Source organism: Myxine glutinosa, chromosome 5, assembly GCF_964187855.1.
Source record: "Myxine glutinosa chromosome 5, kmMyxGlut1.1, whole genome shotgun sequence".
Classification (NCBI taxonomy): Eukaryota; Metazoa; Chordata; class Myxini; order Myxiniformes; family Myxinidae; genus Myxine; species Myxine glutinosa.
The window spans coordinates 172,044,199-172,116,287 of NC_136265.1; the positions used below are offsets into that span (position 1 = coordinate 172,044,199).

Below are 72,089 nucleotides of genomic sequence, written 5' to 3' on the forward strand. Positions count from 1 at the left end.
AATCTCCACGCATTGCTTGCAGACTTCCTCTAGTCATAATCAACGTATGGCCCTGAATGGGTTTCTCTCATCTCCCCCTTCCTGTTCAGGCTGGAGTTCCCCAAGGCAGTGTTCTGGGCCCTGTGCTTTTTCTGGTCTTCATCAATGATCTCTCTGACTCTCTTGAAAATCCTCTCTATCTCTTTGCTGATGACTCCACTCTCTGCCGCTCCATTCTTCATCCCTCAGATCAGCAGTCTGCAGCCTCCTCACTCTCTGCAGACCTGGACAAAATCAGAGACTGGTCAAACAAGTGGAACATGTCTTTCAATCCTGACAAATCTCACACTCTTACTCTGTCTCTCCGAAAAGACCGACTGGACAACCCTCCCATCTACTTTCTGAACAAACCTCTCCAATAATTTCTGTCACTCAAGCTTTTGGGTCAGTGAAAGACACATGAAAGCCCACTTGGAGTTTGCAAAAAAGCACCTAAAGGACTCTCAGACTGTGAGAAACAAGATTCTGTGGTCTGATGAAACCAAGATTGAACTGTTTGGCTTCCGTCTGGCCACTCTGCCATAAAGCCCAGATCGGTGGAGTGTTGCAGTGATGGTTGTCCTTCTGGAAGTTTCTCCCATCTTCACACAGGATCTCTGGAGCTCAGCCAGGATGACCATCGGGTTCTTGGTAACCTCTCTTACCAAGGCCCTTCTCTCCCGATTGCTCAGTTTGGCCGGGCGGCCAGCTCTAGGAAGAGTCCTGGTTGTTCCAAACTTCTTCCATTTAAGAATTATGGAGGCCACTGTGCTCTTGAGAACCTTCAATGCAGAGGATTTTTTTTGTAGGCTTCCCCAGATCTGCGCCTCGACACAATCCTGTCTCTGAGCTCTGCAGGCAGTTCCTTCGACCTCATGGCTTGGTTTTTGCTCTGGTATGCATTGTCAGCTGTGAGACCTTGTATAGACAGGTGTGTGCCTTTCCTAATCATGTCCAATCAATTGAATTTACCACAGGTGGACTCCAAACAAGGTGTAGAAACATCTCAAAGATGATCAAGAGAAATGGGAGGCACCTGAGCTAAATTTCAAGTGTCATAGCCAAGGGTCTGAATACTTATGTAAATGTGATATTTCAGTTTTTTCTTTTTAATAAATTTGCAAAACTTTCTCAAATCCTGTTTTCTCTTTGTCATTATGGGGTACTGAGTGTAGATTGATGAGGGAAAAAATGAATTTAAACGATTTCAGCATAAGGCTGCAACATAACAAAATGTGAAAAAAGTGAAGGGGTCTGAATACTTTCTGAATGCACTGTATAAGAACAAAGGGAAAAATCACAAGGGCAATTTACACACTGGGAATTTTATCCATATGCCCTAACTAATTAGCATAGCTCCACCCCCCACATGGAGACACACAACGCTTACCCGGACAACCGGCCCTGACTGAGATACAAGAAGGAGGTGTGGAAGTCCTTTTTCACGGACTTCATTATTGAACTCAATAGGTCCCTGTGAGCGAGTTATTATTCACAGCTAAAATTGTAATTTGTGTTTTGGGCTTTTTACATTGCAGAAGATAACAGAAACATGAATATTGTTTTGTAGAATTATCTAGAGCCATAACAATGTTGAATAATCTGTAAAAATGATAAATTAAGCTACATTGGAACATGTTAGAAATGTTAAAAGCTAGAAATAGCTGATGATGGATGACAAAGGGAGATGCAGCTCACTCTGGGGCAAGTACTCTGGGAGAAGCTGTGAAAAATGCAGGGTCAGCGCTCTGGAATTGCTGGAATCAACAGAAACCTTTCTCCGGAAAAAACTATACGTCCTTCTTTATAAAAGTTAATTTTAATTGGAACTGTAAATAGTGTATGGCCTGGGGATGTATTCAACATTTCTACATTGTTTGAATATATAGCCATTTTATTTAAACATATATATTGTGATAAATCATTCAATTTAACCAAGTCATTGGCATCTGTGGGGCTTGGATAATGGATTCACTTATAAGTATTCTTCATATTAATACTTTTTGTTATATTATATTTTTGTCTTTCAGCCTGTGCCTTTGTATAGTAATTTGATAACTCAATATCCAACAGTCGGGATACTCCAAAGATAGAACCATCTTTTCCAACACGTCATATATATTAGATTTAAAATGACATCATAAAAATTTTCATTATTGTGAGTTGAAATAATACATATAAACATAATTGACCACAACATTTAGAATGAATGTTTTGGACTTGAAATGTCTGATAAACACCATTCTGTAAGAATTTTATTACTTCAAGAGGTGGTGGAAGACCATACCTATCAAAATAATATTCATCCTGACTATTATGAATACAAACCCAATGAGAACCATTCTGTTTGTCTAAATTCATAATAATATTCTTTGTATTCTTGGACAACTTTGTTAATTCATCTCTCATACAAATATCCACATTATCAATTTTTAGTTTTTTTACAATATTTAGCAAGTTCTATATTTGACGTTGTGTTCTTTCCAAATTGTTTAAACCATTTATCCATTTATTTATGAGAAAGATATAATCCATTACCCCTTTTAGTTAGTTTAACACCGGCCTGTGCGATATAATAAAGTATATCTCCAACTAGCAATCTCGCTTTATCAGGTAGGCTTTCAAGCTTTACAGCAAAATCTACAATTACACCACTTCCACCAATTTGTTTCTCCAACTCCTTGTTATGTCTTTCCAACTCTTTTTGAGCCTGTATTTGAGCCTTCCTTTCATTAACAGTTTTTAGTGCTGCTGAAATACTATCAGTCAATGCTCCCAACACACTTAAACCAGCAAATAAAGGAGTTAGAAACGGAAGAAATCCTCCACTCGTTTCCCTTGTTGAATATTTCTTTAACATAGGTTTTATCATTTAAATTTTTAATGAGCCAGTATCATTTTGTGTTTTCACCTGCTCTCTCGTGAGCAAAACATCAATTCTTACTGCTCCTTTTCTTTGAATTGTATTAACATTAATAATACAAGGCTTTTGATTTTGAATACAAGATAATAGTTTATTTTATTGATTTGTTTATTGATTAATTCGTTTATTGATTTGATTAATATATATTATACCTCAGTTGTTTCTGTACTACTCATTTATTTATTAGAAAAATCTATGTGATATTAATCATAACACATGACATTATTATCTGTATTAATTAACACATTATCTGTATTAATCTGCAATTCTGTTTCTTCCAAAAGCAAACAATATGTATCAACTTCTTCACTCTCCCCTCTTTTAATGTATAGGGAAGTATCCACTCTTTAGACTTTATAGTTTCCTTTTGAGAACTCAGGTCAATTGCATGGATTGTATAAAGTTTTTGAAACACAACCATATCCAAAATAGAATCATTATTACCGTTGCTTTCACACACCTTTTGGTAAGACTTGTAGGCTTCCGCATATTCATTTTTTGTCCCAATCAATTTCCAATGTATCTCGCGGGTAAAATGTACCATCAAGAGAAACCTGAAGTTGTTTCACCTTAGCATTATCACACAGTGCATTATTCTTATCAGTACCTTCATCGCCATCTGGTTTCTTAAAAATGAGCCATAGGTATCGTGGCTTTCCTTTCAGAACACCACCCAAATTCCACGTGTAGGTAGTTTGGTACAGTTTAACGTGTTGGCATCTTCTTTTAAGGTATGATACATTTGGTGGTTTCTTTGAGTTAAGTCTTCTATTCAACATCTCTTCTGTTTTAAGATTAGGAGTATATTCACTGATATACCAACACAAATCATTAATAACAAATTTATTCTGAGCCGTGACAGCATTCACACTTTTCATTGTGAATCATTGTAAATCAGTAGTAGCACATCATCTACTCAAATATTATAATAATTATTCAGACGGTGTATTTCTCCGCTGGGCCTCTCTCAATGGCAATGACTGGGGTTTTACTTTGTGCAGAATCCTTTGTTATAATTTGTTTCTCCAGTTCATTTTTACATTTAAATATTTACAGATACTCTCTGAGAGCGTTTTCTCTTGTACTCAACCAACGCCATCGTAGTTTGACAAGATAGGGATGATGTTGGTTTAGAGAGTAGCTAACAGTATTGCCATCACATAACAATCCCTACATCACTCACCATGTCCTAGCTGTCCACAACAATAGCAATTGATGTTGTATGTGTTCCTACGTGGGATTTGAGTGGTGATTCCCGGTCACCTCACTGATGGACTTTGGGGGTGCTCACCGCCCACGTATGTGATGTTTGACCACAAGGAGTAAGAGTTAGTCAGCTGTCCTCGCCAATCTGATCAGGGAATTAGCATTGTACTCCTGTACTTTCAACCTCAATGTTCCATCTGAGACTGTGCTCAGAAATTGATCAATGATCAGATTGAGGCACCTTCTTACTTCAGGCAGGTCAGCTGTAGGCTGGGTGATTTGTAACCATCTGAGAAATGGCTCTGTAGCCTATTGCCAAACTCTTCAAACGTTTCATCACCACACTTGGAATCAGTCTTAAACTTCAACTCATAGGCCTCCGGAGTGAGATGGTGTCTGTGTCTAATAGCTTCTCCAACCTGGTTATAGTTGTGCTTTTCATCATTGTTCAATGCATGAAAAGCTTGTTGTCTCTGAATACTTCACAATACTTCACATCTGAATAACGTCTGAATACGTCTGAATACTTCACAGCATTGTCAGCTGTGAGACCTTGTATAGACAGGTGTGTGCCTTTCCTAATCATGTCCAATCAATTGAATTTACCACAGGTGGACTCCAAACAAGGTGTAGAAACATCTCAAAGATGATCAAGAGAAATGGGAGGCACCTGAGCTAAATTTCAAGTGTCATAGCCAAGGGTCTGAATACTTATGTAAATGTGATATTTCAGTTTTTTCTTTTTAATAAATTTGCAAAACTTTCTCAAATCCTGTTTTCTCTTTGTCATTATGGGGTACTGAGTGTAGATTGATGAGGGAAAAAATGAATTTAAACGATTTCAGCATAAGGCTGCAACATAACAAAATGTGAAAAAAGTGAAGGGGTCTGAATACTTTCTGAATGCACTGTATAAGAACAAAGGGAAAAATCACAAGGGCAATTTACACACTGGGAATTTTATCCATATGCCCTAACTAATTAGCATAGCTCCACCCCCCACATGGAGACACACAACGCTTACCCGGACAACCGGCCCTGACTGAGATACAAGAAGGAGGTGTGGAAGTCCTTTTTCACGGACTTCATTATTGAACTCAATAGGTCCCTGTGAGCGAGTTATTATTCACAGCTAAAATTGTAATTTGTGTTTTGGGCTTTTTACATTGCAGAAGATAACAGAAACATGAATATTGTTTTGTAGAATTATCTAGAGCCATAACAATGTTGAATAATCTGTAAAAATGATAAATTAAGCTACATTGGAACATGTTAGAAATGTTAAAAGCTAGAAATAGCTGATGATGGATGACAAAGGGAGATGCAGCTCACTCTGGGGCAAGTACTCTGGGAGAAGCTGTGAAAAATGCAGGGTCAGCGCTCTGGAATTGCTGGAATCAACAGAAACCTTTCTCCGGAAAAAACTATACGTCCTTCTTTATAAAAGTTAATTTTAATTGGAACTGTAAATAGTGTATGGCCTGGGGATGTATTCAACATTTCTACATTGTTTGAATATATAGCCATTTTATTTAAACATATATATTGTGATAAATCATTCAATTTAACCAAGTCATTGGCATCTGTGGGGCTTGGATAATGGATTCACTTATAAGTATTCTTCATATTAATACTTTTTGTTATATTATATTTTTGTCTTTCAGCCTGTGCCTTTGTATAGTAATTTGATAACTCAATATCCAACAGTCGGGATACTCCAAAGATAGAACCATCTTTTCCAACACGTCATATATATTAGATTTAAAATGACATCATAAAAATTTTCATTATTGTGAGTTGAAATAATACATATAAACATAATTGACCACAACATTTAGAATGAATGTTTTGGACTTGAAATGTCTGATAAACACCATTCTGTAAGAATTTTATTACTTCAAGAGGTGGTGGAAGACCATACCTATCAAAATAATATTCATCCTGACTATTATGAATACAAACCCAATGAGAACCATTCTGTTTGTCTAAATTCATAATAATATTCTTTGTATTCTTGGACAACTTTGTTAATTCATCTCTCATACAAATATCCACATTATCAATTTTTAGTTTTTTACAATATTTAGCAAGTTCTATATTTGACGTTGTGTTCTTTCCAAATTGTTTAAACCATTTATCCATTTATTTATGAGAAAGATATAATCCATTACCCCTTTTAGTTAGTTTAACACCGGCCTGTGCGATATAATAAAGTATATCTCCAACTAGCAATCTCGCTTTATCAGGTAGGCTTTCAAGCTTTACAGCAAAATCTACAATTACACCACTTCCACCAATTTGTTTCTCCAACTCCTTGTTATGTCTTTCCAACTCTTTTTGAGCCTGTATTTGAGCCTTCCTTTCATTAACAGTTTTTAGTGCTGCTGAAATACTATCAGTCAATGCTCCCAACACACTTAAACCAGCAAATAAAGGAGTTAGAAACGGAAGAAATCCTCCACTCGTTTCCCTTGTTGAATATTTCTTTAACATAGGTTTTATCATTTAAATTTTTAATGAGCCAGTATCATTTTGTGTTTTCACCTGCTCTCTCGTGAGCAAAACATCAATTCTTACTGCTCCTTTTCTTTGAATTGTATTAACATTAATAATACAAGGCTTTTGATTTTGAATACAAGATAATAGTTTATTTTATTGATTTGTTTATTGATTAATTCGTTTATTGATTTGATTAATATATATTATACCTCAGTTGTTTCTGTACTACTCATTTATTTATTAGAAAAATCTATGTGATATTAATCATAACACATGACATTATTATCTGTATTAATTAACACATTATCTGTATTAATCTGCAATTCTGTTTCTTCCAAAAGCAAACAATATGTATCAACTTCTTCACTCTCCCCTCTTTTAATGTATAGGGAAGTATCCACTCTTTAGACTTTATAGTTTCCTTTTGAGAACTCAGGTCAATTGCATGGATTGTATAAAGTTTTTGAAACACAACCATATCCAAAATAGAATCATTATTACCGTTGCTTTCACACACCTTTTGGTAAGACTTGTAGGCTTCCGCATATTCATTTTTTGTCCCAATCAATTTCCAATGTATCTCGCGGGTAAAATGTACCATCAAGAGAAACCTGAAGTTGTTTCACCTTAGCATTATCACACAGTGCATTATTCTTATCAGTACCTTCATCGCCATCTGGTTTCTTAAAAATGAGCCATAGGTATCGTGGCTTTCCTTTCAGAACACCACCCAAATTCCACGTGTAGGTAGTTTGGTACAGTTTAACGTGTTGGCATCTTCTTTTAAGGTATGATACATTTGGTGGTTTCTTTGAGTTAAGTCTTCTATTCAACATCTCTTCTGTTTTAAGATTAGGAGTATATTCACTGATATACCAACACAAATCATTAATAACAAATTTATTCTGAGCCGTGACAGCATTCACACTTTTCATTGTGAATCATTGTAAATCAGTAGTAGCACATCATCTACTCAAATATTATAATAATTATTCAGACGGTGTATTTCTCCGCTGGGCCTCTCTCAATGGCAATGACTGGGGTTTTACTTTGTGCAGAATCCTTTGTTATAATTTGTTTCTCCAGTTCATTTTTACATTTAAATATTTACAGATACTCTCTGAGAGCGTTTTCTCTTGTACTCAACCAACGCCATCGTAGTTTGACAAGATAGGGATGATGTTGGTTTAGAGAGTAGCTAACAGTATTGCCATCACATAACAATCCCTACATCACTCACCATGTCCTAGCTGTCCACAACAATAGCAATTGATGTTGTATGTGTTCCTACGTGGGATTTGAGTGGTGATTCCCGGTCACCTCACTGATGGACTTTGGGGGTGCTCACCGCCCACGTATGTGATGTTTGACCACAAGGAGTAAGAGTTAGTCAGCTGTCCTCGCCAATCTGATCAGGGAATTAGCATTGTACTCCTGTACTTTCAACCTCAATGTTCCATCTGAGACTGTGCTCAGAAATTGATCAATGATCAGATTGAGGCACCTTCTTACTTCAGGCAGGTCAGCTGTAGGCTGGGTGATTTGTAACCATCTGAGAAATGGCTCTGTAGCCTATTGCCAAACTCTTCAAACGTTTCATCACCACACTTGGAATCAGTCTTAAACTTCAACTCATAGGCCTCCGGAGTGAGATGGTGTCTGTGTCTAATAGCTTCTCCAACCTGGTTATAGTTGTGCTTTTCATCATTGTTCAATGCATGAAAAGCTTGTTGGGCCTTTCCCGTCAGATATGGCCCCAAAGGTTGAGGCCATTCCTCTCTCAACTTCCCAGCAGCAGTTGCAATGCGTTCAAAGGTGCTGAGGTAGCATGATATGTCATCATCACTACTGAGTTTATGAAGGCCTGCCAGAGGGAGACCTGCGTGAGGATTACTGTTTCTCAGGGCCTGCAATAATGACTGACATAACTGATCTGTCTCGTACCTACGAGAGCTTTCTATTTGTTGCATAACGCGTATAAAATCGTCGGCACCAAGGCTGCACTTGGTAGGATTTTCCTCAACCAAATTAGGCAACTCACACAGGCATGTAATCCTTTTCTGCTTGGTTTTCACCTGATTAATATCAATGTGATTAATCTCACACAGTCTACCAATGTAATCTGCAGTATATCTATTCAAGTATGCAGCACGGTCTGCCATATCGGATGAATCGGCAACAGTCTCACCAGAAAAATCAAGACTAACTCACACCAGTCACCTAGTATAATAATCGACTCGATCACCCACACAACACGAGACCTTGCTTGTGTCTTCACCAACAATGAACTGTGAACAGCTGAAGTCCGTAGATCCTCTCGTTTTCATATCACAATGTCCCCTGCCGACTACGCCATTGTAAGGATTCGTATGTGAAGACCAAGAAAAGGGGTATTTAAACAGGATGCAGCTGCATTCATCAGCGTTGGGTTTAATCGCAATCCTTGTAACGATCCAGCCCAGCGCACCACATGGTGCTCGGCCTGCACAAGTCCAACACTTTGCACCCATCCCACGCATCACACCCCTCCGTCACATCCAGAAGTCCCAACATCCCCTTACAAAGTGCTTCATTGAAGTTAATTTTACAAAACTATTATCAGAGAGTGCGCTGGCACTGTCGACTCTACGTACTAACGTAGGGATGACGCGGATTAAAAAATCGCGGCCCCACCCACTGATACAAAACAAAAGTTGCAGTGTCTTTTCGTACTCTTATCATAGTTTATTGAGGACATTTGTAGTTCGAGTGCATAATAAGTTGTATCGACACTTGAAGTAAGCAAAACAGTAAAACCCATGAGTGTGTCTTTCACGTGTCTGAGAGTGTCTTTCACGTGTCCGGCCATACATAAATTCCTCGAGCGGCTCCGCCCCTCCCCTCTGTCCCCACCCTATTGGTTAGAGGGAAACCACATCAGTTATTTTGGGCATTTCTAAGTGCAAGTCATTGTGTGGCCTGAGGCTGGAAGAAGAAATTACTCTTTAAGCAACGAGCAATAAGACAGAGCTGCAAGATACAGTCAGGGTTACGTAAGACAATATAGGAACATGTGCAGTGATTGACATTGCTGACTAAGATATCTTGGCACTTTTGCTCCAAGATTGGGTATCCTCTGAGACCGTACCATTGTGTTATTCCACATTGTAAAAAAATTACAGAAACAAGTGAATAAAAAAATGTATGCTAAATTAAAAAGGCAATGTAGGGATGACAAACTACAGTCTAAAAAAGGTCCTAAACAAGATAGGGATGATGTTGGCTTAGAGGGTAGCTAACAGTATTGCCATCACATAACAATCCCTACATCACTGCCTCCAGAATATTGTCTTGGGCTCGGCCGAGCTAAAAGTATTAGAAGATCCTATATTTCATTTCTGCATAAGTATAAGAAGCTCCTGTATAATTTCAGGGACTTCTTGCAGCTTCAGTTCTTTGCTACTTTTCTTTTTAATCAACTTAGAGTAACCAATCACAAATGGAGACAATTATAGAATGCTGTTATTAGAGATGTTCATGCAGATTGTAAGAAGTTGATGATCATGTACTGATATTATAACATTGTACTCGGCTGCTAATTTGTAGAGTCTCATTATGTGACTACACTACAAGAGTAATCAAGTACTGGTGTAACCAGTGGAGTGTTTGTGACGAGAATAGAACCATGTTCCACACCTTGAGTTCAAGAGATAACAAGATTTAATGATGAACCAATATCACAGCACTGTGGAGGGTGTAAGAGTCATACCATTCACAATTGAACAGCATGGCCACATACACTCCTGAGTTCCTTACAGAAAGAACTTCCTTATATACTTGCAGAGTGTGATAAAAATCTCCGCTAATTTTGGCAAGTTTGAGCAGTATAATACACAATGGGGGAAACGTTGACCAGTACCCCCACCCTTGTCCTATCTTATTTGGCATGAGCCAAGGGAAAGATGCGGGAGAAAGAGCACAGTGACATTCTCAAAACTTATCTTCTCATGCTGGCTTTTTGTCAAGGACAGACAGACGCGTTTTCACGAGGGGGTCTAACAGAGCAAGCGGTTTCACTATCTTTCTACATTTTTTGGCACAGTTGGACAATAAAACATAGTTCAAAACAAGAGGGAACATAGTAAGCTTAATCCTTTTCACAAAGCAACCATTATTAAATGCAAACCACAATTACATGAGGCACAACCAATGGCATGATCTCGACATTCCCCCATTTGGTCTCTACGAGACTACGTATCACAGAGACCAGGCCACATCGGCTTTATTTGCAAAGCAAAAGAGAATAGTGTTATATGTGGCCACATCGGGCTTTATTGAGTGTTGTATGTGTGTCCTCCCAAGGGCATGCCACGCACATAAAGTACCTCGCATGCACGCTTGAAAGGTGTGTCATGTTGTGCGTGTTTGGAACATGAAGGTCCAGAACATGAAGATCTATTAACTTTTCAGATCCGCAACGAAGGCGCCTGGTCCGGCCAAGGATGTTGCCCGGGGGGGTCTAACAGCCCACCCTTGGAGCAGCGTAAGTGCAGCTGAAATCCCCCCCAATCGAAGGGCTCCCCGTCCTCGCACAGACCCGGTCCTTGCCGATCTTCGAAGTTAATCGACGTCCATGCTGTTGTTCTGAGGAATACATAATGTAATTAATATCTTGTGTCACGTGTTCCTGGTCAGAGTACAGAGCATTACAATTCAAAGTAAAGAGAGAGACTTCCTTTTGTGTCAAAGACGTTCATGGACGCATAATCAGCTTGTGGAACCAGAGTATCAGTGTCAGGTCCTTTGGCAGCCAGACCCAGCGTTGCAGTCAGATCCATAGTCGGATCAAGCGGAGATGTGCAGCTGTGTGCTTATAATACATAAGAAGCATTAGCCAATTCCCGCAGGGGATTTACAACAAAATCATCACAATAAATCAAATAAATCAACAGTCTTCTGATGCGCCGGTCACATCGGCATCGCCCAGGGGCTCGTTCAGGTCGACGGCCTCGGCGGTCAAGATCATGGTCTTCCGACGGCGGTTTCTTCATCGTCCATCCTGAAAAATACTTTCTTACACACACCATGATCAAATTCCTAGCCCCCCGTCCCACCAATTGGCATTTAGTTACCTTATCTCTCAGATGGTTGGCTTATTCATAGCCGCATTTCCTGTGTCGTGTCTGGAAATTCAAATGCCATATTTACTTTCACCAATTTCCGAAAATACCTTCCTTTTAATCATCTTCCCTACATCTAATAATACATGATTTACCAACCATTTCCACCCCAACCATAATCGGTCAATGGAAATAATCGGTATTCTCCCCTTCAAAATTTCACTGTTATCCTATCAATACCTGGACATTTTTTCCCTTCCTTCCTAGATACGCGAATTTCACACCAGTATAAACCCACTGGAAAAATTATCTGAAAAATAACGAAATCGTCTCCAAGTTCTCTAGCTAATCTCCATCCGCAATCACCAACTCTACCCTCCTGTGCATTTTGCCTTAGGTTTTAGAACCTAGAGTCTACCAAAACAACAACTAGCCTCCCAAAGCCATTTCCCTGCAAGAGCAGGGGTTAGCCTTGCGGTCCCCATGACAATCTTCTTCATTTTGCTCTATCACCTCCCTTTGAGCAATAATTCAATTGATGTGATTCCCACATACCTGGTGGAGTTCTGTTCACCTGGTCTGCAGAGCCGTGATCCAATCTTCACCAGCCCCCAATCACCTCCTCGATTGGGGTCATTCTGCATGTAGCAATCTAACGCAACGTTATTAAACGAAATTCACAACTTTACATTCATTGGTCCCCCCAGTGCAAGCCAACCCCTTGTATCACCTTCTTATCACAAAAACAACAGTCCATAACTAACCACTTTCCTTTATTTCCTGTCTTTTCCATTAACTTTTTACAACCTTTTCCTCTACTTCCTCAACAATTCCCAACAAAGTCACCTGTCATTGACAAATAATCCATCTGATTCGACTTTCCAATCCAATCATCTTTGCACTTTCCACGACCTTCTTCACACTTCCTCCCGAACCTTTCCTTCAGACACAACCCACATGAGTTATGAATACAATTTCCCCTTTCAGGCGCGTGTCTAGCCACTCACAAAGTGTCCACAAGACAACGTCACCATATTTCACACCTCGGACCAGCCTGGGGTCCATCGAGAGATGCATCCTCAGGTTAAAATCACCTCAGCTCTTGAGAGCTCAATTTTGTTCCATGGCCTATTCTGACCCATCTTGGCCCACCACCACCTCTACCTTCTGCCAAGCAAGAGGCAGGAGCATCATTACTCCCTCTTCCCTCTGCCCACCATAACTGGCAGACAGACAATGGCGAGCCACAAGCCCCAATGTTCTTAAACAGACAGATTCAACAACATCCAATAAGTGAATTCATTTTCCCAGAACTCATTCCCCTTTCCAACCAACATTTACACCTAAGCTTTAGGAACATGCCTTGTTCCAGGTGTGTGCGCATCCACATCCTTAAATTGGCCGACCCCCATTTGTATCCCAGCTGCCCCACCACCTGGAGCATGGTTACCCCCCAAAATGACATTGCACGAACCCTTTCAATACCTGTCTAAACCTACTACCATTTAACGACGCTTCCCCATACACTGTTATGGCCCCATCTGGATTTTTCAATCTTTATTTCAATTTAAATTTAACCCGATTTCCTCCAATTCCTTCCTACAGCATCACATGCACCTGTTACAGTGAATATATTTCCCCTGCCCCCTCCCCTTACTCAGGAGCCATCATTTTGATAAAATCATTTGAAAAATAGCCAATGGCAATCCATTCTGTTCAGATTGCGTGCTCCCAACAGAATACTGGATCCCAACCTCCAACCAAGCCACCGTTTCTCCGAAACAGCTCCAATTTTTTTCTTTTTCCCCCGCACACAAGTCAGTCCAAGCCAGCAACTGTACACAAAGATATCCCAGCACGCCGTGACCTTCACACCCCCACCAAGCTAGCATTCCCAAAAACAAACCCATGTTGTCTTTTTTTCCAGTCATACAAACCAAAGTACACTTTTGTTTGCACATGTACTTTAACCACGATTATATGAGACTCAACACCAGGACTGCTCCGTGGAGCAAGGCACCAGAGACAACTCCCCTCTCCACCTGGACTTACCCCAGGTAGAATTTGGCTACCTACAGAGAAAGTACTTGCACAACACATTTACAAACCAATTCGTCCCCTCGTTGTATTAGGGGACATCTCGAATGTTCCACCACAATTCACAGCAGGTGACCACCCACCTGCCCTTGAAGTCCTTCTCAGTCATCTTTCCCACGAAAATGTAATCGATTTGTCTGACGCACCACGTCTGTTCAGCAAATTTTTGAGACACCCAAGCATGTCATAACACATGGGCTGTCCAATTCTGAAATCTCACGAAACCTTTTCTGAGGGTCAAATGTAACAGACAGACAGACCGGCAAATAGGCAGGGGCAAACCCCGAGGCCCCAGACACCATCACCACACACATACCCCGCATCACATAGGAGTATCAACATTTGTCATAGGAGTATCAGCTTAAAATATCCACCCGCTCTGATCCTCCAGAGCTGAGGAAACCAGCCAACCTGAGCCGGACAGCAAATGCCATATGTCTTCGTCTCAAATCGAGGGCAAAATTTTCACAATGGCAAACAATTAATATATTGTCCACATTCATCTTGGTCACCCCAACCCATCCTGGCTCTCCCCAAGAGCTCCGTGTCCAGACAGACAGACAGATAAACAGACCGGGTGAAACCATAACCATCCATCCTTCCGATTGGACTCAGCACACATGCCGCCCGCTCACCAGTCATGTACACTCAGCACCCATAAATGGCACACGCCAGCATCACATGTCATTCTTACCTTTATTCAACGCATTCCGCAATCCCAAGTCAAATCCCAAAACAAATTAAAACAGACGTCATCTTAAAAAATACAACTTGCCTCTGCAAGAGGGGTCTCACTAAAATCCGAAATGGAGCGAAATGGACCTCAAAATAACCAATAACTTCCCCACAGCCTTCCTAGGGAGGCGTGCTCTATCATGCAGCACCCTTTACCTGGTGCACACCTTCCGCACACACTCGTCGTTCGCACACTCCATTCCAGGTGTGCATTCCTTCTCACCTGCCACAACCAACTCGTACTCCGTGCCACTCTCAGCACCTTCCCTGTGTCTTTGCACCAATGCATCTCCAGGATGCATTACGCAACCCATCCACACATCATTCGCACGGTGTGAGCCACATCATATACCGACAGTTGAAACCTCGACCGTTTTCATCCCTCGGATGAGCGTTCGACCCACATTATCTTCTCCAATACTTTCCCCCATCCGCCTGTGGGGCAGCTTGTCTCGCATTATCTGCCCTGAGACCCATATGCATTTTCATAACTAAATCATACCACCATCGCTTGCCTGGAAAGCCGTTGTCCGGCGCATTGATCAACACAAATGTGCCGATGCATCGTCCAGCTGCCATTCCGCATCACATCCGTACCTCGGTCTGGTAACTGCCATTCTCTATTTCATCCGCTGTAGACAACCTCATTCACCTCATTCAGAGAGACCTCATCCACACTATACATCATTCATTGTATGGACAATGGACAAGAAGTCAAGAACAAGACTTCCTGTTGGCACCGGAAATTCATTATTGTCTTGAAATCCTACATTCAACCACGTCAATCGCCTCATTTAATATACTTCGCGTTACTATCAACGTTAATTCAGCATTTCTCTTATAATTCCATTATCAAACAATGTATTCCTCATGATATTGCATGGCAGGATTCACAGGCGACCACTATACCGACATGGCGCATAGCACACCGCATGAAGCACCTTGCTGGCAAGGCATGAACGACTCACGTGTAGGAAAGTTGAAGTGGCCCACAATGCATTTGGGCACACATCCTCCAAGCAACCTCATAGCAGGGTTCTCCCCCGTACTCACGCATCTTCCTGTTCCATAATGCGCCTTTCTCTCCAGACGGCTCTCCCACACTCGTCCGTCTCAATCCCAACTGCACCTGTTCACAGGATTTTTGGGTCTCTCCCAATCTTCTGCTTATCTCGCCGGCCTCCATGCTAGCCGGGCTGCATCCCCATGCGGCAACTCCGCACGTTATTTTTTCCCTCATCTTCAGTTTTTCATAAAGGTGCAACCACCCGATGCGGCTGGTTGCATCATTTTCTTACCTGGCTCATTTTAATCCTTTATTCGCCTGACTCGGCCACCCGAATGCGTCGAATACACGCACTCCGTCTCCAGAACTCAAATCATTCTAGTTTACTTCAGATTGAGTATTACTCCGACATACCTTAATCTCCCTTAAGATATTTAATTAACGTGCACGGAACATTTTCCCGTCCATGCGCCCAGGCGGTCGCTCCCAGCGCACGGCAGCACGACCCCCATTTGCAAGAAGCAGCTCGTGATGCGTACAAGGCGCAAGGAAGCGCCCCGAGGCCATCCACCGAAAAATCCTGCCTTTTAATTTACCGCGCCGATATTTCCCTAATCCGGTCCTCCCGCGGCGCTAACTCGCGGTCAATGTTTGTATAGCGCTTCTAACTTATCTAACTTATCCTGGCCATCCTCCTTGGGTCTTCGTTAGCCCGCAGCCAATACTTTCTCTGGTTACTATCAACCCCATCAACTCCATCTCGTCTCTAGACTGCCCTGCCTGGGAAGTTCTTGGCTTTACCAAGAAGTCCCCCCTTTATGCTAACTGACCCCCATTTCTTGGTTCATCAATAGACGACTTGTTACCCGAGCCAAATAGGCCTGTACTTACACACCAGATTCCAATTTGTTCGTGATCCAAGCACGGAACGACGAAATGGAAGACAGACAGCCTGAGTGAGTAAACGGAGCTCAATTTGGAAAGACCCCTCAGTATGAAAGCTCACGTTAATCGAATCAGTGCTGGCCAGCCTCTCCGCTGTGTCCCCACAGGGTCTGCCTCCCAAATATCGCTCAGAGTCGGACCCCACTCCTGGTACCAAACTGACGAGAATAGAACCATGTTCCACACCTTGAGTTCAAGAGATAACAAGATTTAATGATGAACCAATATCACAGCGCTGTGGAGGGTGTAAGAGTCATACCATTCACAATTGAACAGCATGGCCACATACACTCCTGAGTTCCTTACAGAAAGAACTTCCTTATATACTTGCAGAGTGTGATAAAAATCTCCGCTAATTTTGGCAAGTTTGAGCAGTATAATACACAATGGGGGAAACGTTGACCAGTACCCCCACCCTTGTCCTATCTTATTTGGCATGAGCCAAGGGAAAGATGCGGGAGAAAGAGCACAGTGACATTCTCAAAACTTATCTTCTCATGCTGGCTTTTGGTCAAGGACAGACAGACGCGTTTTCACGAGGGGGTCTAACAGAGCAAGCGGTTTCACTATCTTTCTACATTTTTTGGCACAGTTGGACAATAAAACATAGTTCAAAACAAGAGGGAACATAGTAAGCTTAATCCTTTTCACAAAGCAACCATTATTAAATGCAAACCACAATTACATGAGGCACAACCAATGGCATGATCTCGACATTTGTAGCAGCTTGAAGCAATAACTGATGAAGTGTAAATGAGGCAGTGATGTAGGGATTGTTATGTGATGGCAATACTGTTAGCTACTCTCTAAAGTCTAAACCAACATCATCCCTATCTTGTTTAGGACCTTTTTTAGACTGTAGTTTGTCATGCCTACATTGCCTTTTTAATTTATCATAAATTTTTTTATTCACTTGTATATAATCAAGCACACAGCCATGCAATCTCCATAGACAAACATTGGCATTAGAATGGGCCGTACTGACGAGCTCAGCGACTTTCAACGTGGCACCATCATAGGATGCCACCTTTCCAACCTGTCAGCTCGTCAAATTTCTGCCCTGCTACTACTAGAGCTATTTCTGCCCTGCTAGAGTCAACTGCAAGTGCTGTTAATGTAAAGTGGAAACGTCTAGGAGCAACAACAGCTCAGAGACCTCACAGAACAACACAAGCTCACAGAACGAGACCGCCAAGTGCTGAAGCGCGTAGCACGTAAAAATCGTCTGTCCTCGGTTGCAACACTCACTACCGAGTTCCAAACTGCCCCTGGAAGCAACGTCAGCACAACAACTGTTCGTGGGAGCTTCATTAAATGGGTTTCCATGTCAGAGCAGCTGCACACAAGCCTAAGATCACCATGCGCAATGCCAAGCATCGGCTGGAGTGGTGTAAAGCTTGCTGCCATTGGACTCTGGAACAGTGGAAACTCGCTCCCTGGAGTGATGAATCACGCTTCACCATCTGGCAGTCCGACGGACAAATCTAGGTTTGGCGGTTGCCAGAAGAACGCTACCTGCCCGAATGCATAGTGCCAACTGTAAAGTTTGGTGGAGGAGGAATAATGGTCTGGGGCTGTTTTTCAAGGTTCGGGCTTGGCCCCCTTTTTTTTTTTTCTTTTTTTTTTTTATGCTGAATCGAGGCTCGTGAAAGAGCTAACATTTACTTCACAAACAAATCAACCAGACAAACAAAATATATAAAAAGAGGGAGCGGAAGACAAGATAGGGAGAGAAGGGGAAGCACACAAACACAACATTTGAGAGCAGGGAGATGTGTGGGAGAGGGCTTGGGGGGAGGAGGCGTGGGAAGGGGGGGGGGGGGGAGGGAGAAGTATAAAACACAAGGACACCAAGAACTTCCAGGACAGAAGTTGGCATTTCAAAAAAGAGGAATTGGGGTGAAATTAGTGGGGGTAGAAAAGATCAAGGTTTTGGATGGGGGAAGATAAGAGATGGTGGTGAACAGCTGTTTTAAAGACCTGGAGGGTGGAGTGGGATTGAAGAGAGTGAGGGAGTTTGTTCCAGAGGTGGGAGAAAAGAGGAATGAAGGAGTGAAGGTGAGCAGAGAGTCTTGATTTTGGCAGTTTAACCATAAGAGGGTTGCAGGCAGATCTTGTGCGACCTGTAGGAATATTTGCGGGACAGAGCCCAGAGAGAGCTGGGGGGGGGCAAGGCCAGAGAGGAGTCGGTAGAAGACGGAAAGACCACCAACCTGCCTGCGGTGAGTGAGTGAGTGAGAGGCCCTTGGAGTTAGCTTCATCGCGGGAGATTCCAATGATTCTGAATGCTTTGGTTTCAACAGCGTGAAGACGAGCTTGGCGTGAGGCAGGAGCACCAGCCCAGAGGGGAGAGCAGTATTCCATTGAGCTGCGGATGAAAGCCTTGTATGTGGTGAGGAGCTCAGGTGTGCCAAGGAAGGACTTCGCACGACGGAGGATGCCCAGTCGGCGACTGGCTTTGGAGGCCAGATTTGAAATGTGGTTTTCCCAGGAAAGATCATGGCAGATAGTGAGACCCAAAAGCTTGAGTGACAGAACTTCTTGGAGAGGATTATTCAGAAAGTGGATGGGAGGGTTGTCCAGTCGGTCTTTTCGGAGAGACATCGTAAGAGTGTGAGATTTGTCAGGATTGAAAGACATGTTCCACTTGTTTGCCCAGTCTGTGATTTTGTCCAGGTCTGCAGAGAGTGAGGAGGCTGCAGACTGCCGATCTGAGGGATGAAGAATGGAGCGACAGAGAGTAGAGTCATCAGCAAAGAGATAGAGAGGATTTTCAAGAGAGTCAGAGAGATCATTGATGAAGACTAGAAAAAGCACAGGGCCCAGAACACTGCCTTGGGGAACTCCAGCCTGAACAGGAAGAGGAGATGAGAGAAACCCATTCAGGGCCACACGTTGACTACGACTAGAGAGGAAGTCCGCCAGCCATGCGTGGAGATTTCCATGGATACCAAAAGAGGAGAGTTTGGTGAGCAGAGCGGGGTGCCAGACCGTATCAAAGGCACGTCATATGTCAAGGGAGACTGCTCTAATTTCCTGTTTGGCATTGAGGACCTCCATCCATTGTTGAGAAAGCAGAAGCAGCATGTCCAGAGTAGAGTGTCCAGGTCTGAAACCAAATTGATGATCAGAGATCAAGCCATTGGAGAAGAGGAAAGATTTCATATCTGAAGCAATGACGGATTCCATGACTTTGCTGATAATTGGGAGAAGGCTGATTGGTCTGTAGTTGCTGGGATCTGTTTTTGCACCTTTTTTGTGCAAAGCGGTGATGTTGGCAGATTTCCAAGCATATGGAAGATGACCTTGAGCAAAAGAGAGGGTGAAGAGAACAGAGAGAGGGAGTGAAAGAGCGGAAGAACAGGATTTTAGGACCCGTGGGCTGATGCCGTCAGGTCCAGTTGCAGAATCAGAGTCGAGGGTTAACCGAAACTTTTCCACCTTGTCAGGAGGAAAGGACACAGAGTCCAGGAGCAGCTGGGTACGACTGGGTACAGAGAGGGATGGGTTTGGGACACAAGATTTAGAGGCAAACACAGAGTTGAGGCATTCAGCTTTTTCACGTGCGGAATCAGCCGTGTGGCCATTTGAAGTGAGGGAGGGCATGGAGGGGGAACAAACACCAGAAACAGATTTGACCAGACACCACCAGGATTTGGAAGAGGGAGACAGATAAGAGAGTTCGGTCCTGAGAACGGAGAGATATTGGTTCCTGGCTCTCCTGAGGGTGGACACACACTTGTTTCGGGCTTTGTGAAAGGAAATGAGATTTCCTTCCGTTGGATTTGCTTTCCAGGAGACGAAAGCAAGTTGTTTCTGGGCAATAGCCTCACCACAAGATTCCGTGTACCATGGACGGGAGGAAGGGTATGACAACTGAAGACGAGATGGGATAAATCTGTGCATGAGAGAGAGCAATTTACTTTGGAAGAATTCCCAGGATGAGTTGATGTCAGAGGCGGTAGAGATGGGAGACCAGTCCAGATGATTGATGGCTGCTTGAAGACCGTGCCAGTTGGCCTGAGTGAAATGCCAGACTCGTCGACGCTGAGGAGGCTCTCTGAGAATGGTCAGAGATGTCCACTTTAACAAGCACATGATCAGAAGAGCCGATTGGAGCAGAAGAAGAGCAGCAGACATTTTCAGGGAAGTTAGTCATAACCAAGTCCAGAAGAGAAGATGCTCCGTTGACTGAGATCCAGGTCGGGAAATTGACAGATTGTGTCAGTCCCAGTGAGTCGCAGAAGTCCTTTGCTGAAGAGCCATGGCTGGTGAGAGAGGTACCCACACCCAGCCAACTGGCATGGTGACAGTTGAAATCACCACATATGAGGAAGAGAGAGTTGGGATGGGTAGATAGAAGTTGGTCCATATTATCAGACAGTGAGATGTAGATGGAGTCGTCACTGTTTGGTGGACGGTACAACACACATATGAACAAAAGGTGGGAGCGAAGGGGAAGCCGTAGCCAAAGGTATTCCTGGGGGTGAGGTGGAGAGAGGGCAGTGCAGGGCGAGTGAGGAAGAGAGTTTTTTATAAAGATAGCAACCCCACCTCCAGGACGAGGCTCAGGTCTATCATACCGGAGGAGGGAGTAACCTGGGAGAGATACCAAGGAATCAGAGACATCATGAAGGAGGAAAGTTTCTGTTCAGCAGATCACATCTGGTTTGTCAGAAGCAACCTGTTTGGAGAGATCAGACAAGTTTGAGCGAAGGCCCCGGATGTTTGAGGTCCATACTGTTAAGGAAGAGGAAGGGGGAGCATCGGATACAGAACAGGGGGCGGGGGGAGCGGTAGGGTAAGATGTGGAAGAGGAGGAAGAGGTAGGGAGAGCTGTTGAAGGTGTGTCAGAGATTACAGAATATCTTGGAGAAAGGGAAGAATGGGGCGGACAAAAGGTTTGATGGTGATTGGGTGAGGTGCAGTGAGGTGTTATTTGAGGAGAGGGAAGATTGAGGCAGAAGGTTGAGGGAGATGAAGGTGAAAGTTGGAAGGGGGAAGAAGCGGGGAGGACGCTTTGAGGAGGAGGGGTGAGAGGGGAGTCTAGGAGGGGAGGAGCGAGGGAGAGTCTCGGAGGGGAGGGGTGTGGGGGGAGTTTAGGAGGGAAGGGGCAAGGGGGGAGATTTGAAAGGGATGGGTGATGGGGAAGATTTGGAGGGGAGGGGCAAGGGGGAAGATTTGAAAGAGATGGGTGATGGGGATGATTTGGAGGGGAGGGGCAAGGGGGTAGATTTAGAGGGGAGGGGTGATGGGGAAGTTTTGGAGGGCAGGGGTGATGGGGAAGTTTTGGAGGGAAGGGGTGATGGGGAAGATTTGGAGGGGAGGGGCAAGGGGGAAGATTTGAAAGGGATGGGTGATGGGGAAGATTTGGAGGGGAGGGGCAAGGGGGAAAATTTGAAAGAGATGGGTGATGGGGAAGATTTGGAGGGGAGGGGCAAAGGGGTAGATTTGGAGGGGAGGGGTGATGGGGAAGTTTTGAAGGGGAGGGGTGATGGGGAAGATTTGGAGGGAAGGGGTGATGGGGAAGATTTGGAGGGAAGGGGTGATGGGGAAGATTTGGAGGGGAGGGGTGAGATTGGATTTTGAAAAGTGTACGATTAATGGGAAACGAACATTTATTGCAAAATGAGTTTCTTGAGACATTCGAGTCAAAAATACGTTTGAGGACGCTGAAGGAGGGGTGGAGTGCTGGAGAGTTTAGGGAATGAATGAAAGATGCACTATAAGAGATGGAATTTTTTTTTGGAGTGAATAGATTTGGTGAACAAGTCGAAAGCATCCTTTTATAGAAGAAGAAAAAGGTGTTATAGAATATGACAGAATACAGTTCTTCAGGGGACAGATTAAACATTTTTTAACAACGTGATCACGTGATCACAAACAACGTGGTCGAAGAACGAACGAACAAATAAGATCAACGAATAAACGAATAAGAACAGAGAAGGAAAATTTTTTTTTGGGTTTTTTTTTTGAGGAGATTTTAAAACAAGGAAGTATGGGGGTGAAAAGACTGGGAAAACCAGAGACTGAAAATAATTGCAGCGCGATCGAAGAACCACTGAGACAAAAACAAAGCCTCAAGCCCAGGTCGGACACGTTAGCCTACTACACGAGGCCTCAGAATACGCGATACGAAAGACCGACGATTCTGGACACAGGTATGAAAAACCAACACCGAGAATCCTATTAAAGACACCGCAATAGGTACATACACCGAAAGAAAGATACAGTTTCGATAAAAACACAATTGTGAAAAATTACTTAACTTCAAAAGTGTGCGCGCATGGAAGCTTTGAAGAGACGAGACCTCCAATCTTGCGCTTAGTTCCAGTGAAAGGAAATCTCAACAATACAGCATACAATGATATTCTAGACGATTGTGTGATTCCAACTTCGTGGCAACAGTTTGGGGAAGGCCTTTTCCCATTTCAGCACGACAATGCCCCTGTGCACAAAGCGAGGTCCATACAGAAATGGTTTGTCGTGATCGGTGCGGAAGAACTTGACTGGCCTGCACAGAGCATTGACCTCAACTCCATCGAACACCTTTGGGATAAATTGGAACGCCGACTGCGAGCCAGGCCTAATCGCCCAACATCAGTGCCCGACCTCACCAATGCTCTTGTGGCTGAATGGAAGCAAATCCCCGTAGCAATGTTCCAACATCTAGTGGAAAGCCTTCCCAGAAGAGTGGAGGCTGTTATAGCAGCAAATGGGAACCAACTCCATATTAATGCTCATGATTTTGGAATGAGATGTTCGATGTTCAGGTGTCCGCATACTTTTGGTCATGTAGTGTATATGGGAGTGTACACTGGATCAGCCTGTCGCTGCGTCCTTGGACGACTCCTCAGCACCATCCCGACACACAACACATTTTGTGTGTGCTGTACGGAATGAGGTGTTTTTTAATGGCGGCCGGGGTGCAAATCCTGACACCAAATGTAATTCTAAATGTAATTCTTCAATGGCCCCATATTGGGGCGAAGCAATCTGCCTGTGACTATGTGTTGAATCAGCTCGTTCTGATATAACCGTGGAGAGGGTGACATGGATAAGAGGGGTCGAGTTATTTTTTAACAGCGCATGAAATGTGTTTCCCAATCGTGCTGTTCATCTTTTAAGAGTGCTTTAAATGCGCATTTCCCAATCGGCCCTTTACCTGATATTGTCGCAGGTTGTGACCACATTCTTGTCATTTGTACTTTTGTTTATGCAATGATTCTCTGGGGCTGATTTATCGATAATTTTGTTTATACATTGATTCTTGATTTTTAAATGAAGAGCTTTAGTTCTAAGAGGTATATGAGTACTCGTGTTTATGAGTCTATAGTTTGCATGGGCCCTATTGACAGAGCAAATAGAACTCTGGGTTAAACAGAGCTGTTAGCCAGTATGATATATCATCAAACAGGGCTGTGCCTTGGACCTTTCACGTCCTCAATATTAGCCAGAGTAGACAATTAATCAATTTTAGGTATTACCCAATATGATATGGTTAGTGGAAGGGGAAAAAAAGAAGAACATTTTGAGTGGTCAGAAAGTTTTATCACTTTCCCCATTCACCTCAATGTAAAATTGGTGAGTCCCAGAACTCTCATTCGCATAGTACTCACATCATAGGCCCTGAGAGAATCATTTACTCGTGATTATTGACAACACCATGAATTGTGGCTCTGTTAAAAGCCTTACAGACTGCAGAATCAAGAAAAGAAACCAAGAGAAAAAACAAATAGGCGCATTTTATTATTGTACAGACAAGGAACAAGCCTTGTTCATGTTTGACGATACCAGGATCAGCCGATTTGCAGTTCTTTGGATCAATGAAGCTTTGGGGATAAGACATTTTAATTAAAAAGAAAAGGTGAGAAATGGTACAGAAGGTCCTTCCATTTTGGATACCCATCGGAAAAATTACCCTCCCCGCATCCAAAGATCCCATGATACCGCACAAACGAATGAAGCAAACATTTGCTGCTTCACAGCATCAAACTTCTTCCATCAAGGCCTGCTAATAGTTATCATTCCAACAAAATGTCCAATTCCTCCAGAGGAAGACGTACACGAAGCTCTTTTTCAGTGAGGAGGTCAACCATTTCCTGAAGTCGCTCCGGAAACAACCGCACAGCATCCAAGTACAGCACCTGTGGAGATGTGTCCAAGATAAAGTGAGCTGGGCAATGAAGAATCCAACCATGGAGATAGCCTGGCGTTGAGGTAAACCTCGTGTCTCTGATGAGCAAAAGCTAGCTGCTCAATACGTAGATACATACATACCCCAATGACAGTTCAGCATCATTGAGAAGCTCTTTGTTAATTTTTGAAAACTCAGAACTTTGTGACAATCTCTCAAAATTATACTTATTATACTTTTCAACCAAAACACTGGATATTCTAATGATGAATTTCTGCAAAGTGTGCATTTTCTAGACTGATTCGTACCTTGACCCAAGGGCAGGCCTGCACAGCACGGTAGAAGATCCCGATAGCCTTTTCCGACTGCCCTCGCATCGCCTGATTTCAGTTTAAGAGGAAGAAAATAAACAAATATTTTGCACCTAATTTCATGTTATGTGACGGCAAAGCACACAAACGTGCAAAAGACATGAAAAAAAATGTAAACCTTCCTTTAAAAACAATGTGAAAAACAGACAATGACATCATGGACCCCCACAGCATCAACTGTCGTGGCGATGCTCTCTCAAGTGACCGTGATTGTTGAGAAGTACCAGCACTAACTCACTGCAAAGTAAAGGTAGAATCTCCACAGGAGAGGACAGGCCGAAGCGCTAGGCTTCTCAAGAGCACGTTCAAACAGAGCTTGTATCCGGTGTTGCAGACCGGTCTCGGGATGGAGCGAGATGCTGGTGGCGGTGAAATAAAAGGGCAGGAGGAGGAGTAGTAGAATGACCGATAAGAATTAGGATATAAAAGCCTAAAAGGAAGGATGACCGTGTGGAGGAGCAATTTAAATCACTTAATTCTGAAATCTAATTGAAGAGAAGTTGAGTTCAAAACCGAGTTGCTGGGAAAAAGCCACGGACAATTATATTTTATAAAGCCACTCGCTCTGCTTGGAACAGAAAATGCCAGGCACCTGGCCTTGACCGGCGGATTGACAATGCTCGGAGCTTGCTATTAAATAAACAAGTATAAAAGCTATACTTGCATTTATCCTTTATATAAATCAATATAAATGGAGTTAATGAGGAATTAGCACTATTAGGATTACAACAACAAACAACAACATGCATTTTAAAGGCCATTTTCCCTACTAGAGCGGGGGTTAGCCTTGCGGTCCCCATGACAATATTCTCCATCTTGCCCTATTTTCTGCATCTCTCCTTGTTAACCCCCTTGCCCGCATTTCTTCTTCCACCATCTTTAGCCAAGTCTTTCTCGGTCTTCCCTGTCTTCTACTTCCTTCTACATTCATTTCCATCACTCTTCTCAACCAGTCACGTTCATCCTTCCTCAACACATGACCAAACCATCTCAACCTGTTCCTCTTCACAGCATCATTCACAGGCTCTATTCCCATCATCTTTCGCAATTCATCATTTGTCTTCCTCTCTCTCAACGATACTCCGCACATCCGTAGAACCATTCGCATTTCCACCCTTTCCAACCTTCGTTGCTGCTCTACGTTCATTACCCATGTCTCGCTCCCATAAATCATAACACTTCTCACACATGCAGCATACACCTTTCCCTTCAGCTTCAACGCCACTCCCCTCATCATCAGCACGCCACTCAATTCCCGAAACTTCTTCCATGCACATCTCACTCGAGCAACCGTTGCCGAGTCTGATCTACCTTCTCCATTCAGCATGTCTCCGAGGTAGCAAAATGTTTTCACACCTTCCAGCTTCATGCCGTCTCCAAGATCCAACTCAACATTTCCTCCATCTGCAGCTCCCTCTGTGCACACCTTACATTTGAATGTAGCTCCCACACTGGTTAATGACCCTCTCAGACCACTACATTTTTGATGAACCCACTCAGCGCACATTGTACATTGAATGGAGTTCACTCCGACACCCTTCCTACACACAGCACAGGGCCACTTCCCAGTTCTTTCCACCTCACCACATGCTTTACCACTTGCCATCACCTTCGTCTTTCCGATATTCACCTTCAGACCTTTTGTCTCCATACATTCCTTCCACTTGTTAATCTTTTCCTTCAGTCCATCCATACTTTCCGCAATCAACACCAGATCATCTGCATACAACAACTCCCACGGTAAACCCGCCTTTACGTTCTGAGCCAGCACCTCCATCACAGCTACAAATAGTCGCACTATTTGTACTATTCGGCACTATTAGGATTAAAGGACATATATTGTATATAAGCCTAGGTTACATATGTACAGTCACGTGAAAAAGTAAGTACACCCCATGTAAAGTTTTGACTTTTTCAACATATTTCAACATACAGTTATTTGATCTTCATTTCAACAATATTGATAGATAAAGGTGATATAATATAACAAATATCATGAAACATTTACATTTTGTAGTCCATTGAATAATTTAAATAAACATAAATGCAAATTTCGCATGTGGAAAAAGTAAGTACATCCCTACATTTACCACCACTTCAAAGACCTAAAATTAGAATCAGGTGCAAAAGCTCAGGTGCAAATGATTAGAACATCGTTAGAGAGGATCTTGGAGGAACCTGTCTTATTTAAACCTCAGACATTTCGTTTGGTTTGCTCTTTGTTGTTGAAGTGTGCGGCGTCACCATGCCTAGATCAAAAGAGCTCTCTGAGGCCTTCAGAAAGAAGGTTATAGATGCCTACGAGTTTGGGAAGGGATTTAAAAAGATCTCCAAACAATTTGAAATCAATCATTCGAATGTCCGGAAGATCTCCTACAAGTGGAGAAGATTCCAAACAACTGCCAACTTGATCAGGCCAGGCCGCCCCAGCAAGTTCAGCCCGAGGGCAGACCGCAAATGCTGAAAGAAGTCTCTAAGAACCCCAGAATGTCATCACGGAACCGACAGGTAGCTCTTGCCACTGTTGATGTCAAAGTGCACGAGTCTACCATTAGAAAGAGGCTGCACAAATTTGATCTACATGGGAGGTGTGCCAGGAGGAAACCTTTGCTGTCCAGAAAGAACATCAGGGCAAGAATAAAGTTTGCCAATGAACACTTCGGCAAAGACCAGCACTTCTGGAACAATGTGCTCTGGACAGATGAGTCAAAGGTAGAGCTATTTGGCCACAGTACCAGAAGACATGTTTGGTGAAAACCAAAGACAGCATTTGACCACAAGAACCTGATACCAACTGTAAAGCATGGTGGTGGAAATATTATGGTTTGGGGCAGCTTTGCTGCATCAGGGCCTGCACAGCTCACCATCATAGATTTCCACTATTAATTCTTCATTGTACCAGAGGGTGCTTGAGGCTAATGTGAGGCCATCTGCTGGAAAGTTGAAGCTCAACCGAAGGTGGACCTTGCAACATGACAATTACCCTAAACATACCAGTAAATCCACCAAGGAATGGCTGAAAAGAAAGAAATGGAGGGTTCTGGAATGGCCAAGTCAAAGCCCGGATCTAAATCCCATCGAGATGTTGTGGGGGGATTTGAAACGAGCTGTGCATGCAAGAAACCCCTCAAAAATCACACAGCTGAAATAATTCTGCATGGAGGAGTGGGCAAAAATTTCTCCCAGTCGATGTCAGAGACTGGTAGACAGTTATAAGAAATGCCTACTTGAGGTTGTTTCTGCCAAAGGGGGCAATACCACCTATTAGAGCCAAGGGTGTACTTACTTTTTCCACATGCGAAATTTGCATTTATGTTTATTTAAATTATACAATGGACTACAAAATGTAAATGTTTCATGATATTTGTTGTATTGTATCACCTTTATCTGTCAATATTGTTGAAATGAAGATCAAATAGCTGTATGTTGAAATATGTTGAAAAAGTCAAAACCTTACATGGGGTGTACTTACTTTTTCACATGACTAAGTTAAAGGGACAGTATAATAATGAAAGAAAGTTGCTTAACCTTGGACAAGGACACAGAGTACAATGCTTACAGCCATCTGTGTTGACAAAAGGTAAACAGACCTTTGGCCTAATGGAAGATTTGTATGAGGGAATTCGGGAATGAGACACAATCAATCAAGGGGTAGTTCAAGGGGTAATCAATGAGACACAAGGGGTAGTTCTGGGTTCTGACAAGACTCCTCCTCTCTCTTTGACGTCTTGTCCTCTCTTGCACTCTTACACAATTTCCTTTGATTCTCATGGGACAGAGCTGACGCAAGACATCAATCACCTCGAAATAGATGAGGTGGCTCTGCCCCACATTCACCCACCCCACATCCTGCATCCCATAGCATTGTGTGAAAATCCTATATCAGACCGAACTCAAGGAGCATTAATTCAGAGATTCGGAGATTGATCCTGTTGTGCTGTTTGTTGCATCATTGTGCTGTTTCTTTTATAATTTAATTGTGTTTATTTTGTCATTGCTTTGGTTTCTGATAATCTCTCCAAGTAATTAAACACTTCCTATTCAACCCGGAGAGGACATTGAATTTTTTCCTCGACAAAGGGATGGACAGACTAATGCTGAGATAGAAAACAAGTTAAATTAATAATAATAATAAAGAAAAAACATTTAAGAGAACATGTTATAATTTAATGCAATATTTTCAAGTGCGAACAATAGACCAATTGAAAGGGAGGGAGGAAACGACCAGTAAACTCAGAAGACTGACCCCAGACCATTTTCCACCACCCGTTTGCGCTCCATCTCGGCATACAAGGAGAACAACCATGGCATTATGCTGTCAGAACGACGTGTCATCTCAGAGAATGTGCGCCGCAGTGAGCCCATGCCAAGCCCAGGACCCTCTGTCTACGACATACAAACAAAAGAAGGAGGAGAGTGAGGGAGACATAGACATGGAGTACCTGCTGCTCTTTTGATGACGGCCTTTCACAACAGTGGTTGAAACATGATGGAAAATGACAACAACCTTTGCAGTAGTGCTAAACTCAGCAATGCAAGGAAACTCGAGACAACATACAAACTTGTGTTATTTAAATCCTCGATGCAAGCGAAACCCAGATTCGATTTCACCCAGACCCAGATTCGATCGAATCTGGGATTTTAAAACCCAGATTCGATTTCACCCAGACCCAGATTCGATCGAATCTGGGATTTTAAAACCCAGATTCGATTTCACCCAGACCCAGATTCGATCGAATCTGGGATTTTAAAACCCAGATTCGATTTCACACAGACCCAGATTCGATCGAATCTGGGATTTTAAAACCCAGATTCGATTTCACCCAGACCCAGATTCGATCGAATCTGGGATTTTAAAACCCAGATTCGATTTCACCCAGACCCAGATTCGATCGAATCTGGGATTTTAAAACCCAGATTCGATCCGAATCTGGGATTTTAAAACCCAGATTCGATTTCACGTCGATAATCTGAATTCCAACACCAAACAAGCGAACAGTAACCCCCGTGCTGACGTACCTCTGACTGTACGTACAGCCGTAGGAGATGTGCATTGGAAGGAAATGCCGTTGCTGCGCAACTCAACGCCTTACGTAGGAGCCTACGTGGGGATGTCAATTCCGTGACGCCATGATAACGGAGCAACACTGCTCTCTCTTCAGCCAGGACTTCCAAGTCACGAGCTACTCGCCCCGTGGGCTTCTCTTTCGCCATGCTGGCACCCAAAAGTTTCTGGAGTTGCTCGCATGCGCTTTCAAATAGGGTATCTGCTGCCAGGGGTCCCATTGATGCATATTGCAAGAATGCAAAGCAAGACACAAGTAGGACATAAGAACTAGGGTGATGCCAAACACTGTCACATACATCCACAGGAGCCACCTCCACACATGTTAATGCCACTTCCAATGCTCGCTCGTAGGCCTTGCGTGATTTGAGCACCGCAAGCGGAGGATTTGTCTGCCCTGACGATGGCATGTAGGCCATTCCCTTTTCCGCTACAACGGCAGTTAGGATGTGAACTGTCCGATTGAAGGCTTCAGCTGGCGGTCCTGAGGCCAGCTCCATCTTGGCGTACCACAGACACAGAGCGCACAACTCATTTGTTGCTGCACTACTGGCCTTGAGGGCAGCACCAAGTGCTGTATCAAGTATCCGACGTGCTGAGCCAAAGTCCTGCAGCACCCACTCCAACTTGGCCATTTCCAGCCATAACGGAAGGCGATTGCGGTGAGCCGGTTGTTTGAGGAGAGTCTTGGCAAGGCGGCGAGCACGTTTTCCCAGGACACGAGAACGGCGCTGTGCAGACGCTCGTTGGGACAGCTCAACCTGCAGATGATAAATAAACCTTAAATATTCGAGTCTCCCCTCTTCGATATCCCTTATCGTGAATCATTCTGGTCGATAGACTCAAATTATCATGGGCCTTCAGTGGCAAAATAATATTTGTGGACAAACGAGGGAAAAGCAATCTTCCTAACCTTTAATCTCTCGTGCTGCATCCAGGCCAAAGCAATGGCGGCCTGCTCATCACCCGTGAACAGCTGTATGGCTTGCTCCAACACACCACGTATGAAGTCCTCCGCATGTTGGCTCCTCCGGCCTTCAACACCAGCCCATGTTCCTACAAGAACGCATCGACGACGATCAACGTGCATTCCAACAACATTGTCCTTTATAATGCGCTCAAAGTCACACTGTAAATCTAGTAATCTCACAAATGGAGTGCAACTTAAAGCGACACAAAAGTCGATTTTCAAAATCGGTGAATTCATACACCTGCATCTTATCTTCAAATTCACATCGCACTGCAATAATAACAATCTTACCTGAGCATTAATCGTGATGAGAGAGGAAAAAATAAAAGACACCCAAAATAAAATATCCTGACAAATTGTGCGGGGGAAAAAAAGTGTACACCCAACCCTTTTTCTCACCTCCAACTGCATCGCTCATGTCACAAACAAAATCCAGCCGTCCTGTGCCCATCAGCATGGAGGCCTCAGTCAGCAAGCCTTTGTCATCTCGGCTAAAGATGACGATGGGGTCATCGAGAGCAGAGGCTGCAAGGTCACGAGAGGAACAAGTCGAGATGCCAAGGAAAGACAGGAAGGCACAGACGAGGCGGAAACGAAGCTCTTTGGTTTCCAAGGTGAAAAGTGACTTTCCGATGTCATCATACAAGACCTGATATTGCAAGGCAGCGAGAGATGTGAGGGCAATGGGAGTGAAAAGGGTGAATACAAACAAGCACTCACTTGAGCGTTACATTTATATTAGCTCATCCCCCCATGCAGCAGGAGACGGGGTTTTGCAACCATGTGTGTATGTGTGTGTGTGTGTGTGTGTGTGTGTGTGTGTGTGTATACGTGTATGTGTATGTGTGTGTGTGTGTGTGTGTGTGTCTGTCTGTCTGTGTATATGTGTGTCTGTGTGTATATATGTGTGTATGTGTGTGTGTGTGTGTGTTTGTGTGTGTGTGTGTGTGTGTGTGTGTGTATACGTGTATGTGTATGTGTGTGTGTGTGTGTGTGTGTGTGTGTGTGTGTGTGTTTTGCCCTCTTCAACTATAAATAGCCCTCTTCACCCTAGTTTTATTTTAATTGCTTCCGTGTTTCTTTATTTATTTACCATTCGGTGCGTCTGTCCATTTTTTTTATTGTTTAACATTTTTACCAATCGAGCTTTTGTCTTCAAATCTTCCACAAACCTTTAATATGAGAATATGGAGCACACAAATTAATAAAAGGTACAATTTTTTTAACTGTCGTTATCATAAAGTTTAGTTGGAGTACAAAGTTTACACGGGCAGGCTTTGCATTGAGATGCTTTTTCGTTTTTCATCGATTCATTATATTTGTTTGCTTTCCCTTCCATCATAATTCTTCGTTCCACCACGAGTGCTTCCATCAGTGAATTAACAACACCGATCCATACCTGGCGATCAGGGTCATCACAGTCCTCTTCCTTTTTCCCTTTGCCAACATCCGGGCGCCATGGAATGCAGTGCCGCCTCTCACGGGATTTCTCAAGCCTCAGCCACACCTGCCAGCGGGGTTCACGTTCATCTCCTCGATACCCCAATTCCTCCTCTTCATCCATTCCCTCGCTCGCTTCATCTCCCTCATCTGTATGCCAGAGTAGAAACTCACTCGATGAGGAATATCGAGACTCGGCACTACGGCCACGAAGCGTGGGTTTTGGTGATGCAGATGGACGAGGAAGATTTGTACGAGGAGAAATACCACACTTGCTCGCACACCTTTCTGGTCCAGCGACACCCACCCGCCTCCCTCCTGCTGCCGCATCCAGGCGCTCCAGCCTCGAGCTCCCTTCTCACCGAAGTGTGGTTCCCCACTGTCCCAAAATGTCTCAAAGAAATCCACCTGGGTAAGAGAACAAACTAGGATGATGAAATGAAGGAAAATAGTAAACCCGAAGGATACTAAGCACACGAAGAAAGAAAGAGTGCAAGGAAGGGAAAAGTGAGAAAAAGGGAGGAAGCGATCTCAAAGTACCCACAAGGCCATGCGTCTTGACATCATTTAGGTTGTCAGGGCGGAAGAAATTGAAGTCAATAGCAGCCTGGAAGAGGGAAACACACTTCTCAGCATGACCAGTTTGCCGTAAGAAATGGCACTGTTGCAGGAAGATACCTGCACAGGAAGGAACACGTGTCACCTGGAGGTTCAGAGGATTAATGCACGAAATGTGGAATAGATCTTTCTGAAAACGTTCGGAGGGAGATGGTGTCGATTATTCCTGAAGTCTGATGTCCAAAACATGAACTGCATAATACGAGAATGCGAGCATAACATTAAATAAACATCACTGGACCAAGAGAATGGTGAACACAGGTCATACATGTATGACAAACAGTCGCCTCTCACCAAACATGCTTTCAGTAGTGCCAGGAAGGGCAGGGTGGGAAAGCAGAGAACCATCGACCGCTGATGCCAACGTTCTCAGGCACTTGCTGTACAGCGAGTTCACGCGAGACACCGAGAAGGTGGACTGGTGGCTCTGTTGGCGAGAGATGGTTGGAATAACTGAACATTGTCACCATCAGCTCTCTTCTTCTTCTTCTTCTTCTTCTTCAGTATGCAGCACAAGGCTGTGGGGTAGCATCAATGGATGAGGTCCCAGCTGTGCCTCTGATGCAATACCCTCTCTGCTGGTTAGGGTGGGAATTTGGAATTTGTTCAAGGTGCCGGCGATTGTTCGCCTACTCTTCGTGATGAATACCGTGGGATCTTTAACATCCACAAACGGATGCTGGCAGACGGGATGCCCAATTCAACATGCATCCGAGGGACCGCACACACATTGATGATTGATGCCTGTGAAACACCAGGATGAGAGTTTACAACTGGATAGGGATGCAAACCCAGGCTAGACAGCTTAGAGGCGAGTATGTGCACCTCTCGGCAATCCTGTCAGCACCATCAAACTGAAAGTACAAATTCTAGTTCTTATGGGTTGAAAAGTGGGAAACTATCTTTCCTGTGCTGTGATTTCCAGCCTTTCGGAAAGGGATGTTTAGCTGTTAGTTCTGTACATTAATCTCTCTTTCTTGGTTTCTTAAATACGGTGCCTTCAGAAAGTATTCACACCCCTTGGCTTTTTCACATTTTGTTGTGTTACAGCCCGAATTTAAAATGGGTTAAATTGAGATGTTTTGTCACAAATCTACACTTAATACCCCATAATGTCAAAGTGAATTTTTGTTTAAAGAAATTTTTACAAAAACATTAAAAATGAAACACATTAATATCTAATTTACATAACTATTCAACCCCTTGAGTCAATACTTCGTAGAAGCGACTTTGGCAGCGATTACAGCTTTACGTCTTCATGGGTTTGTCTGTATCAGCTTTGCACATCTGGATTTGGGGAGTTTCTTCCATTCCTCCTTGCAGATTTGCTAAAGCTCTATCAAGTTGGATGCGGAGCGTCGGTGAACAGCAATCTTCAAGTCTTTCCACAGATTCTCAATGGGATTCAAGTCTGGATTTGGCTGGGTCACTCAAGGACTTTCAAGGACTTTCACGTTCTTGTACTGAAGCCATTCCAGTGTTGCTTTGGCTGTACGCTTGGGGTCATTGTCCTGGTCGAATGTAAATCTTCGTTGCAGTCTAAGGTCTTTTGCACTCTGAAGCAAGTTCTCCTCAAGTAGTTGTCTGTATTTGGCTCCATTCATTGTTCCCTCTATACTTACAAGTCTCCAACTCCCCGTCACTGAAAAGCATCCCCATAGCATGATGCTGCCACCACCATTCTTCACGGTAGTGATGCTATTAGATGGGTGATGAGCTGTACTCGGTTTCTGCCAGATGTTGTGCTTTCCATTCAGGCCAAAGAGTTAAACTTTCATCTCAACAGACTATAGAATCTTTTTCCTCATGCTCTCAGAATCTTTCACATGTGTTTTTGCAAACTCCAGGTGTGCTGTCATGTGCCTTTTTCTCAGGATGACTTCTGTCTGGCCACCCTCCAATAAAGCCTCAATTTGTGAAGTGTTGCAGAGACTGTTGTCCTTCCAGCAGGTTCTCCCATCTTAGCCAAGGAACTCTGTAGTTCTGTTAGACTATTCATTGGGTTCTTGGTCACTTCCCTGACCAAGATCCTTGCCCAGTTGCTCAGTTTGGTCGGAGGGCCGGCTCTAGGAAGAGTCTGGGTAGTTTCATATTCTTTCCATTTCCTAATGATGGAGCTCACTGTGCTCTAGGGAACTTTCAACACTCTAGAAATTGTTTTATACCCTTCCCCTGATCTCTACTTCCTCACAATTCTATCGTGGAGTTCTACAGACAGTTCCTTGGACTTAATGGTAGAGTTTCTGCACTGACATGCACTGTCAAATGTGGCACCTTATAAAGAAAGGTGTGTTTCTTTCTACATCATGTCCAATCAATTGAATTGGCCAGAGGTAGACAAAATCAAGTTGTAGAGACATCTCAAGGACGATCAAAGGAAATTGGATGCACGTGAGCTCAATTTGGAGTGTTATAGCAAAGGGGTTGAATACTTATTGATTCAAGACATTTCAGCTTTTCATTTTTAATTCTTTTATAAACAAGACCAAAAGTCTAACAGCGGCGTAGCCGGGCTTGTAAAATATTATAAGCCACAAACACATTTGATTAGCTTTCTAAACAGTCGCTAATGCTGTTTATAACATTAAACAAAGAAATTTGGAGGAATCAAGACATCCATGAGGTAAGTTTTACTTACAGAACTGAGGGAATATGAATGAATGAATGATCGTTTTAAGGCAATTTTTCCCCGCTATAGCGGGGGTTAGCCTTGCGGGCCCCATGACAATCATGGTTCCCTGTTTGAGGCAATGTTTTTATGGCCGGATGCCCTTCCTGACGCCAACCCTTGGTCGCCTCTTACGATGCGCAGGGATACGGTGCACCTATTCTAAACCGGGGTACACACCGGGATCATTCATCCCAGCAAGCTGGTACTCAATTTGCCGACCTCGGAAGGATGACAGGCTGAGTCAACCCCCCTGGCGTTAATTCAGCGATCGACCGGGATTCGAACCCAGGATCCTAGGATCCCAAGCCGGCACCCTAACCGCTAAGCCAACACCAGGCTACTGTAATCTACCAGTACCAGGGAAGATCTACTGTAATCCATATACCCCACAAGGATTGGATTAATAACATGCTATCAACAAGCGTTAGGCCTCGGTCCCCCGTCGGGGCAGTGATGTGAGTTGACAAAGTGGAAGACGCAGAAAACATGCTATGATATGATATTTCACTCACAAGGTTCAGACATACATGGTGGCGGCCATCTTGGATTTTGACGTGGCAACCCAATTTTCTATAGCGTTCTTCCTTGTGCCTAGATACACCCAAACACCAGATTAGAAGTTGGTACTTCGCTTATTTTTCAAGATATTTCGCTCACAAGGTTCAGACATATATATGGTGGCGGCCATCTTGGATTTTGACGTGTCGACCGAATTTTCAATAGCGTTCTTCCTTATGCCGAGATACACCCACACACCAAATTAGAAGTTGGTACTTCGCTTATTTTTCAAGATATTCATCTCACAAGGTTCAGACATACATGGCGGCGGCCATCTTGGATTTTGACGTGGCGACCCAATTTACAATAGCGTTCTTCCTTATGCCGAGATACACCCACACATCAAATTAGAAGTTGGTACTTTGCTTATTTTTCAAGATATTCATCTCACAAGGTTCAGACATACATGGCGGCGGCAATCTTGGATTTTGACGTAGCGACCCAATTCTAAACAGCGTTCTTGCTTATGCCTAGATACACCCACACACCAGATTAGAAGTTGGTACTTCGCTTATTTTTCAAGATATTCATCTCACAAGGTTCAGACATACATGGCGGCGGCCATCTTGGATTTTGACGTGGCGACCCAATTTTAAACAGCGTTCTTCCTTATGCCTAGATACACCCACACACCAGATTAGAAGTTGGTAGTTCGCTTATTTTTCAAGATATTCATCCCACAAGGTTCAGACATACATGGCGGCGGCCATCTTGGATTTTGACGTGGCGACCCAATTTTCAATAGCGTTCTTCCTTATGCCTAGATACACCCACACACCAGATTAGAAGTTGGTACTTCGCTTATTTTTCAAGATATTCATCTCACAAGGTTCAGACATACATGGCATCAGACATACATGGCGGCGGCCATCTTGGATTTTGACGTGGGTTGCACCCACACACCAAATTCGAATGCGGTCCTTCGCTTACGCACGCACGCACGCCCGCACGCACACACGCACGGACGGACGGAAGGACGGAAGGACGGACGGAAGGACGGACGGACAGAGGGGAAAACCATAGTCCCCCTTTCGCTCCGCTGTGCGACAGGGGACAAAAAACCGAGGTGAATTCCTTACTTCCGTGGTTGTTAGTACCATACACCACTTATTAATGATTCATGAACCATACACCGCTTCAATCAATTAACTTTGCATTCACAACATTGGGATTATAGTGTTATGGTCATATTTACTATATTGTTATTATTACTATTATGGAAACGATACCACTGAAACGATACACTACTGCATTAAGAAACCTGGACTTAATTTGTCCGAAGCGGTCCGAAGGTGAGGCATAAAGCCTTAGGCCTATACGTACCATTTTGATGGAAGAGCCGTAACGCCGATACTTTTAATATTTGATGGTCATTTTAACAATCGGTTTGTTTGTGTTTCACACTGAATGAAAACCATAAAGGTAGAGCACGGCGATTGTGATATATGTCAGGTTCGACGATATGTTCGGCCCGAACGAAATTGGAATCAAAATGCCGGAGGGTGGAGAGTCAGCCGCCGTATCGCCGTAATGACATCGGACGTAATCACATCACCCTGTCATGTGACCAGATCCTCAACTCAGATTGGTATACGTTTGAGGGGACATACATACAGACGGACAAACACTGTTCTAGACGGCTTTGCCCTAAAGACTTGGCCGAAAAAATTCTAAAGATGAAATTCCACATTCACATTATGGGGTATTATGTGTAGATCAGTGCCAAAAAAATAAATCTCAGTTGAATCCATTTTAAATTCAGGCTGTAACACAACAAAATGTGAAAAAGTCAATGAGTGTGAATACTTTCTGAATGCACTGTACATAATTTGTGAACATTAATTGGATAATGCATTACTGATTAATAGCTCATAAATATTAATGCAGGCAAGATTGCTGGCAGCCATTAGAGTCTTTCCCTTGCCCATTGTAAAATTCCACAAACCTGTGCAAACATAAGATAACGAGCCCAAAGGGAAGCGTCGTTTGGATACATGAAAACCAGGTTCTTCCACTCCCCAGCGAGGTGGCTCGAAGTCCAAAGCTCAGCCCCTGCTTCAAGACGACTCAGTTTCAGCTCCGTGCTGCTGGGATTTGCCTCCAAGGCCCGTTCCACAATGGCCAAGCGCCGTTCCAGAAGTGCTGAGCGAGTCTGAAAAGCAAAACACAAATGGAAAATCCAATAAACAAATATGCTTGGATCACCGTGGTCACAAAGCAATCTTAGCTTGGGATGATGATTCTATGATCTTAATACGAGCTACAACCATAACCGCTCTCCTGAATATGGCTTGCAGACTTGAGCAACATGTGATTCAACATGACGAGCCTTCGGGTTGCAAGAATGGTCATCGTTGTATAAACCACCAAAACTAAATGGTGTAAGGATACTTATTCTTGTATATATTCATTATGTATACTTTAGTGAGGACGAAAGTGGGACTAAAAAGAGAAAAATCTAAATTTACAGAAAGAGAATACAGTATGGTTGGAAAGAGAAAATACAATTGAAGAAAGGAAGAGAAGTGTTGCAGGAGAGCGGCGAGAAGGGTGGGAGAAGATAAGAGTTATGCAATGGGAGGGAACGGGCATGAACAGAGCATACAGTGTGCGGTAGGGGCAGGGCTGAACATTTGGGGTCAAAACTTACATCATATTTGCGTGATACATAAAAAATAGATGGCCCCTAACCAACTGCCCGATCAGGCATAGCAATCGTACTCAAGGTTAAAAACTGTTCGTATTTGCGGAATCTTCTTTTCGGAAAAACATTAAAATCAGCATGCCTTCTTTCGTCCCTCCGAGCCGTCATAAACCGAGGCTTCATCTTCCTGCAGGGCAGCTTCGTCCTGAAAGCGAATGAAAGCCAGCCACCTTGCCACATCATGCGGATCTTCTCGTAATTGGCGATTGAATTCCTCGGCACGTGCTTGGAGTTTTTCCGCAACAAGGTTCTTTGTCGTCAATTTCTTAACAGGCTTCCTTTCCTGTAAAAAGATGGCATACTGTGGATGTTACTGCATAGTTGATCACCACCAGAGCTATATTTTGTCAGCTAGGTGTCTTCAACAGTCTAATTAGGCAAACATAACAAAATTATACTTAATTCGTGGGAGTAATGCATTCGATCGTGTCCGTCCGTGTGTGTGTGTGTTCGTGAACAAGTTATCTGGAAAAGTTCTGAATGGATTTGGATGAAAGTTGGTGGGATGATTGCCCTTGGGATAAGGAAGAATTGATTAGTTTTTGGTGAAGCTCAGGATATTATTCCGGATCAAGGAATTTTTTGAAGGATTTTTTACCATTGGAAGATAGGGCTCAGCAGTGGCCACCCATGGCAGGAGTATGCACTCTACTGAGTGGCGTTCTAGTTTATTATGCAACACGTGGCTACTGGTTTGCATCATTCCTGGGAACATGGCTGTGCCGCTGTGCATTGCCCCTATAGGGTAAAAGCAGAAACTTGTCATTTGTTAAAGGTGCCGGTGATATCTTGCCTACTTTTCGTGAAGGACACACTGGGATCTTTAACGTCCACCAACTAATGCTAGCTGACGGGATTCCCGGTTTAACGTCCATCCAAGAGATGGCAAACACATTGATGAATCGCCATGCCTGCGAAACACCAATATGACAGTTTATAGCTGGGTCAGGATTCAAACCCAGGCTAGACAGCTTAGAGGCGAGTGTGCATACTTACCAATAGGCCATGCTGCCAGTCCTATTATACTCAATTCGAATTAGGTATACAATGAACAACATTGCCTGTGGAACCAACTTCCCCAGTCTGTTCAGAACCATTCTTTCCTCCAGGGCTTCAAGACAGCACTTCACCACAAACTCAGGTTGTCCCATATCCATACACATTATTTCTTCTGCCAAGGTTATTGTTATTTTTTTCCCTCTCCTCACCTCTTTTCCTTTGTTAGTTTTTTTTCTGGCTCATCCCGAACGTCCCCTTTCTCTTTTTGCTGTTTAATTCCGTTTGTTCACCCCAATATGTCCTCTCCCTCCCCTTGACCTCACTTCTACTCTGCTGTTGGTGTTTCCCTCTTTCAATTTTGTTCCCTTCCATTCTGCTCTAGCTCTTCCAAGAGCCTTGGTCAAAATGAAATACAAAATGGAGAGTAATTATGCAGATAGATACTCATAATGCAGTTGATGAGAAGTCAAAAAATATCACACTGCTGTGATTAAACAAGGCCATACCTCAGGTCCTCCTCCGCTACTGTGACCCTTTCCTTGTAAATAAAGCGCCGTAGCCGAGGTGTAAAGGTCACGTGCATCCAGCTTTGCAACTGAATTTCCAGACATGGCACAATCACTTCCCATCTCCACAGGGAGAAACTCCCGTAGAAGGGACAGGCCTAACTTGGCCCGGACCACCTCTCTAGGTACCGGAAGGACACCGGCAGAGAAATATCGCTCATTCGACCCCAATAGCAACTTTTTCCATCGTTTCTTTCTTGACTTCGATGTATTCCAGAGCAGCTGCTGTCGTTTGTGGTCCAGACCCAAGCAGGAGTCACCCAATCTCTGGTACCTACCAATAAGAGAATAAAACTAAAGTTCATAGAACACCTTAACCCACACAGTCTTGAGGAAAAGGACATGAGAAGGGTCTTTCAAACCCTTGCTTTGCATTTCTGAGCACGCTATATATTTCCGACAAGCTACGTTTTTGTCCAAATCTCAATATTCCACAAACGCTGAGGGTGTGAGTGGCAAATTTGATTGGTGGAGATGGTGTAATATTTTGTCCAAGTACCGCAAAACTGGAGATTTTTGTAAATGACAAGAAGGTGATCTGTGTTATATAGTGTTCAAATATATAATTCAATATAAATAAAATAAACATTTTAAAGGATGTAAAAAAAAAAAATCTAAAATTTAACACCATTGAAGCAGCCAGCATCTTTTACATCACCCTATGTAACACGTTAAATTAGTTCTCCATGCTTGTTGTTTGTGTCATTTATGCCATTCCTAAATACAGTAAGTTTCCTGTGTGGAATTTTGTTGACTGCCAAGCAGGTGAGATTACTTTACTCCTCTGTGCACATGCACGATCTGGATGAGATTCCGTGTAATTTACCAAAATTCAGAGCCAAAGTACTGCTAAACTGCAGGTTTGTGTTCCAATTCGTGTTCTACACTGTTTAAAATATATAATTCTATGTAAATTAAGTGGTTCCTCGATCACAGACTGATGTCTGCAGACAGACAGACAGAGACAGAGTGAACCTATTGCTTAACCCCACTTTACGCTATGCATGCAGATAATAACTGCCTTATGGAATGAGAAATACATCTGCTCCAGATGCCCAAAGTCAGATATTATATAAAATAAAATAAATCAATGATAAACAGTGGAGTGGAAGACCACACAACCTGGTATAAATGTTGGTTGCCCCATTTTGCACAGTTATAGAACAGTTTTGGTTGCCTCATTTTGCACAGGTTGTCTCAAGCACCACTTTCACGTCAGTAGACACATAGGGCTGCCAAGGTAGTTTTTCCTTGGCTAAGGAGCACAACCCTAGATGGGTCACCACTCCGCTACAGACAGTCATAGCACCAAGTTTATTTGCTACTCGATGTATCACGTACTCAAACCCACCTGGCTATGTGACCACGATAGATGGACATAAACTGCAAGTTGGCCGAGTCAGGCTTGCGATCCACATAACACAGACCCAACTCAGGATCAGTTTCTTCCAGCCACATTGAACGGACCGCACCTTCTGGTGGAACCCTTCAATACAAATGTTGGTAAAAGTCTATATCAATCATACCCAACAACCTTCGATTCATCTAAAAGTAAGATTATACAGGAAAATGCACCATCACAAAGAGGAATCTGCTAAAATATATTCTCCCGATTACAAACTCTTAGAATTATTACAAAAAAAAAAAAAAAAGTCAAAATGGTCATGGTGAACCATGATCAACATCAATTCGAAATAACCAGCAGAGTGTGACCCTACAGGCAACCTTATTCCAAGCATGCAACACGTTCTTCCGACGCACATTTATTTGGGTGGTGTATAGGCAACTGTCAGCTGACTCAATCTCTCCAGAAAATAAAATAAAAATAACCTGGGTTGGTTCAATACAGCTCTATAAAAAACATTTTTTTATGTGCATGTAGTAAAAACATGCCTACGGCTTATAATTCAAAACACCTCACTGCACTGGAAAATGTGGGGACACCGTGTCCCCGGGACAGGAATACTGTACTGTAAAGAGTGGACTTGTAACACCCTCTCCTATCCGGAGGCAGCGCTACACAATACACATTTACATAGAGAATTTCCGTTCCTCCCTCCTCTCCTCCCCCACCCCCATCTCCCATGACCACAGGCAAATATAAAAATACCCCTGTACACCAATTGGGGTCATGCCGATCCAACATAGCAAGTCTGGATGTAATCGGGCCACAACTGTAGGAGTAGCACGGCAAACAAGCAAGACAAGAAAATCGTCACTCCACCACAATATATGCAAAGTAACTAAAACAAATAAATTTGACCTTAAAAATAATTGGTCGTTTAATTCAAAGACCAAATATGCAAATCTTCTTCAAATTTCAGGTCAATCGGATGAAAATTGAGGATTTTAGAAATCTGGCCTATGTTGACCTTTTGACCTCAAAAATAATTGGTGGTTGAATTCAGTGACCACATTATGCATATCTTATCCAATTTTCAAGTCAATATAAGGAAAATTGAGGATTTTAGATATTTCACCTTTAAGTTGTTGACCTTTGGCCTATGTTGATCTTTTGGTTTGTTGACCCCAAAAAATAATTGGTGGTTGAATTCAGTGGCCTGATATGCAAATCTTCTTCAAATTTCAAGTCAATATGGTGAAAATTGACAATTTTAGAAATTTGACAAATTTGTTGACCTTTTGACTTCAAAATCAATAGACTTCTTGCTTATGACCAACTTTACCATTTCATGACGTTTTGTGAAGATCGGTCTAAAATTGTGACCTGTAGGCAATTGACATGCAGACAGACAAACAAACAGACAGACAGAATGAAAAATCGGTCAGAGACCAAGGACTTGGCGGAATGTACTTTTTTAATCGGCCATTTTGGACAAAAATGGCGGCCGAATCACGTGACCGATGACGTCATCATTATTTGTTTTCTCAACTAATTTAGTGCTTGATGATGCTCAAGAAATTTAATCTTGATCGGATGAAGTTTTGTACTTGTCGAATTATGACATCATAATGGAGGCACCAATGACATCATCATTAACATATTTTATTCCCCAAGGAGAATTCTTTACAATGAGCCATGTCTCAATTATTTCTATTCAGCACTTTCGGAGATATAGAGGTGCAAAGTTTTCCGGTTTTTCCAAGATGGCGACCGAACCACGTGACCGATGACGTCATCATTATTATTTTTTCTCCACCAGTTTATGCCCTCATGTCGCTCAAGAAATTGCATCTTGATTGGATGAAGTTTTGTACTTGTCGAATTATCAAATTATGACGTCATAATGGAGGCCTTGGGCCGAGAGAGTTAAAAATTGGGCACAATCTATTCCAGGGCAAGACAAATATGTGTGTAAAGATTGGCGAATCTACGTGCAACGGTGTAGACGTAGTGCTGCGCACAGACAGACAGACAAACCAACCGATCAACATACTTGCCGGAATCATTTCCGGCAAGTAATAATGCACACGACCAACCAATATAAGCTACTTCAAAATCGTCGGTTTTCACAAGTAGCAAATACACACTGGTCCGTGAATTGTAGTAAAGATACTGTCAAAATGTGCAAAATTTGCACAAAGTGAAGCCAACATCATTACAAATGGCAAAAACGATGGAATTCAACAACAAATCTTGTAAAAATCAAATCAAAGAACCTCATGGGGCCCGATACATTAAGATTTAATACAGAAGGTGGCTCAAAGATGCTTGCAAAAGTCAACAGCATCCAAACCTTACATTTACTCAAATGCAATTAATTTTGGCAACATATGCATATCACGTACGTACTTGAAATAGATTGCAAGCGAAGAGGTGGATCTTTTGGGGATCTTCACGTATCAAATTGTTATTTTGGGGTAAACAGCCTTGCCAAAGGCGCAACAGCGGGTTATGGAACAACTTACAAAGAAGCTTCGGTTGTGTTTCCTTGTTTCCTGTGCCCACAGTGCTCTTCCTCTTCTGAAGAACCTACGTCCTCATTCTCTTCTCGTTGCCGTTTTCTCAACTCCTTATTCGTCTTTTTCTTTTTTTTCTTCTTCTTTTTTTTCTTCTTCGTCCATTCTTGTGATACGTCCTTCCCCTTTTCATGACGGTGCTGATTCAATGCCGAATGATCACTCTCATCACTTCTTGAGCCTATGTCAAGCTCAGATGATCTATGAAACAGGAAGAATATATTTTTTGTTATAACCTTAAGAACACAGAGAAATATCTCACAAATAACTAGAACGGTACTCGGTAGAGCGCATATCTCCGCCACGCTGAACAGTTTATGTTTTGTATCCCACTGATAGGCTGGATCTGGATTCGGACCGGAACCAAAATCGGATCGGCTTGTTCTTATCACTTAACCAACTCATCCACCAAGTTTCATCATAATCCGTCCATAACTTTTTGAATTATCGTGCTATATTGAATATCGTTTTGGTCGTATCTCTCAATGGTGAACAATCACTTAAAAAGTTCTCTGATCCGGATCCGGATTAGAATCTTCATCAAAATAGAAACAATTCGTCCTTGTCACACTCCAAACATGTCCACCAAGGTTTGTCCAAATCCGTCCACAACTTTTTGAGATATCCCGTTCACAAACTGACAGACAGGGTGAAAACATAATCTCCATCCACCTTCGGTGGCGGAGGCAATAACAATCCTACTCCTGAGAAGAACTCCTGAGAAATAGTGTGAAAATCCTAAAATATTTACAGGTTGGCACACACATATAATGAGCTTAGTAAGTTTATAATCCAATATCATCACAAGATCTACAAAGTCAGCATGGCCTAATAGGATGTCCATACAAAATAAGGCAGTCAACAAGATGTTTATATCAAAATGGTGAGTTTGTCATTTTGCTGCGGGCACCCCAGGAAGGAGCAGCGCTTTGGAAGCCTTTATGGCAATTCCAGCTCCCTCTCCCCTTCATCTTCACATTAGGGAAGAATATTGTAACGAATTTGAGAAGTGTAACGGTTTTGAGAAGGGTAACGGTTTTGAGAAGTGTAACAATTTTGGAGAAAGTGTAACGAATGTGAAAAGTATGGTTTTGTTGTGTGTAACACCCTCGTAATGTAAATAATGGTCGCAGCCGTCCTCCTAGTTAATTCCATGAAACTTACACACAGGCCACGATATATCTTTTTAAATAGTTTATTTCCTTATTCTATGTAGGCTAAATATGTGTTTCCCACTAGATTGACTCTGCATTGTATCAAACGAAATAAGCGTAGGCCCCTTTCAATTTCCCCAATCATCTCCGCTCTCCAAAGTTCCTTTCAAAAGCGGTGCGAGTGGTGTTCAATCCCGCAAGCCGCCATTGCCCATGTGCTCATCTCGGAGAAGAGGGGGGTAGGAGCCGCCAACTCACAGGCGTGGCACGTCGTCATGATCAAAGGAGGAATCGGACAGCCCTAACAGCCAACCAGCACCGCGGTTAGCGACCCGGTAGGCGTGCCCTCGCAGCCGGCGGCTTGATTCCGCCCCGAGTAATAAAAGCGACTGGAAGGGACTGCTTCGGGAGATGACATGAGAGATGACATGAGAGATGAGAGAAGAGATGACATGCGAGATGAGCTGTGAGCTGAGCTGTGAGCTGTGAGATGAGAGACGCTCCAAGCCAAAAAGGAGAGGTACTTGGAGAGGAAACCAGCTTTGGAAAGACGCGCTGAGAGGAGGGAGACGGCTCCACCAGAAGGAGAGGAGCAGGTGTGACCGAGCCAGCGCGTGACGTCTACAGCATCAGCAGCGTCGACGCGACCGAGGGTTTTCCCGCCAAAAACGCGAAGAATTGGGAGCTGCTACCTCCAGCCCTGCCGGTTGCAGGGACCTGACCCTGCCTCCCTCTCCAGCAACCCACCTCCGCCATCCCTGCCTGCAATTTCCCCTGTGTAAGTGTGAACGTCGTCTGTCTTGAATGTTGTCCTGGGGTTAAGTAAATTGAATAGTATAAGTTAACGATTCACTGTGTGACTGCTTCTTCCATCCATTGCTTGTGTGTGTATAATAAAGCTGTTCTTCCTCCGTACTCTGTCTTCTTCTCTTTTCCTTCTCTTTCGGTCGCTTTAGAGGTTTCCCAATTGAATATCTGTGGTGCGATCTGGTCAACGTTGGGGGAGTCGGGCCAATCGGGGATCCTGTAACGGTCGCGGTTGGACCATCCGCTCGGCCCATCATAACATCTAAACCGCGATCCGTAACAATATCAATCCATGGATGCGTTTCTTGCTCATCATCAGCACAGAGTAGATTCCCCATACTTCCCTCCTCGAGGTGAATTCATATGCATATTATATATGCGTCGCTATCTTGTACAGTTTGAGACGTACACCCTCCCCTGTTGTGTGCGTTTAAAATCACCAACCTGTCTGACTAGAGTCCCTGTATATAGAGAGTTGTGTCAACTCAAATTTGGACGCCATTTTGTGTCTAAGTGTGTCGGATTAGATATACATGTACATTCGCGATATGGGGTGATATATTCTAAACCTGCTAAAAAAAATTTTACTACACATATTTAGTCTTATTATTACATACAGGTGATATTTGTTTTCTCAAAAACTCAGCTATTGCCGTGAAAAAGAGCTGTGTGGTGATATTAAAAGTGGTATGGCAATGCATATTACAAGCCAACACTGCATATAAGAGCTAACATTATAAGTAAGACAAACCAATGCTGTCGTTCTCTGAATTTTAATAACTTTTAGAAAGGAGTGTGGGCATATCCAATATTTTTTAAAGGGTGCCGAGAGCAATTCCGGTGTAGGACTTCCAGCCGACATATAGTCTAACGCACTTAAAACAAATTCTGTACGTGGTATTGCCATATTTCTATAGTGTACAACTTTAGTTTTATCGACATTTATATTCAATTTCCATTGTAATGATTTAACAAGCTGCAAGTCAGCTTCTGTCTCTGACATAAGGAAAACGTCATCGGCATCTAGTAAGATTGAAACGTTCATTTATTACTACACCCTTGCCCAGAACTCTGATGGATATTATCTGATCGATTAATATGTTTCATAGCTGGCGACTTAATTAACACTTAATTTTCGACTGCGCCAAGCCGTAATTGAACAGAGAAAAAACTTTTAAAAATACCTGCAGTGTGCACGGTTCGTCTAGTCGAACAGATATGGAAAAGCACAGATACGACGTCGTATTCACCATAACTTGTTTAATTTCACCAGGAACACGATGAGGCCAACACAGTAAACATTCAGTACAAAACTTGGTTCATACATTCAGTACAGAACATGATTCATACATTCAGACCGTAAGAAAACTCTGCCCGTAATACAACACTCTGACCAGACCAACACTTCATCCCACTACGTTCACTCCTCACAAGTGAAACTCATCACTACTCCGTTCACTCCTCACAAGTGAGACTCATCACTACTCCGTTCACTCCTCACAAGTGAGACTCATCACTACTCTGTTCACTCCTCACAAGTGAGACACCATCAGTTTCAGATGTGGGTTTCATCAGAGCCAGTTTTAAATGTGGGTACACAAATACACCTGTTTTACTGCATTAATCACCTAGAAATATTGTATGTTTTGGGAACGATAGCTGTCACCAGGTTAAATATATAGGGATTGTCCAATGTGCAAAATCTTCCATCACTACAATTTGGCCATAAATCCCGGGGTGGGAAATATTTGAGCAAATATGCCACAAGACGCATGAGCACTGTACAAAGCAAACAATAACTCGTCAAATTTTGGACGTATGGATGGCTGCACAACCCGCAAAAAAATTGAGCAGGTCCCCCCCTAAAATTGCTTTTATGATTGCCGATTAGGCTAAAGATTTTAAACCAAAAAAATAACTTGCCTCGGAATAAGTTTTGAATGGACGGACAGACAACTGAAAACAAAACGGACCATGGGTTTCCCACCCCTATAAAATCAAAATTAATTCCCTCTGAAAAAGTACAGTGACATTTCCCGCAGACTACCCAACCACAGACCAGGCAATGTCACTGTACCGGGACATTTCATCAATCAATGACAATATGCGGTCCGCTAGGACTACCCGAAAAAAATTGAGCAGGGTTCTACCCACGGAAATGCATTTTTGGTCAGCTCCTTGAAGATTATAAACAAACACAAATCACTTCCCTTTAAAAGGGGTTTCAACGGACAGACAATCAAAAAAAAACCGAGCAGATAGAATTGCTTTTGAACATCGATCATCAAGTGGCGTGGGCCTACCTGGCAGAGTCTCGAGGAGTCGATTGCTTTCCAGCTCTTTCGTCTGACTTTCGCTTCCCAAATTTGTCTTCTGACTTTATCACTTGGAAATCTATACATCTTATATTTCCCAGATTGGTTTGAACAACCAAAAGCAGAACAACCAGTCATTTTGTTTGGCAATAAACAACATTCCCGTACCAAGCTGACGTTCACGCACGGTGAAGTTAGACACAAAATGGCGCCACGAAATCACGTGACCAGAAATCTCGGGTCAGCGCATGGCGCAACTCTCTTTATACAGGGACTCTATGTCTGACCCCATTTATTTGACGTTTTTATACGTTATCTGTCTTAAATGTCTTTTCTTTTTCTTAGCGCTCGTATGGCCTGAGTGCGATCATAGGGAAAGGTAAATCTTGTCCAACAGCAACAACCGAGCCGCCAGAGTCAGCAGCGACTGATGGGTCAGAAGGGGGTTTGCCCCGCCCAACAAGCCACCAGCAATGAATGGTGAGTGAGAGGGGAGGAGCACGGCACGTCATGAGCGACGTACCATCTTGAATAGGTAAAGGCCAGAGCACAGGAAAGAAGAAGAGTTGATGCTGTGCCGATCCCTTTATGCTGCAATGTCCTCGATACTGTGCGTTGTGCTGGATGGCAAGGTAAATGGCCAACTTATGTCTTCCCACTCTCCTCAGCCAGTAGCACGGGACGTCCTCCAGGCCTACTGCATTGGGACCGGATACCTCCTACCAAGCTTTGCCTCGGATATGCCCAACCAACTCTGTGTCTTATGATTTCCCCAAGTCTTTCTCCTGTGTTACGTGTCTGAAGGCCTTTAATTTAGGTAATTAAGGCCCCCGTTCATCATTTGGTCCATGGGCATGTGGGATTGGTAAGGGTAAGGGTTTTAGTATTGATTTATTGTTCGACTGTTATTTGTGGTTGCTTCCTTCTAGTTTCCCTCCCTTGTGCCATTTTGTTCTTGAAATATACTTGGTTTTGGGTGCATTCTGTTTGTTCTGGTGATACCGGTAGGTCTGGTTAAAGATTGATTGGCTTCAACAATATGGCATCATGTGACTCAGGTTTGTTTGGCCTCATTAGATCAGTCACGTGATCGCCTATCGGAGCAGGGCTTGGCTGTCTAAACGGTTCCAACGGGTACGGTAGCGGAGATCGAAGGCCGCAATCCGACCCAGAGCCGTTGACTCACCTGACCTCAACGGTTGCTTAGACGAGACCCACCGGATTGGAACCGGGCAACCGGAACGGACCGACGACTGCAAACACGCTCACTACAAGGGTGCCAAGCACTAAGATTTTGTCCTTTTGCCAATGCAGCATTCAAGGTGTAAGTGCATCTGATTAAATAGTTCACCAAACTGTTATAATCAGTAATGCTTATAATATATCAATCATCGTACCTTTCATTATCTTCAGATCTTTGGCTTCTTTCCAAAATCAAAGAATCTTTGGTCGCAAAGCTTTGATTTCTCAACCAGTCGAAATCTGTGTGGTCAGAGATCAATAAAGTACAATAAATAACAATCTTAAAATGTCACATAATAACGCTTCTAGGATTGTGTTCTAAAACTTGATATCAACATCATAATCATCAACATTATCAACATCATAATCATCAACCTTATCAACATCATAATCATCAACCTTATCAACATCATAATCATCAACCTTATCAACATCATAATCATCAACATCATAATCAACATCAACATCATAATCATCAACATTATCAACATCATAATCATCAACATCACAATCATCAGCATAATCATTAACGTCATTATAATCATTATCCACAAAATCATTATCATCATTATCAACCTAATAATCATAATCATCAACATAAGCATCATCATAATCATCAACACCAACATAATCATCAACATCATCAGCATAATCATCATCAGTGTTGTAAAAGTCTGTAAGGCGTAAGCTATTGGAAATCAATTGATCAAAATCATTGTTTTGCTCAGAATTTCACATAGATCCTTGTCTTAATTACATGATTGATGATAAGTGATTACAAACGACATTGTTCTGTAAACAGCATCGGGAAGACCGATTTGTCGGTTCGAAGAGGATTATGGGCCAAACGTCCAAACATCAAGCACAGAACCTGCAGCCGGAGGCTTCGTGGAGGCCGCAGCAACAGCGAAACCGAAGGCTGGGAACAGAGACCCTGAAGCCTCCATGGTGGTGTCTCCTTCGAGACCGCGTCCTTCCTGGGACCGCCACCTCGCGTTCCCGATGGCCGAGATCACGTTTGGCTATCGTCGTCACCGCGGAGTAATCACGTCACTGCGGCCCATGAGAGTTATCAACATCGCCGAGAGAGACCAGCGAGAAAAAAGAAAGAAAAAATAACCGGACGAGACCAAACGATCAAGTTTCTCCTTCCTTATTAATCTTCTTCTTCATTTAGTGTACTGTATTTCCGAAACACTGCAGTTCGCATCAGTACGTATTCACGCTGTTAACACTCCCTTGAAAATTCTATTTTTTTTTAATCCATCCGTTTTTATATATACTTGTTTATATTTGTGTTAATACTATAACTTTATTAATGGGATATATCTAAGGTTCTGCTGTTTCATATGGAGGTTGTTTAGTGACGTCATCAATTTTTAGCGCAGAGGACCCGGCGGCCATATTGGAGTACAACGGAGGAGAAAATTAGTGTAATTGTGCTTTGTCATGGCCAAACATTCTGGGTCAAAGCTCGGGAGGGGGTAGGGGGATAAGAATGGAAGGGGGAAGAAGGGGAGGGAAGGGACGAGAGGGTGGGAGACAGAGAGGGGTGCGAAAAAGAGCGAAAGGTGAGGGGAAGGGGGGAGGGGTTAGCAAAGAGAATGATATGTTATGCTTGATTTCTTTACCTTCTCATTTATTACTCTGCGCTCGTGAAGCGAAAAGCGCGGTCAAGCATTAAGTTCGTACGTGTCTGCATTTCAGTAAAGTAAAGGTATGTGCCGTTCTTCATTTTAAAAATTCATTTTCTCGGCAACCGTTGGTCCGATTGACATTAAATTTTCACCATAGGAGGGCCTCCTCCTGGAGGAAATTTTGGTCAATATTATGACGTCATAGGTCACGTGGTACAGGCGCCATCTTGGAAAAACGTTACACCTCTATGTCTCCCAAACCGCTAAATGGAATAAATGGAAACATGGCTCATTGTCAAGTACTCACCATGGGGAATAAGATATGTTGATGAGGATGTCAACAGTGCCTTAATTATGACGTCATAATTCGACAAGTACAACACTTGATCTGATCAGTATGAAAAAAAAAATCCTCTGCAGCTGTTAGTTCGATTGGCACGAAATTTTCAGAATATGAGCGGCTCCTACTGTGGAATTTTTAAAATGATAATTATGACGTCATATGTCACGTGGTACAGGCGCCATCTTGGAAAATCGAAAAAAGGTTGCACCTCTATAGCTCCGAAACCGCTCCATGGAAAAAAAACTGAAACAAGTACACATACATTCAAAGTACACCGCCCCATGCCAAATAATTAAATATGCTGCAGCGCGGCATTGCCGGGGCGCCTCCGGCGCCCGGCAATACCACAGTGCAGCTCATTGAGGCTGCATTGGGAGGGAGAGGTGTACACTAATTGATTGATTAATTGTATAATTAAAATCAATAAAAGATTATCACAAAATATTTTCATAATCAATTGGCTAATCGCATAACTAAACCACTAGTGCTTCATCCGAAGATGTATCTTTTAGAAATTTAATTAAATAAGTCATTTATAAAAAATTAAATAATTAATTGATTACTCAATAAATAATTAATCGATTAATCAATAAATAATTAATAGATGAAATGATTAATCAATAAATCAAAAATATCCTTGATAGCCACATCACTTGGTCACTCATGTCCAAATATTAGCTTCCCAGCTCAAAAGGTGCCTGAGATATTGGCCAAATGAGAAAGAAAATAAATAAATGATTAATAATGAAAATAAATAAATAATAATCATAAAAAAATTAAATTATTAAACAATTTGGTCAGAGAACACATAAACTACCACTATTTCATCAGAATCTGTAACTTAAAAAAAAATTTTTTTTTGTCATTAATCGAATAATTCAATAATTCATCGATTAATTGATTAATTAATAAATCAAAATATCCTTTGCAGCCAAATCACCTGGTCATTGGCATGTCCAAATATCAGCTTCCTAACTCAAAAGGTGCCTGAGTTAATGGTCAGAAGAGAAAGGAAATTTGACTAATTAAATAAGTACTTAATTAATCGCTAATAGTTAAATAACTCCTCAATTTATTGATTAATCAAAAAAATAAAAATAGCGTTTTTGACAAAGGACTTGCTCACTATTGTGCCGAAATTTCAGCTTCCTAGCTCAAAGGATGGCTGAGATATCGCCCGGACAAACAAACAAGAAAACAAACAAGAAAACAAACAAGTACACATACATTCAAAGTACACCGCCCCATGCCAAATAATTAAATATGCTGCAGCGCGGCATTGCCGGGGCGCCTCCGGCGCCCGGCAATACCGCAGTGCAGCTCATTGAGGCTGCATTGGGAGGGAGAGGTGTACACTAATTGATTGATTAATTGTATAATTAAAATCAATAAAAGATTATCACAAAATATTTTCATAATCAATTGGCTAATCGCATAACTAAACCACTAGTGCTTCATCCAAAGATGTATCTTTTAGAAATTTAATTAAATAGGTCATTTATAAAAAATTAAATAATTAATTGATTACTCAATAAATAATTAATCGATTAATCAATAAATAATTAATAGATGAAATGATTAATCAATAAATCAAAAATATCCTTGATAGCCACATCACTTGGTCACTCATGTCCAAATATTAGCTTCCCAGCTCAAAAGGTGCCTGAGATATTGGCCAAATGAGAAAGAAAATAAATAAATGATTAATAATGAAAATAAATAAATAATAATCATAAAAAAATTAAATTATTAATCAATTTGGTCAGAGAACAAATAAACTACCACTATTTCATCAGAATCTGTAACTTGAAAAAAAAAAATTTTTTTGTCATTAATCGAATAATTAAATAATTAATCGATTAATTGATTAATTAATAAATCAAAAATATCCTTTGCAGCCAAATCACCTGGTCATTGGCATGTCCAAATATCAGCTTCCTAACTCAAAAGGTGCCTGAGTTAATGGTCAGAAGAGAAAGGAAATTTGATTAATTAAATAAGTACTTAATTAATCGCTAATAATTAAATAACTCCTCAATTTATTGATTAATCAAAAAAAAAAATACTGTTTTTGACAAAGGACTTGCTCACTATTGTGCCGAAATTTCAGCTTCCTAGCTCAAAGGATGGCTGAGATATCGCCCGGACAAACAAGAAAACAAGAAAGAAAACAAACAAGAAACCAAGAAACCAGAGTGAAAACTGAGGACTCTCTTTCAGCGTGCGTCACTGCCGAGCCCCCTTTGGTGCCCGGCAATGACGATTTGCAATGCCTGGAGATGGCATAGGAAAGGAGCGGTGTACAACATGGCTCATTGTCAAGTACTCCGCTTGGGGAATAAGCTATGTTAATGATGATGTCATCAGTACTTTAAATATGACGTCATACAAGTTGCTGGATTCGATCAGTATAAATTTTTTTCTCTGCAATTCTTGGTCCGATTGACACGAAATTTTCACCATAGGAGTGCCTCCTCCTGTAGAATATTTCAATGATTATTATGACGTCATAGGTCACGTGGTATAGGCGCCATCTTGGAAAAACTTCGCACCTCTTTATCTCTGAAACAGCATATGTAAAAAATTGAGACCTGGCTCATCGTCATGGGGAATAAGATATTGTTGCGGTTTTGGGAATAAAGGCAACCCCCCCCCCCCCCCCCCCCATAGTTAGTTACACCACAACATGTAGCCTCGCTTAGTTAGTTATTTCTTATTAAATGTGAAGTATAGTCTCCTTCCCAGTGTTAGTATGCGTTGAGGCAGGTAGAGTAATGGTAGGCCTCATTGCAGCCTGAAGTGCCGTGTCATGGGCCGAGGACAAGTCCAGCAGGCCCGAGGGTGGAGCTGGTGGGTGTGGCCGGAAAGCAGCGAACAGCCAATGGGAGCTAAAGGGAGTGGCCAATAAGTTACAGCCAATGAGAACTGAAGGGAGTGGCCGAGGGTGACCAATAAGGGGCTGTCACGACACGTGACCCCAGGCGGCCAATGGAGGCCCGTGGAACATTCAAGGGAGGCTCAGGGGGGGCTATAAAACCTGGCCCGGACCCCCGTTTGCTCTCTCTCTGACCCGGGACTCTGAACGCTCTCTCTCTGCCCCGTCGCTCTCTCTGACCCGGGATTCTGAACGCTCTCTCTCTGCCCCGACGCTCTCTCTGCCTGGACTCCCTGCATATGCGCTTTGCCTCGCTGACCTTGAGATACGCTCCTCGGATTCCTGCTACGTGCACATCCACGATCAACGCCCCAGCCGCGAACATCCCCGGCCGTAGTGTCCTGGGGTTGGAGCGATCCTTGGGGGTATCTGCCAAACGAGCCGACCAGGCCAACTGCACGAGTGGCCGCGCTTTGGGCGCATTCCCCTCTTCCTCCCCTTCCCCGAACGAGTCTGAGGGCCCTTGTCTGGGAACGTAAGTAAGGCCGATAAGATTCTTCGCTGTGTCCCTTTTCTATGCATACTGTACATTTGTGAATAAATCCTGTGGTTCTGTTTCCAACCTGGCCATCTTCGTCCTTTCACCATTGGCCTAGCATTGCACGAATTAAAACCCGCTCAATCGGAATCAATAGTGATTAACGGCACGAGTTACGTGACGCACAACCGCTCGGGCGTTCAATACCAGCGTGACTCGTGCGAGATTCAGTCCCCGTTCTCACGGCTGCATGTGTTGAAGGTACTCGGGTCGTGACCATTAACCCTTCCACGCGTAGCTTTGGGCTCGGCGGCTGGAATTGCTTCGCAATCCGTCCCCCACGAGTGTAGTGTGGGTGGCGGCCTCGTGGACTTGAAGTTCGAGGGGGAGCAGGGCTTAATCCCCCCTCAGTACGTTGACGAGCTCAAGATACGCAACAATATGTTAATGATAGTCATCGGTGCCTTCGTTATGACGTCATAATTCGACAAATACAACACTTATCCATCCGATCATTATTTTAAAATATTTCAGCAACAGTTGGTCTGATGGACACAAAATTTTCGCCATGGGAGCGCCTCCTCCTTTAGAATATTTTAATGATAATCATGACGTCATAGGTCATGTGTTACAGGCGCCATCTTGGAAAAAACGAAAAACGTTGCACCTCAATACCTCCAAAACCGCTCTATGGAAAAAATTGAAACGTGGCTCATTGTAAATAACTCCATATGGGGAATAGGTGTTATTAACGATGACGTCATTGGTGCCATAATTATGACGTCATAATTCGGCAGGGACAACGCTTAGTCTGATCAGTTTGAAATTTATTGAGCATGATCTATGCAACAATTATATTAGAGAATATAAATTAATGATGTCATCACTCACGTGGTCTGGCAGCCATATTGGATCAAAGGAAAAAAATGTTCAAAAACAGAAGAGTTGGCTCGCAACAAGTTGACTGCGCAGGGTAAGTATGCTGAAGGAGCTGCGCTCCAACGCGAGTCGAAAGAATTGACGCGACCAAAGACGGAATTCGTCCGAGTTGCTTTATTGAAACAAAACAGCTCAGGTATTCTCAAAAGCCCGTTTATCGGGCAGCAATATATATACACATTTATGTCGGGAAGTTTGCCCGGCAAAAGCTATACCGGGCATGCCCGGGTGTCAAGGGCGAGCCTTGGAAAGGCGAGTCTGGACCTGCCCGGGCGTGTTTGGCTGCGGCCTGGCAAGTCGAGGCTGGGCGTGCCCGGGCGCTCTGGACGAGCACTGGAAAGGCGAGAGCGGGCATGCCCGGACGCTCTGGGCGAGCCCTGGAAAGGCGATAGCGGGCATGCCCGGACGCTCTGGGCGAGCCCTGGAAAGGCGATAGCGGGCATGCCCGGACGCTCTGGGCGAGCCCTGGAAAGGCGAGAGCGGGCATGCCCGGGAAAGACGAGACCGGGCGTGCCCGGGAGGTTCGGGCGTGCCCGGGAACAGTGAGTCCGGGCATGCCCGGGAGAGGCGCGTCTGGCCGTATTCTGGCCGGTGCAAGGCGATTGTGTGCATTCAGCGGTAACCGCTACAATGCTATGAATACCATATAGTTTCCTAACAGTAACATTTATGACCCTCCCCTTTCAAAATGCAGGTTTTCCAGTTTTCTCAAAAACTCATACGGTCAACGAAGAAGATTTGTTTATTTCATGGCAACCTGTTCTTGGAAATGTGATGTTCTTCTGTCTCCCCGAATAACAAGGTGTAACTGGATCAACTTCGCTTCGACATCAATTCAATGACACCTTTTTAGGAGTTGCGGAAGACGAGAAGACGAGGCCATTTCGTAGGGTTCGAAGATCGTTTATTCGAACAGAAATCCCCAGCACTGATATCGCCAACGGAACTCGTACAGCTTTTATAAAGTCAAAACCCTCTTCGGAGGGCGTGGCTCCAACAACCACGCGAACGTCAAGTCCACACAACCAAAAGCCCCACAGGCCCGTGCACGTGGATTATGACCAAATAAGGTAACCGCTACATGCAAATAATGTAACAGCCACATGCGAATAAGGTAACCGCGACATGCGAATAAGGTAACCGCTACATGCGCCCCCCCTCCCCCCCCCCCAGAATGCACTCGCACGGGCGTGTATGTATGTTTGCGGGCGCGCTCGGCAGTGCCGAGAAGGCTCGAGCAGTGCTCGGCATCGATGCGCGCGAAAAAACGCCTCCGTGGGGTTGAGCCGACCGAGGGGCTGGTCAAGGCCTCGGGGGAGGCTGCCGAGGTTCCTCGCGGGCCTCCCGAGGTTGCAGTTCGCGGGCGCGCTCGGCAGTGCCGAGAAGGCTCGAGCAGTGCTCGGCCTCGGTGCGCGTAAAGGGGTTGAGCCAACCGAAGGGCTGGTCAAGGCCTCGGGGGAGACTGCCGAGGTTCCTCGCGGGCCTCCCGAGGTTGCAGAGTAGGAGTAGTAGTTGCGCGAGTTGCAGCTTTCTGCACGCGAGCTGTAGCTGTAGTTGTAGAGTTTTCGCGAGTTGTAGTTGTAGTATGTAGTTGCGTGAAGGTGACGAGCAGTGCTCGCTGGAGAAGGCTCACCACTCTGGTCGCAGAGGAGGTGCTTGGCCGTAGTGCTCGCGAAAGCTACGAGCAGCAGCGCACGTTGGAGAAGGCTCACCGCTCTGGTCGCAGAGGAGGTGCTTGGCCGTAGTGCGCGCCAAGGCTATGAGCAGCAGTACTCAGCCTGTGTGCGCAAAGTTACGAGCAGCAGTGCCACCCGCATCCTATCGGAGGCTCCTGGAGAAAGCGCACCCCTCTGGTCGCAGAGGAGGTGTCGCGCGCAGTGCGCGCAAAGTTAACGAGCAGCCGTGCTGCCCGGGTCAGTGCGCAGGAATGTGACGAGCAGCCGTGCCGCCCGGGTCAGTGCGCGTGCAGGAGATGAGCAGCAGTGCCACCCACGTCTCGTCGGAGGATCCTGGAGAAGGCGCACCTCTCTGTTCGCAGAGGAGGTGCCACGCGCAGTGCGCGCAAAGTTACGAGCAGCTGTGCGTGCGAAGGTGACGAAGCAACCGTGCCGCCAACGTCAGTGCGCGCGCAGGAGATGAGCAGCAGTGCCACCCACGTCTCGTAACTGCGTTCCTTCAGAGGATCCTGGAGCAGGCTCGCCCCTCTGGTCGCAGAGGAGAGCCGAGCGCGGTGCGCGCGAACCACATGGCCGCCCGCCGTTCCCAAAACTCCGGCAGGTCGATCGAAACTGCGATTGCCACGTTCGTTTGCAGCGCCCTAATCCGTTCGGGAGAAGCCGGGGTCACCAGTTTAGGTGGCTTCCCTGGCCAGTGCGCGCTTGCCGTGTTCGTTTGCAGCTGCCGAATCCGTTCGGGGGCAGCCGGGATCACCAGTTTAGGAGTTGCGGAAGACGAGAAGACGAGGCCATTTCGTAGGGTTCGAAGCTCATTTATTCGAACAGAAATCCCCAGCACTGATATCGCCAACGGAACCCGTATAGCTTTTATAAAGCCAAAACCCTCTTCGGAGGGCGTGGCTCCAACAACCGCGTGTACGTCACGTCCACACAACCAAAAGCCCCACAGGCCCGTGCACGTGGATTATGACCAAATAAGGTAACCGCTACATGCAAATAAGGTAAATTCTCCCGCCTCTGGAACAAACTCCCACACTCCCTTCAATCCCACTCCTCCCTCCAGGTCTTTAAAACAGCTGTTCACCATCATCTCTTATCTTCCCCCATCCAAAACCTTGATCTTTTCTACCCCCACTAATTCACCCCAGATCCACCTTGTTTGAAATTCCAACTTCTTTCCTGGAAGTCCTGGCAGTGTCCATATGTTTATACCTCTCCCACCCCCCCCCCCCCCTTCACATGCCCCCTCCCCAAAGCCCTCTCCCTGCCACAGATTTCTCGATGTCTCCATGTCTCTCGGTCCCTGCTGTCAAATGTTGTGTTTGTGTCCTTCCCCCTCTCTCCCCATCTTGTCTACCGCTCCCGATGTTATTTGTTTTATGTGTCTGTTTGTCTTTCTGTGTGATTAATGTTCGCTCTTTCACGAGCCTCGATCTTGTATACAAAACAAAAAAAAACAAACAAAAAAAAAACTGCCACATGCGAATAAGGTACCGCGACATGTGAATAAGGTAACCGCTACACCTTGCTATGTGGATCGTCCCTCTGCAAACACATCGCTTATGGACATTGCGGACCCCATGAGGTCCTTTCAAACAGTAAAATTGAATTCCATGAAAATTGAAACAGTAAAAACAACTCTGAACTAGAACGCCACTCAGTAGAGCGCATACTCCCGCCGTGGGTCAAGTTGGAACAGTACGATTTCATAAAAGTTTGAGGGAGTAGTTCAGTGACAACACAAGACAGACACTGTACAGATATATATCTTCTTCTATATATATTTAAGCAGTAAAGTATGTGTAACGTATTATTCTGACTTGTATTTGCATTGTTGTTGTGGTTTATCGGACGCGCTTATTCGTCAGACACGAGTGAATCATCACCGCGTCAATAAACGCGCTTTCCGCTTCCGGCACGATGGAGTCTGCTTGAGTTCGTTACATGGTGTCAGAAGTTCGTTGATATTCGCGCCATAAGCCGCCATTCGTCTCCATAAATATGGCATCTCCGAACTTTGATCATCCCTCGATCGACTGGGAGAGTCCGGATCTCTACCAGGAGTTTTGCCGGTTCAGAAATCACGTCAGTTTTGTCTTGTCAGGGCCGCTCGCAGACATAACGAAGCCTCGTCAAGCAGGATGGCTCGGAACGTGGATCGGCGAACAAGGTCGTCAAATCTACCAAACTCTATCTTGGGAGGAAGGAGAGAAAGACGACCCGCAGGAAGTGCTGAACAAATTCCAGAACTATGTGCAGCCCAGAAAGAACAAAAGAGTTGCCAGACACCGACTGAAACAAAGGCGCCAGCGGAGTGGTGAGTCTTTTGATCATTTCATAAAAGATCTGAGGATAATTCTCATGGATTGCGATTACCAAGACCCAGACGACATAATCGTCGATTGCATCATTGATGGCAGCCATGATAAGAGGGTCCAAGAGAAATTACTCGATAGGGGTGAGGAGCTCTCACTAGCTAAAGCTATAGAAATTGGCCAACAGCTAGAGCTCTCGCAGAAACATATGAGAATAGTCCGAGATGAAGATGCTCTCATCTCAGCCCTCAGATCTGAAAACGAACGAACTCAGCACCAGACTCAACGTTGTAAGAGCAAGCCTGATAGGCATACACAAGCCACCGAGCTGTTCAAAGCTGAGAATCGGTTTCGGAATGACGGTCCCTGCAGCAAATGTGGCCAGTCAGTGCACAGGCAAGCCAAGTGTCCAGCAATTAATTCTAGCTGCTCCTACTGCAAGAAGCCTGGTCACTGGTTTGCGGCGTGTCGGAAGAGACTGCGCGACCTAAAGTCCCTTGATGAGGAGACCAGTCTAGATCATGTAGATCTTCCTCAAGAACTCGTCAAGGAATCTGAAATTTTAAGGATCTCCGCTCTACAACCAAGCATCAATACGGCTACTCATGACAAGTGGGCACAGACCGTCACGTTGCTGGGTCAGCCGACTCGGTTCCAGATTGACACGGGTGCAAGGTGCAACACACTAACACTCAACGACTACCAGTTAGTCCAGCACCTCGCAGGCGATCTACAATCGTCGCATAAAGTTCTTAAAACATACTCGAACCATACTATCCATCCTGTCGGTACCGTGACACTTCCTCTCTCTCACAAAAACAAGACCGTTAGAGCCAGTTTTGAGGTCATTGACCTCGATCAGGAGAATGTAATGTCAGGCGCTACCTCGGAAGCCCTAGGCCTCATTGTCAAGCTCGATAAGTTGTCTCTTGTTCAGCCTCTAGTCAATGTGTCTCAGGAAGCAGTAATCTCTGAGTTTCCAGAAGTTGCCAAGACAACTGGAACTCTTCCCGGAACTTATCGGATCAAGCTTGTAGAAGGGTCACAGGGAGTAGTTCACGCTCCTCGCAGACAGCCTGCAGCATTGAGAGAGCAAATAGTTGACAAACTACAAGAGATGGTCACCGAAGGTCACATCGCGAAGGTAGAACGACCGACTGAGTGGGTGAGTTCCATGGTAGTAGCTCTTCGCAACGGCAAAGTCCGCATCTGTATAGACCCCAAAGACTTAAACAAGTGCACAAAACGTGAGCACTACCCAATGAGAACTGTTCAGGAAGTTTTAGCTCAAATCCCTGGAGCCAAAGTATTTTCTGTGCTTGACGCCCGCAGTGGGTTCATGCAAATTCGCCTTGACGAGCCTTCTTCATTCTTGACCACGTTCAATACACCTGTAGGGAGATACCGCTGGCTGCGTCTCCCTTATGGATTGAGGTGCTCGCCGGAGATATTCCAGCGAATCATGGACCAGATGCTAGAAGGGATAGAATGGGCAACAGCGGTAATGGATGACATTTTAGTTGCTGGTCGTGACATCACCCACCACGACTGTGTACTGAAGCGAGTTATGCAACGAGCTACAAGTTATAACCTGCAACTAAACTTCCGAAAATGCCTCATCCGGCGAACCTCAGTCCCTTATGTAGGCCACCTGCTTACTGCAGAAGGAGTGCTACCAGATCCATTCAAGACGAAGGCAGTTGAGAAAATGCCACGTCCAACAGACAAACAAGGCGTCAAGCGTTTCCTTGGATTCGTTCAGTATTTAGGGAAGTTTATCCCCAACCTAAGTGACACAAGCAAGCCTCTCCGTGATCTCTGCAAGGCGGACGTGGAGTTCTCCTGGCAGTCAGTTCAGGAGCTGTCCTTCAAGAAGCTGAAGCAAGCATGTATTTCGGCCCCGGTCCTTCAGTACTACGATGTAAGTCAGCCAGTTGAAATACAAGCCGATGCCAGCCAAAACGCTGTAGGAGCCTGTTTGCTCCAGAATGGCAACCCTATAGCGTTCACATCACGCAGTATGACCGATACTGAGTGTCGCTACGCTATGATTGAGAAGGAAATGCTCTCAATCGTCCATGCAACAGAAGCATTTCACTACTATATCTTTGGAAAATCAGTAGTGGTATATAATGACCATAAACCCCTTGAGGAAATCTTCAAGAAGCCTCTCCTATCTTCTCCCATGCGTTTACAGCGTATGTTGCTCAAGCTTCAACGGTATGACTTAGAGGTTAACTACTGCCGTGGTTCTGAGATGGTGCTCCCCGACACATTGTCCCGTGCACCTCTACCGGACACCGACTCAGAAGCTGGGAAAGACCTTGAGCCTGTGAACATGTTCCAGTTCCTTGCGATCACGAGTGGGAAATACCTCGAAATCCAGGAAGCTACTCTGAGTCAAATGAGCCTTCTCTGCGGTGTCATTGCAAGTGGATGGCCTGACTCCCGAAAGGAAGTCCCAGCACAGGTCCGTCCGTACTTTGACTCCAGAACGCAATTGGCAGTCTCAGACAGTGTTGTCTACAAAGGCATGCGCCTTGTCATCCCGCCAAGCCTCAGACCCAGAATGCTGAGCTTGATTCATGAATCGCACCTCGGAGTGAACAAGTGTAAGCAGCGTGCTCGCGAGGTCATGTATTGGCCCTCAATGAACTCTGACATCGAAGAAACTGTACGGAATTGTTGCAAGTGTGCAGAGTATCAAAGCGCTCAGCAACGGGAGCCTCTCTTGCCGACTTACACGCCTGATCTTCCATTCATCGAAGTTGGAAGCGACGTTTTTGACTTCGAATCAAAGCAGTATTTGCTCACGGTCGATTATTACTCCAAGTTTGTGGAGGTGGATTGCCTCAAGGACATTACAGCTCGCTCTGTAATCGAAGCTCTCAAGCAGCAGTTTTGTCGACATGGTATTCCAGAGAAGCTGCGAAGCGATTCCGGAAGTCAGTACACGTCAGAGGAATTTTCTCAGTTTTGCAAAGAATATGGCATAACTCACGATATTGTGTCCCCCAAGCACCAACGTGCCAATGGAGAGGCAGAAAGAGCGATCCAGACAGTGAAAAGGCTCTGGAAGAAGTCAGCAAATAAGTACTTAGCCCTGCTAGACTACCGCACCACTCCACTTGAAGGAATAAACTTGTCCCCGGCTCAGCTCCTAATGGGAAGACGCCCCAGAAACACACTGCCTTGCAACCGCACTCTTCTCATGCCTGCGCGGTATGACCATCACCTTGTGAGATCACGCCTTGACACACAGAAGGAGAAACAAAAATACTATCATGACAAGCCATCTATGTCAGATTTGCCACCGCTCCAGCCGGGAGACAGTGTTAGGATGTTGCCAAACCCGGAGGCCAGGCATTGGATTCCGGCTGTAGTTGAGGCGCGCCACAACAGCCCCCGGTCATATTTGCTGAGGACCCCAAACAATGTGTACCGGCGTAACAGGCTCCATCTCCGCAGAGTGCCTCATTCAGCCAATGTTGGCCCGGTGGGAAGTCAGCCACTCTCTCGCTTTTACTCTTCCCAGGACATGAGGGACTTCCCTGATCCCACCACTCAACAGGACACCCCAGTGGGGAACTGCTGCAAGTCCCCAAGTCCAAGTGAGCAAGCATCTGAATCCCAAAGTCTCCCAACAGTGTCATCGCCTCGAGCCACTGCATCTCCCAGAAATACCAAGTTCATCACAAGGAGCGGCAGGGCGGTTAACCCTCCCAGACGTCTGGATCTTTAAATTTAAATCAATTGATTCACGTGATCTGAATGTGATGCTGTTTGTTAATTAATTCAGTGTAAGTTTTACTTTATAGAGTTATTTGCTTTGCTGGTTTCCTTTAAAGTGGCTTCCTTGAAAGAAAGGAGGATGTAACGTATTATTCTGACTTGTATTTGCATTGTTGTTGTGGTTTATCGGACGCGCTTATTCGTCAGACACGAGTGAATCATCACCGCGTCAATAAACGCGCTTTCCGCTTCCGGCACGATGGAGTCTGCTTGAGTTCGTTACAGTATGTTTGTTTGTTTGTCCTCTTATAACTCGAGAACTACTCATCGCAGAGAAAAACCAAAGGCATATTCGGAATCAGTACGTCTCAGAGCAACTACAGCACACCTTAAATTTAAAAAAAACTTCGGGTTTTAAAATTAGCGTATTAGCGCAGAAGCGCTAGCAGAAGAGGGAGGGAATCGAAGGGAGGGAGCGCAGCGCTCCCTCTAGCGCTTCACAGCGCCAGCGCTTCTGTTAGCGTAATTAGCGTATTTCGGAACGTTAATTTTTCAACTTCATCCGATTGACATGGGACCAACGGCATGTGACAGAGAGTGAAACATACATGCCACATTTATTTGACGACAATGAGTTCCGACTTCCGGGTTCGTGCCGCCAACCCTGTTAGGTGCCTCTTGCAACACACAGGGAATTACCAGTGAACTGGGACTCAATTTGCCGACCTCGGTAGGATGACAGGCTGAGTCAACCCCCCCTGGTGTTAAGGGGGAGGAGGAGGGGAGGGGGAAGGGGAAGAGGAGGGGAGGGGAACGGGGGGGAGGGGAACGGGGGAGGGGGGGGAGAAGGGAGGGGGGGAGGGGGAAGGGGGGGAGAAGGGAGGGGGGGGAGAAGGGAGGGGGGGAGGGGGGAAGGGGGAGGGGGAGGGGGGGAGGGGCCCTTCTTCCCCCGGGCACCCCCACACCCTCCCCTCCCCCCCTTCCCCTCCCCCCTGTTCCCCTCCCCTCCTCTTCCCCCTCCCCTCATCCTCCCCCCCCCTTCCCCCTCCCCCCCGTTCCCCTACCCCCCTCCTCTTCCCCCCTCCCCTCCTCCTCCCCCGCCCGGCAACGCCGGGTACTTCTGCTAGTTTAGAATATATAGAAGATAATGTTTAAAAAACAAGGCAATTTCACTTACATTTTCGGATTCAGCGTTCAATTCCATATAGGTGAGTGTATTTTGAGGCATGTCTGACTTCAAATACAATTGTAAGCCAGGAAAACTTTCGTTCCATTCCTTAGGGATACAACATGTAAAACTGGCCCAAACGTCAAAACGAAACTCGCTCATTTTAAGTCGTACAAGCTAATGCGACCACTCATTCTTCTGGGAAGAATCCCGTGCACATGCTGGTCACACTTATAAGTCACCGAAGTCTTTATAAGTTCATCAAATACTGACACCGCGATTGATATTCGCTGAGGTAAATGTTGATATCTCTTCTGAGGTTAAAAAAAAACAACACTTTGGTGGTTTTAAAATGACAGAATATGTCTTTACTAGAAAAAAAATTGAACATTGAAGACGACGCTGCTAAACAATACACCGCTCTAACACATAACCACGAGTTTAAACTACATTTACAACAAATATGAAATCTATTTTCATTACACAATGTTAAATATAGAATATATAGAAGATAATGTAAAAAAAAAAAAATGAGCCCTATCTTCCAATGGTAAAAAAAAATCCTTCAAAAAATTCCTGGATCCGGAATAATATCCTGAGCTTCACCAAAAACTAATCAATTCTTCCTTATCCCAAGGGAAATCATCCCACCAACTTTCATCCAAATCCGTTCAGAACTTTTCCAGATATCTTGTTCACAAACACACGCATGCACGCACACACATACACACACACACACACACACACACACACACACACACACACACACACACACACACACACACACACACACACACTCTCTCTCACACACACACACGGACACACACACACACACACACACACACACACACACACACACGAACACACACACACACACACACACACTCTCTCTCTCTCTCTCTCACACACACACACACACACACACACACGGACACACACATACACACGGACGGACACGATCAAATGCATTACTCCTTGGCGGGAGTAACAAGGACACGCACCAATGGTACCCCGGGAAAGTTGTGGCTCGCTGTAATGAACCCCGTTTGTATATAGTACAGACGCCTAACGGGACGCATCTTCGAAGAACCAGGGCACACTTGCGTGAACTTCATCCACCCGATTGTGGCGCCAAGTGGAAGGACGAACCGACCCAACCAACACATCAAAGTCGACGAACTGCTCGACGCGTACATTTCAACATACTAACGGCTGCTCCACGCAATGGAAACTAACGGCTGCTCCAGCTCCAAGGATGACGAGAGTGCTGAGACAACAAGGCCGGACAACTCTCCGTACTCGACCAGATCAGGCCGTGTGATTCGAAAACCAATGAGATATTGTGATAGTGAATAACGACCATCAGAAATCAGCCCTTGTAATGTTGGTGCAGAGACAATCCGTTGATTGGAATGGCGGACATTGGAATGATTCTGTGTTTTCTGTGTTTGAATGATTCTGTGTTTTCTGTGTTTGAATGATTCTGTGTTTGAATGAATCTGGGTTTTCTGTGTTTGAATGATTCTGTGTTTGAATGAATCTGGGTTTTCTGTGTTTGAATGATTCTGTGTTTTCTGTGTTTGAATGAATCTGGGTTTTCTGTGTTTGAATGATTCTGTGTTTTCTGTGTTTGAATGATTCTGTGTTTTCTGTGTTTGAATGATTCTGTGTTTTCTGTGTTTGAATGATTCTGTGTTTTCTGTGTTTGAATGATTCTGTGTTTTCTGTGTTTGAATGATTCTGTGTTTTCTGTGTTTGAATGATTCTGTGTTTTCTGTGTTTGAATGATTCTGTGTTTTCTGTGTTTGAATGATTCTGTGTTTTCTGTGTTTGAATGATTCTGTGTTTTCTGTGTTTGAATGATTCTGTGTTTTCTGTGTTTGAATGATTCTGTGTTTTCTGTGTTTGAATGATTCTGTGTTTTCTGTGTTTGAATGATTCTGTGTTTTCTGTGTTTGAATGATTCTGTGTTTTCTGTGTTTGAATGATTCTGTGTTTTCTGTGTTTGAATGATTCTGTGTTTTCTGTGTTTGAATGATTCTGTGTTTTCTGTGTTTGAATGATTCTGTGTTTTCTGTGTTTGAATGATTCTGTATTTTCTGTGTTTGAATGATTCTGTGTTTTCTGTGTTTGAATGATTCTGTGTTTTCTGTGTTTGAATGATTCTGTGTTTTCTGTGTTTGAATGATTCTGTGTTTTCTGTGTTTGAATGATTCTGTGTTTTCTGTGTTTGAATGATTCTGTGTTTTCTGTGTTTGAATGATTCTGTGTTTTCTGTGTTTGAATGATTCTGTGTTTTCTGTGTTTGAATGATTCTTTGTTTTCTGTGTTTGAATGATTCTGTGTTTTCTGTGTTTGAATGAATCTGTATTTTCTGTGTTTGAATGATTCTGGGTTTTCTGTGTTTGAATGATTCTGTGTTTTCTGTGTTTGAATGATTCTGTGTTTTCTGTGTTTGAATGATTCTGTGTTTTCTGTGTTTGAATGAATCTGTGTTTTTTGTGTTTGAATGAATCTGTGTTTTCTGTGTTTGAATGATTCTGTGTTTTCTGTGTTTGAATGAATCTGTGTTTTCTGTGTTTGAATGATTCTGTGTTTTCTGTGTTTGAATGATTCTGGGTTTTCTGTGTTTCAATGATTCTGTGTTTTACCTAATCATATACTGGCAGTAATTACATTTTGGTTAAGAGTTATAACAGTAAACCCCAGATCCCATCTATGTGTGGTTCAAGTTGTGTCTGATTGTGTTTATTATTTTGATTCAGTTTAGTAGTGTTTTGTTGCATACAAACATAATAATTTCAATGAAAGGGAGATGTTGTGATTGGTACTGCGTACTGCGTAGTGACGTCTGGGGGCGTGGCTTCAGTGGTTGCTGGCGGCTCGTCATTATGGTATTGCTGGCGTCAGAGCTTGGTATTGTGGCGGGCACAAGGGGCAATAATTCCGCGCACCAGTGGGTGGCGCGAGCGTCCAGGCGGGCAACGAAAGCACATGCCCCGCCTTTCGACTGATCGGCCACGCCCGGGGACAAGGCGTGGCCTCGGGACATATATGCGGGCTCTAAGCTCGAGCCCGCCCAGTGCTGAAGTACGAGCTTTGAATAAAGACTTTGTTATACCAACGCGTTGTGGCCTACCTCTCTGGCAATCGAGTCGTGTGTGCACAGCACCACACTGGTGACCCCGATTGGTTCAGCCGTTGCTGACCACCGAACGCACCATGGCTACCAACGCCGTCGCAGTCAAACTTCCAGAGTTTTGGGAAGCGCAAGCCGACGTTTGGTTTTTGCAAGCCGAAGCTCAATTCCAACTCCGAGGCATAACAGCGGACGAGACCCGGTACTACCACGTGGTCGCCGCCCTCGGGCCCGGCACTGCCGCCCGAGTCATGTCCATCCTTCGGCGCCCGCCGGGCGACAACAAGTACGAGGCGCTCAAACATCTCCTCATCGCCACATTCGGGCTCACGGAGATCGAACGGGCCGACCGCCTCCTAGACCTTCCCGCCCTCGGCGACACACGACCATCCGTCCAGATGGATTCCATGCTGTCCCTGCTTGGAGACCAGCCCCCAGATTTCTTATTCCGGGCGCTTTTCCTACGCCAGCTACCTGCACAGGTACGCCTCGCGCTGGCCGGTTCCAAAATAAAGGAACCCGGTGCCCTGGCTGTAGAGGCCGACAAGTATTTTGCGGCCTGCGACACGCGGTCGGTGTATGGTGCTGCCGTAGTGGATCCCGGTGCGGAGGCGCCAGCGCCCCCGGTTTCCCTCGTGGCCGCTGCTACGCCCCGTCCACTACCGCCGCCGCCACCACCACCGCCGCCGGCACGGCCGCCACGGCCGTTACCGCCGCAAACCTGGTGCTACTACCATGCCAGGTTCGGCCGCCAGGCTAAAACGTGTCGCCCGCCGTGCTCTTTTGACGGGTCGGGAAACGACCGGCGCTCATTTACAGCCATGAGCGTCGGCCATTCCGGCAGCCTCCTTTTCATCACGGACACCTTGTCCGGGCGCCGTTTCCTTTGCGACACAGGAGCGCAGGTAAGCGTCCTGCCCGCCTCCGCGTCCGACAAGCAAACCGCGGGCCGGGGCCCCACTTTGCTTGCCGCCAACGGTACACCCATCCGAACATTCGGGAAGCGTTGCCTCTCACTGCGGTTCGGAGGGCAGCGCTTTCAATGGTCGTTCGTGACCGCCAGCGTGCCAATGGCCCTGCTGGGCGCGGACTTCCTATGTGCGAATGGGGCTGTTGGTCGACGTGAAGCGCAGGCGGCTCGTCCAGGCCGAAACCTTCAGCTCGCTCGCTTGTTCGCTGAGCGGCTCGTTGAGCGGCTCACTGAGCGGCTCACCGAGCGGCTTGCCAAGTGGCTTTCTGGAAGGTTCCGTCCCGGCGAGTTTAGTTTGCACGCTTCTGGCAGCAGACGACTTTACCCGTCTCCTAGCCAGTTTCCCGGCCCTCACGCGGCCCACCTTCTCAGCGGTGGCCGTTAAACACGGGGTGGAGCACCATATACCCACGGTCGGGCCGCCAGTCTTTGCCCGGGCACGCCGACTCGAACCCACGAAGCTCGCCGTGGCGAAAGCGGAGTTCGCCACGCTGGAGCGGCTGGGGATCGTACGGCACTCCAACAGCGCTTGGGCTTCTCCTCTGCACATTGTGCCGAAGCCCGGCGGAGGATGGCGGCCGTGCGGGGACTACCGCCGGCTCAATGATGCCACCACCCCCGACCGCTACCCGGTCCCGCATATCCAGGACTTTTCCGCCCGGTTGGCAAACACGACTGTGTTTTCCAAGGTGGACCTCATCCGGGGCTACCACCAGGTCCCCGTCCAACCGGACGATGTCCCGAAGACGGCCGTCATCACCCCTTTCGGCCTCTTCGAGTTCCTGAGAATACCTTTCGGGTTGAAGAATGCGGCCCAGGCGTTCCAATGGCTTATGGACAGCGTCTTGCGTGACTTACCTTTCCTCTTTGTCTACCTGGACGACATCCTAGTCGCGAGCGCGTCCCGGGAGGAGCACCTACTCCACCTCCGGACGCTTTTCGAACGCCTGGGCCAGCATGGCCTAATCATCAACCCCGCCAAGTGCCATTTCGGCGTCGCCACCATCGACTTCTTGAGGCACCGCATCACCAGGCACGGGGCCGTCCCTTTACCGGCCATGGTGGAGGCGGTCAGGAATTTCCCCCGGCCCCGCACGATCAAGGGGCTCCAGGAGTTCCTGGGCATGGTAAATTTTTACCACCGCTTCGTGCCCCACGTCGCCCAGCTCCTCCGCCCCTTGCACGAGGCCCTCCGGGGCAAGCCGGGCAAAGGTGACATCGCCTGGTCGGAGCCGATGGCCGCGGCGTTTGCGGGCGCAAAGCTGGCTCTGGCCGACGCCACCATGCTGGCGCACCCGGCGCCCGATGCACCGATCGCCCTCACCACCGATGCGTCGGACTACGCGGTGGGCGCGGTGCACGAGCAATGGGTGGGTGGTGCTTGGCAACCGCTAGCGTTTTTTAGCCGGGAGCTTCGCCCGCACGAACGCCGCTACAGCATCTTCGACCGCGAGCTGCTCGGGCTCCACCTGGCGGTCCGACACTTCCGCCATCTACTGGAGGGCCGCCCGTTCACGGCTTTCGTCGACCACAAGCCCCTTGTGTTCGCGATGGCCAAGGTCGCCGAGCCATGGTCGGCACGGCAGCAGCGTCACCTCTCTGCCGTGTCCGAGTACACGACGGACATCCGTCACGTGGCGGGTAAAGACAACCCGGTGGCGGATTGCCTTTCCCGGTCCGTCGTGCACACGGTCCACCTCGGGGTCGACTATACCCGGATGGCAGAGGACCAGACCGCCGACCCCGGTGTCCAGGCCTTGCGGACCACCGTCATGGGCCTCCGCGTCACTGAGGTGCCGTTCGACGCCGCGGGCGCGGCCCTCCTATGCGACGTCTCCCTCGGCCGGCCTCGCCCCACCGTGCCCGCTGGCTGGCGGCGCCCAGTTTTCGATGCCATCCACGGCCTGTCCCACCCGGGCACGAAGGCATCCCAGACGCTCGTCGCGGCGAAGTTCGTCTGGCATGGCCTCCGGAAGGACGTCCGCGACTGGGCCAGGACGTGCCTCGCGTGACAGCGCGCAAGGGTCCACCGCCACACCCAGGCCCCGTTGGCCCCATTTGCGGTGCCTGAGCGTCGGTTCGACCACATGCATGTCCACTTGGTGGGACCTCTGCCCACCTCCTCACCATGGTGGACCGCACCACACGGTGGCCGGAGGCCGTCCCATTGGCGGCGACGTCTGCGGCTGATGTGGCGCAAGCCTTCATCGCCACTTGGATTGCCCGGTTCGGTGCCCCCTCGGACATCTCGTCTGACCGCGGCCCCCAGTTCAACTCGGGCCGCGGTGGTGCAAGGGCTCGGGGTGAAACTACACCGCACCACGGCCTACCACCCCCAGGCCAATGGCCTGTGCGAGCGCTTTCATCGCTCAATGAAGGCCGCGCTCCGTGCCAGCCTCCGCTACGGCGGCTGGGTCGACAGACTCCCCTGTGTCCTGCTGGGCCTCAGGACGGCGCCCAAGGACGACCTGCACACGTCCTCGGCGGAGCTGGTCTTCGGGCAACCACTGCGGGTACCGGGTGAATTTATCCTCGACTCCACGGCTCCTTGGTCTGCGGCGCAACAGCGCTCCGCCCTTCAGGAGACCGCCCGGAGGTTCGCCCCGGTGGATGGTTGCCCGCCTTCCCACGTCGCCCCGGAGCTTCGCACAGTGAAGTACGTCTTCATCTGGCACGACGCCCACCGGGCAC

General features: G+C 45.1%; 1 protein-coding gene across 2 annotated transcripts; it reads right to left on the reverse strand.

The window, feature by feature from the left end:
- Positions 1 to 24,258: 24,258 nt before the first annotated feature.
- NRDE2 (NRDE-2, necessary for RNA interference, domain containing) lies at positions 24,259 to 51,246 on the reverse strand. 2 transcript variants are annotated; one of them, XM_068115546.2, is made up of 18 exons: positions 50,938 to 51,246; positions 50,222 to 50,306; positions 44,498 to 44,749; positions 41,979 to 42,113; positions 40,568 to 40,901; positions 39,145 to 39,345; positions 38,304 to 38,510; positions 33,424 to 33,556; positions 33,056 to 33,189; positions 32,796 to 32,919; positions 32,471 to 32,661; positions 31,471 to 31,720; positions 31,015 to 31,157; positions 30,056 to 30,862; positions 29,283 to 29,422; positions 25,275 to 25,395; positions 24,974 to 25,045; positions 24,259 to 24,675 (listed from the first exon to the last, which is right to left on the reverse strand). In XM_068115546.2, the coding sequence occupies exons 1-18, from the start codon at positions 51,011 to 51,013 to the stop codon at positions 24,553 to 24,555; spliced, it is 3,528 nt and encodes a 1,175-aa protein (XP_067971647.2). In that variant the 5' UTR covers positions 51,014 to 51,246; the 3' UTR covers positions 24,259 to 24,552. The 2 variants fall into 2 exon arrangements, with proteins under 2 accessions (XP_067971647.2, XP_067971646.2); XM_068115545.2 differs by having other exon boundaries at positions 32,784 to 32,919.
- Between the last annotated feature and the right edge of the window lie 20,843 nt (positions 51,247 to 72,089).

Excerpts from the sequence above, each read along its gene's own strand:
- NRDE2 (XM_068115545.2), bottom strand. The coding sequence starts at position 51,013 with ATGGAGGCTTCAGGGTCTCTGTTCCCAGCCTTCGGTTTCGCTGTTGCT. Across the intron at positions 50,307-50,937 it reads CACGAAGCCTCCGGCTGCAG|ATTTCGACTGGTTGAGAAAT; the intron begins GTTCTGTGCTTG and ends CTGACCACACAG. Across the intron at positions 25,396-29,282 it reads GTGGTGGAAAATGGTCTGGG|CATCTCGCTCCATCCCGAGA; the intron begins GTCAGTCTTCTG and ends CACCGCCACCAG.